This window comes from Arvicanthis niloticus, chromosome 6 (genome assembly GCF_011762505.2).
Source record: "Arvicanthis niloticus isolate mArvNil1 chromosome 6, mArvNil1.pat.X, whole genome shotgun sequence".
NCBI lineage: Eukaryota > Metazoa > Chordata > Mammalia > Rodentia > Muridae > Arvicanthis > Arvicanthis niloticus.
Window position 1 is genome coordinate 47,555,469 of NC_047663.1, and position 72,089 is coordinate 47,627,557.

The following is a 72,089-nucleotide window of genomic DNA, read 5'->3' on the forward strand; positions in this document are numbered from 1 at the left end:
ATGTCCGGTACAGCTTCCCAGTCAATATAAACTCTACAATTTATTTTTTACAATCATAACAATTATTTCTTTTAAAAGACCTACCATGGCACAGAATGATAGCTATTACCTTGTTCTCAACCAACAAGAGAATGGGCATATGTAAAGTCACCTACCAGCACCATCCAAGATGTCTGTGGTTGAAGGGATCTTGAGAAGACCATCAGTGGTGAGGAGCATTGCCGATGCTGAATCTGATCTCTCCTTCACTTGGGGAAGATTTACCTGATGCTCCAAGTCTCCATTTTGCTTTTGACACACTGATCAACATATCTGTAAGACCAAGAATGTCAGAGAAACATCTGAACCCCCACCTTAGGTGACTTAGGACAAAGGAAATGGCATGAATACTCACCTGGTGATGGCACAGGAATCATCGTAGAAGTGATGTGAGGGAACAAGGAACACACAAACTCATTCAGCTTTAGGGATGGCAACAAGGCGCTATATGTATATATAGAGGGAAGGAAGACAAAGAGAGGCTGAGGCATCTCTGTCCTGAGGATTCCCAAGGAATGAGAGGAGGTTTGGGAACAGAGAAGGTCATGTTAAAGACACAAGCCCTAATAAACACCACTGCTGTGAGGCAAGTAGAGCTTCACATCACAGTAGGGATCCAGAATTTTTCCTATGTCTTTGGCCTAATCCTCACATTATCTAAAGGCACACAGAGGAGATAGGACACAAGCTCAGTTTAATAGACAAGGGAATAAAGTGCTGTTTGCTGTCCCAAAGTTACACAGGGAACTGTAGGTAGAGCATGGTCTTGAGGCTGAGAATATAGCTCCTCTACATGCCTGCTATAAACAGGATTTGAAGACTGAGCCAGCCTGTCTTCTAAGCTTGTGGTTGAGGAGAGAAGCTGCGTTGGGTCTAGTAATGAAGGGGAAACCCAAGAAAGCAGGCAAGTCAGAAAAGGCCTATTGTAACCATAGCAAATCCTCAAGGATAACTCGTGTTCCCACCTAGAACCTTGTTAGGGAGTACCAGAGGGACCGTGTCTTGAGATTTCTGTAATGATCCTAGGAGAGGCCATGGAAGCACTGTGCTTGGCAAAACAGGAAGTTGACGGGAACACAGTTGCTCCCTATTGAGGGTATTGGGCCATGTCCTTAGATGATTGGTAGCCTTAGCAATAGAGATGATGAACTGGAGTAGCTGTGCAATACAACAACTTTCATTCACTTTAGCTCTTTAGTAAACTGATTATCTTTCAAACCCCAGAGGTAATGTGCTGTATGTGAGATGGAGAGACTTGTTTTCTTTTCTTAGCAACTGCTTATCCCCTTTGGGCCTCAGCTTTTTTTTTTCTTTACTCTGTGAATGTACATGACATCCTTTTTTAGGTTTTCTGTGAGAATTACATTGAACAATAACCACAGAGTTCTTTGTAGGGATAACTAGTATGTTTAGTAACAGTAACAATGAATAGCTTTTATCGCATTTGTAGTATTCATTTACCAAGGACTTTACATTGGGTTGGCCAAATTACAATCAGTCCTTCCAATGATTCTCTTATGTACCTATATTTCCCATGTTTTACAGGTTAATAAATTGAATTTCAAAGTGATTAAGTAATTTTCTTATAGCCACACAAGGATCCTAGTACAAGAGCTTAAATATGCATTCGTAACATTCTAAGGAACATCTAAGTCTTAACATCTATACTGTAGGCTCCCACTCTATTTTCTTGTATGAGACCCACCTACCATTCAGTGGGCATTTAGATCTGTTTTGTGTGTAGACCTGTTTTTTATGTCTATCTCATTTAATATTTATTTCTGGAGACTTTGATACATGAGTCCCGTATTTACATTATCTCTATTGCAACTATCTCTATTCCCCTTCCTTAAACACCAATTGTCTCCTCCCAGTTTTTCTCAAATTCATGACACCTTCTTTAATTATCATTATATGTATATTTAAATACAACTTACAGAGCCTTTCTAATGTTGCTTATGTATATATGTGTTTATAGCTGACTGCCCTGGATTGGATAACCAATTAGGTCCCATTCCTGAAGAACACTGATTTTCTCCTTCTCACAGCAGCAATTAATTGCCTGTAGCTCTGTATCTAATGTTAGGGTCTGATGAAATTTTCCTTTGCCATGTTTGGATGTCAGTTGGTGTTTTTGCTGTGTAGGTCTTGTTTAGTCAACTATATTGTTAAGATATGTACCTCTATGGCATGTATAGAAGACATTGCCTCAAAACATACATCCTGATCCCCTATATCTTATAGTCTTTCTGATTCTCTTTATCAATGCTCCTTGAGCTTTAAATGTAGGAGTTGTATTATAGAGGAATCAATGGAGATTGTCACCCTAAAGTCAGTTGTTTTCTGCAGTTTGACCAATTGTGGATTCCTGTGATATGTAAGTTGTATTTCTGTGCTAGTCTCTGTCTACTGCAAAGAGAAGCTTCTTTGATGAGGTGTGAAAGCCAAATTTATTTATGGATATAAGATTAAGAATTTTAAATCATGTTGAAAATTCTACTGGTTTAAGAATTGGGCAATAGTAGGCTCTCCTCTTGAGTTCATAAACTTTGTTTCATAGTACTAGGCATGGATTCCCTCATTGGGTCTTAAGGACAATTATTCAGTTGTTGGTTTGCTCCAAGATGTCACTACTGCACTCTTGGATGTGTCTTGCCATTCTGCTTATTATTGTGGTTCATTGGCTTTATATCTAGGGAGTACTATTAATTGCCTCTCTTTCTTGGAAACTTGCAAAGCCCCTTTGGAAACTATTAGCAGTACTGAGATTTGAGATGACTATTGATCTCTATATAGCATGAACAATGTTTCAGAATTAAGCTGAAGACATCCAAATCACAGTAATAGCAATTTATGATTTATCCCTGGAGAACCAGAATTGGAATTTTCAGTTAACTCTCTACAATCATATCTGCCTGCATGCCACTATTCTTTCTGTCATAAAGAGAATGGAATAAACCTCTGATTAAACAGCCCCAATTCAACACTTTCCTTTAAAAGATTTACTATGGTCATGATCTCTCTTCACAACAATAGAAATCATAATTAAGACAATTTGCAGCCTGATCTCCATGCTATTAGCCTGGTTCATAGTGCTAATATACTTTCATCATCTACTTCTGAGGTAACTCTCTCACCATCATTCTGTTATATCTACCATGGAAACCAAGTATTCTACACCCTCTCCTAAGCACTCAGTCCACTCTTGTACACTTCTAAATCAGCTCATGCCATCTACCATTGTCTAATTGGTGCTCTTCAGTGCCTTGCATGCTACTTTGCTGACTGGGCACACAACAAAGCAGAAACTCGTGTGATTAATAAGCAAAATGAAAAAAAAATAGTTAACTAAATTAAAGTTAAAGCTAACTAAATGGAGTGGATAATAAAGTCTTAGAGAGTGTAAAGGTCTAGAAAGAAAGTTTTCCAAACAATCTGAAGTAGCCATTCTAATATTCAATAAAATAGACTTTGAACCAAAAGTTGTCAAAAGTGATGAGGAAGGATACCTCATATTCACCAAAGGAAAAATTCACCAAGAGGAAGTCTTAAATCTGAACATCTATGCCCCAATGCAAGGGCACCCACATTAGTAAAAGAAAGTTTACTAAAGTTCAAAGCACACATTGAACTTCATACATTAATAGTGGGAGACTTGAACACTCCAATGTCACCAATAGATAGGTCACTGAAGCAGAAACTAAACAGAGACACAATGAAATTAACAGAAGTTATGAACCAAATGAGTTTACCAGATATCTATAGAACATTTCACCCCAAAATAAGAGAGATACCTTCTTCTCAGTTTCTCATGTTACCTTATCCTTAATGGACCATTTATTCAGACACAAAACAAGCCTCAATATATACAAGAAGATTGAAATAATCCCACACATTCTATCAGACTAACATGGATTAAGGCTGGACTTCAATAACAACAAAAACAACAGAAAGCCCACATATTCATGTAAACTGAGCATCTCTCTACTCAACAATATTTTGGTCAGGGAAGAAATAAAGAAAAATAAAAAACTACAGAATTCAATGAAAATGAAGACACAGCATAGCCCAAATTTATGGGACCCAATTAAAGCAGTATTAAGAGGAAAATTCACAGCACTGAGTACCATCATAAAGAAATTGGAGAGATCCCATACCAGCAACTTAAGAGTACACCTGAAAGCTCTAGAACAGAAACAAGCCAACATACTTAAGAGGAATAGATGGCAAAAAATAGTAAAGCTCAGGGCTGAAATTAACCAATTAGAAGCAAAGAGAAAGATACAAAGAATCAACAAAACCAAAATCTGGTTCCTTGAGAAAAGCAACAAAATAGATAAACCTTCAGCCAAACTAACTAATTAGCACTGAAACAGTATTCAATTTAACAAAAGTAGTAATGAAAAGAGAGACATAACAAGAGAAACTGAGGAAATAAAAATAAACTCAGATTTTACCATAAAAGCCTATAGTAAACAAAACTGGAAAATCTAGGTGAAATGGATGATTTTCTAGACAGAAACCAAATACATAAATTAAGTCAATATCAGGCAGACTATCTAAACAGTTCTATAATCCCTAAGGAAATAGAAGTAGTCATTAAATACCCACCAACCAAAAAAGGGCCAGGGTAGGATGGTTTTAGTGCAGAATTCTACAAGTCCTTCGGAGAAGACCTAATACCAATACTCCTCAAACTAGCACACAAAATACAAAAAGAAGGAACACTACCCAATTCATTCTATGAAACCACAGTCACTCTCTGATACCTAAACAGCTGTCATATAGTAGACATGAAAAGAAGGAATAATAAATAAGGAGATCTTGTTCATTTCTTTTAGAGTAAAGAGTTATTGGAGTGTAGCAACAGTATAAGTTGTGAGTGTTAGTTAGAATCAACAGCAGAATAGTGGCTGTGGTGTGCAGGGCAGGAAAAGGAAGTTTTACATGAGAAGACAATGACAAATGTGTCTACAATATTTGTTTAATGCAATCAATAAGTCAAATCAAACAAATTAATATTCCACTGTATTAAATCAATATGATGAATTTTTATGTTTAGTCTGATATTTTAAAACACCACACTTAAAACAAGAATTGTATTTGAAATAAGGACACCATAGTTTTTTTGTTTGTTTGTTTTTTTTTATTGGATATTTTATTTACATTTCAGATGCCATCCCCTTTCCCCATTTCCCCTCCCTAGAAAACCCCTATTCCATACCCCCTTCTCCTTTTTGCTTTTATACAATTATTTTAAATGTCAACCAAAGGCTTTATAAGTTTGGTAATGCTCAATATCAATCAGAAGTGTAACCTAATACCCAACCTAGATATATCAACTATCTTTGATTGGCAGAGACATGTGAACATCTGCCTCCATGTCTGGCCCCCCTCTCTCTCTCTCGTCACCTAGCTCCTCCTCTCCTTCTCCTTCTCCTCTCCTTACTCCTCCTCTCCTTACTCCTCCCACCTTAGCTCCTCCTACATATCACCCTTCCTGTTAAAATAAAACTTTTCTCTCAAAATACAGTTAGAGCATAACTATACCAATTTATGTCAGTAAGGTGCAAGATAGATCTAATACCCAGTCCATCATTTTGTTGACTAAGCAGAACCTCTGTCATCTCTCCTAAATAAAAGACTTAGTTCTGAACCTGACTTTTTTTTTCTCGGCTTTAGAATGAATGTCAGCTGAAAACCATCCTCTCGATTTTTTTCTCTGAAAGTAAATAGCAAGGATTGGCTATAGGACTATAAATTTTCAACTCCATCAGAAATCCAGAATGACTGAGTTAACTGAGATTATGGGAAGTATAAAGCATAGCTTCTAAAACTTAGCCAATTTATAGAGACCGCTGAACACCTGGACAGTCCCTATACTACAGAATGTTGGAGCATCCGATCTTCAGCCTTCTGGCCCAGGATCATCTGACAGACCTAGTGATGCAGAATTATTAAGGGCTGATTACTCTGTCTTAGCAGATATAATCAGTTGACTATTCTGCAAGTGTGTCCTTTTCTGGACAGTATTTTGTCTGTAGATGGAAAGAGGCAATTCTTGCCTAGTGGCTGTCTCACCACAATTGAAGTAACTCCAAAGATGCTCAATTTCTTCTTAGAATCCAAGACAGGAAGCTGTCAGGAGCAGACAGGTCTCTAATCAAAATGAACATTACTACAGAAATGTTTGTAATGTCAATTTTGTGGACTTCTGATGTTTTGAAAACCAACTGTTTATGTAAGGCAATCTGGACTGTTGTCTGTTAACTCCTCTCAGCTATTTCTAAAGAAAATATAGAAAACTCCCTAACAATAAACTCAAAGCCATGAATTTGCTATAGTCCCTTAACTCACAGGCTAACCATCTCAAATAAGTTAAGAAAGTTAAAGAAGGACTAGGTCTAAGCCTTGTATTCCTAAATGTGTTATACAGGTGCAATGCCTATGATAGTAAAAATATTCATCTCACTTTTATATTAATAAGAAGCTCGTACCAATAAAAACCTTAAATTTGAAATCAAAGTAAATTTTGTACCATTTAAAATATAACTTCATCTTAATAACAATTATACATATTTCTACCAATAAGTTATGGCTATGCAATAAATCCTAGCTAATCCTCCCTGATCCACCAAAATCACTACTTTTCCCTAGAAAGACAGCCCAATATTAACCACCTCAGTCTCCAAGCCCAGGGAATAGGGGTGCCGACTCTTCATTAACTTCTTCAAGCTGATTATGGGTGTTGAGATGTTAGAAGAGGGGTTGGGGATAGAATAAATTGATAAGCCTCTGACATTGTGTCTTCACTGCATCCGGCTGGAATTCCAGGACATCAGAGGTTCGAGCAGGTCTGCTCAGCTTGCCTGATGAGTAGATACACCAAGGCTATGTATTCTGCAATATACAATTCTCAAAACAAATTTTAGTATCAAGATAATTGTTTGTTTGAATTCTGGAATCTAGTCTTCTGGCTGCCTGCCTCTATCATGTCTAATCCATATAATTCTGAGAATTTCTATGAAGGTGTGCTCCCACCATCCTCCCATTTTCGCCTTCCTGCTCTCAAATTCCTCAACACTAGGGAATCCAAACTTTCAGGCACCAAGGCCCCCCACTTCCACTGATGCCTAACCCCTTACCCCCCTCCAATTACTACGAGGGTGTGCTCCCACCATCTTCTCATTCCTGCCTCCCTGCTATTGAAATTCTCCAACACTTGGGAATCCACAGTTTCAGGCACCAAGGCCCTCTACTTCCACTGATGCCTAATCCCTTACCCCATCTTTCCTCCTCCAATTACTATGAGGGTGTGTCTCCTACCATCCTCTCATTTCCGCCTCCCTGCTCTTGAAGTTCCCCAACACTAGAAAATCCAAACTTTCAGGTACCAAGGCTGTCCACTTCCACTGATGCCTGGCAAGGCCACCCTCCACTACTATACAGGTGGAGCCATGAGTCCTTTCTTTTGTGTTCTCGAGCTGGAGATTTTAGAATGGCTACTCCAGCTTGTTTCTTATTTTGCTTGAAAAATTGTTTTCCAGCCTTTTACTCTAAGGTAGAGTCTGTCTTTGCACTGAGGTGGGTTTCCTGTATGCAACAAAATGCTGGCTCCCGTCTATGTATCCAGTCCATTAGCCTATGTCTTTTAATTTGGGAATTGAGTCCATTGATGTTAAGAGATATTAAGGAACAGTGATTGTTGTCTCCTGTTATTTTTGTTATTAGAGGTGAAGTTATCTTTGTGTGGCTATCTTCTTTTGGATTTGTTGGAAGAGGGTTACTTTCTTGCTCTTTCTAGGGTATAATTTCCCTCCTTGTATTGGAGCTTTCCTGTTATTATCCTTTGTAATGCTGGGTTTGTGGAAAGATATTGTGTAAATTTGGTTTTTGTCATGGAATATCTTGGTTTCTTCATCTATGGTAATTCAGAGTTTTGCTGGGTATAGTAGCCTGGGCTGGCATTTGTATTCATTAGGGTCTGTATGACATCTGTCCAGCATCTTCTAGCTTTTATAGTATCTGGTGAGAAGTCTGATGTAATTCTGATAGGTCTGCCTTTATATGTTACTTGGCCTTTCTCCCTTACTGCATTTAATATTCTTTCTTTGTTTTGTGCACTTGGTGTTTTGATTATTATGTGACAGGAGGTATTTCTTTTCTGGTCTAGTCTATTTGGCGTTCTATAGGCTTCTTGTATGCTTATGGGCATCTTGTTCTTTAGATTAGGGAAGTTTTCTTCTATAATTTTGTTGAAGATATTTATTGGCTCTTTAAGTTGGGAATCTTCACTCTCATCTACACCTATTATCCTTAGGTTTGTTCTTCTCATTGTGTCCTGAATTTCCTGGATGTTTTGTGTTAAGAACTTTTTGCATTTTGCATTTTCTTTGACAGTTGTGTCAATATTTTCTATGATATCTTCTGCACCTGAGATTCTCTTCTATCTCTTGTATTCTGTTGGTGATGCTTATGTCTATGACACCTGATTTCTTTCCTAGGTTTTCTATCTCCAGTGTAGTCTCCCTTTGTGATTTCTTGATTGTCTCTACTTCCATTTTTATTTCCTGGATGGTTTTGTTCAATTCCTTCACCTGTTTGGTTGTGTTCTCTTGTAAGTCTTTAAGGGATTTTTGTGTTTCCACTTTAAGGGCTTCTACCTGTTTATGTGTGTTCTCTTCAAATTCTTTGAGAGTGTTATTTATGTCCTTATTGAAGTCCTTTGTCATCATCATTAGAAGTGATTTTAAATCTGAATCTTGCTTTCCTGGTGATATGGGAAATTCAGAACTTTCTTGTGTTGGAGAACTAGGTTCTAATGATTCCAAGTACCCTGGGCTACTGATGCTTATGTTCTTGCACTTGCCTTTTGCCATCTGTACCTCCTTAGTGCTACCTGCCCTGTCCCTGACTGGAGCCTGTCTTTCCTATTATCTTGGTTGTATCAGAACTTTGTGGGGTGGGTGTAACTACTGGGGTAAGTGCTGGGGCCCAACATCTGCTCAGTGATCAAGCTCAGACAGGATACTGCCCGAATTAGAGCACCTGGGATACCTGTTTCCTCTGGGTTCTCTGAGATTGGGGGCAGAGCTGCCACCCAAGATCTGCTCAGTGCTCTGGCCCAGACTGGAAGGAACCAGTGTCCCAGGCTGGGAGTGACTTCCTGGGTCCTTGTGGGTCCCAGTTACTCCCTGTTTGGGGCAGGACTTGCTGTCTGCTTACCTAAGATACTGCCTGAGTTAGAGCACCTAGGATCCCTGCTTCCTCTGGGTTCTTTGAGATGGGGGCAGAGCTGCCACCCAAGATCTGCTCAGTGCTCTTGTCCAGACTGGAAGGAACCAGTGTTTCAGGCTGGGAGTGACTTTCATGTCAAGTGAGACAGGGCCAATGGAAGAAAAACACAGGCAAGAAGAAGCAGAGTAGTTTGGAGGATCCTTTGTATCATTAGTTAATTACCAGGCATTCCTCTCCAGGTCAGTAATTTTATATAAACCTAGTCTTTAACTCAGAATTCACACTATCTGCTGTTGGTCACATTTTTGTTGTATTTCAGAAATAGTCCAGTTACAGGACCTTTACATATCTCTTATAAATAATAGGATGGTTATGACCTGTTCCCCAAAAATGCCATCCCCAGACAACATTTCATTCATCCACTTTCCTCTCTCACATCTACCAAGTTGAGAAACCGTGAAAAGTTGGGACTAGAACTCTTGATACCTCATTACATTTGGACCCTTCACGCTCTTCAGCAAAAGTCCTAATTGTCCATGGAGGTCCTCCAAATAGCAACACAGATAAGTATTAATCTCAGAATTATTAACAATTGCAAAAGCAAAAAATATAAAAGTGTGAAGTTGAGTATAGTTAATATATAAAATGAAGCATTTTAAGATTTTAAAATGGATAAGATAGGGCTGTAGCTCCCTTCTGCTTCCCCTCTCAGTGCAGGAGAGCTCGCTCTAAGGTCTAAGAGTGGGAGATCTGACCCTTTCCCTCACTGGATGTAGGGACACATCCTACACTAGGAGATCTGGCCCTGGCCCTTACCTGGGTAGCACAGTAGAGCTAAACCCAGTGGCAGAAGTGCAGGTGAGCCAGCTCTGTGGGGTTGATCTCAGAGAGCTGGCTCTGTTCCTTACAGGTTTCAGCACTGGGTAAGCTAGTGCGGGAACACACTTCTTGATAGTGCAGGCACAGCAGAGCTACTGGTCTACCCAACACAGCTACCTCCCAGGCAGAGGTCTAGGTTTCTGTTTTGGCCCACCCCAACATTTACATCTGTGAGTTGCTGGAACATCTGAAAATCTTTTTGTACTGTAGATATAAAGCTGCAGGATCTTCATGGCTCAGGGCAACAACAGGACATCCAAGAGAAGCCCCTGGGAGGATCCAGTATTCATAGTGTAGCAGAAGCTGGAGGTCTTGAACCAGAGCAATGACTCATTGCAATGAACCTTTGCAAGTAAAGATGTGTAGACAAAAGTATACACTGTGGGACCCATTAGAGTTTCCATGCCAAAAGTGTTTCTGTTCAATCTTACTTTCTTTTCTTTTGGAAAAGGAGTTTGTAAAGATGGAAAGAGAGTACAAGGGGTAGGACGATGAGTGGGATTGAGGTGCATGATGTGAAACTCACAAAGAGTCAATAGAAAGGTTAAAAAGATGAGCTTGATTTAAAGAACTGTATAATGTGAAAGAGGAAAGTTAGCTGTAAACCTATGTGGTGTTTTGAATGTATGTGTGTGTGAGTGTGTGTGTGTGTGTGTGTGTGTGTTTGTGTGTGTGTGTCGTACATTGTTGACCTCTGGAGTAGAAAGATAATGGTGACATTTTGTACCATTTGAGCCTTTACAATACAATGTATTTCATGGCTAATGACAAATTTAGATTTCTAGCTGGGAATAAAATAAGCAGGACATAGATTTTAAAGGAAAAGGAGGCGTTCAAGTTATTTAAAAAACCCATTATCTTTGCAAGTAAACAGAGAGGTGGGTCACTGCAATGGCTTCAGGGTTGCCAGAAACTGGTTATTGCAGGACAACACAGAATGGGAAAACCAAATAATCCATCTCTGACATAAGTTTTAACCATCTAAAGTCTTCCAGCATCCTCTTGCATCCTTACCTATTTTTTTTTTTTTTGCATTTTTCCCATCTCTTTTTAATCCCTGGAGCCCATGTCAGCCTCTCTAATGCTTCAGTTATTTCTTCTCAACACTTTGATCCTTGATTCATATGTCTCCTTATGTCCACATGGTCTATTTGCATTTTACCACAAATTCTCTACCTGTTACCTTCTTTAATGTTTTCTTTCCATCTCTATCTTATCCCATCCCTCCTGTCTGCCCACCTACATCATATATCATGAAGAGGTTAAATAAGAGATTCAGATCAAATGAGAGTTTTAGATGGGTTGGAGATATATTAGTGAGACAGTAGCACTGTGAAGAATAAATGATAAGCTTTAAAAAACACGTGAGGAGATGATAAGTTCTAAAATACCTAAGTGATGAGTAGACTGATGGCTGGTAAACAGAAAATGTGATTGAGGGTGTTCTTGGTTAGAGACACATCCTTTCACTGACAGTAAGAGGATCACACTGTGTTTTGAACAGCTTGGAGGTTTAGAGATGAAGCATGAAAATTTAGAGAGGAAATAATATTGAGTGGTAGAGCTGAATTAAAATGTTTAACTGTTTAGATTATATATTGTTATCTTTCAAAAATTTAAACATGCAGCAAATGACAATCAAAGGAAGCTTTTTCTGTCATAACATTTCTCTCATGTGAGTGGAGTTTTGACATGTACATTCAGGTCTGTGAGCTTCACACAGATACAAGTCCTCTAGAATTACTAGGGAATATGAATTTATAGAACAAATTTCCTCCCATTTCCTCTGAATCCTATAGAGTTTTATGAAAGAAATGAGTTACTTCTTCTCTAGGGTTAGGTTGCATAGACAGACGAACTATATCAGAACTTGAAGAATAAATAAGACTCCTGGTGGAAATGCTTTCTGAGACACTCTGGAACTCCAGCTAAAGGGAACATACAGTGACTAAAGGCAGAACTCATCAAAGGCAGACCCAGGAGAACTTATGTACACACCATCACCTAAACCAAGGTATGACATCTTTGGGCAACAATAAATATCATTCTTTAAATAAAGTTCCAAGTTCTAAACAATTATGAACAATTTGTTGTAGTGTTGAAACATAGGAAACCTTAATCTACAGCCTTAGATTAGTTTAGAAGAAGCCTTGAGGTCTCAAGATGACAGCTGTCTCCCTGTGAGCACCCTCCAGAGGGTGGCCTGCACATCAGGGTTCCTGAGACTGAAGATGAGTGGGTTCAGCATAGGTTTAATGACAGTGTTGAAAATCCCAAATAGCTTTATCCTTATCTGAAAGTTTGATGGAACTGAGTCTCATGTAGGCAAAAACAAAAACAAAAACAAAAACAAAAACAAAAAAAACCTGTGCCATAAAATATGGCAGCTACAGTAAGGTAAGAGCTGCATGTGGAGAAGGTTTTCTTCCTGCTTTCAGCAGAGCAGATTTTCAGAACTGTAGCTCTCATGTGTATGTAAAAGGTAAAAATGAGTGCCATGGGGGTTCCTGCCATTATGAAACTCAGTGCAAAGAGCAGCAGCTCATTGAGCTGGGTACTGGAGCAGGACAGTTCGAAGAGCTGGGGAAGGTCACAGTAGAAGTTATCGATCACATTGGGGCCACAGAAGTGAAGTGTGGACATGGCGACAGTGTGGCTCAGTGCATTGCCGAAGGAACAAGCCCAGGACGAGGCCACTAAGATCCTCTGGACTGAATGGTTCATTCGGGTGCTGTAAGTGAGGGGCCGGCAGATGGCCAGAAAGCGGTCATAAGCCATGGCTGTCAACAGGAAGCAGTCAACCCCAGCCAGCAGATGGAAGAAGAAGAGCTGTGTGAGGCAGGCTCTATACGGAACTGTAAGCTTGTGGGCCAAGAGCCTAACCAACATGGAGGGAATAGTAACACTGATGCACCCCACATCCATCACTGAAAGATTCCCCAGGAAGAAGTACATGGGAGTGTGGAGTTTGGGTTCCACCAAGACCGCTGCCAGGATGCTCAGGTTGCCCCCAACCGTTGTCATATAAGCCAAGAGGAAGAGTATGAAGACAACTGGCCACAGCTCTGGTGTCTCCCCAAGCCCAGCAGAATGAATTCAGTAACAGTCATTCCAGTGGCTCTAGGCTTCGGCTGCATGAGTTCATTTAAAGATACATTTAAGGAGATAAATAGTCTATCAGTGGATTTAAGAAATTTAAATCACAGCTGCTGGAAAACATAGAATTATGATTCTCAAAAGAAGAACTCATATCATTCCCTCCCTCCCTTTTCTTCCCTTTAAATGATGTAATTATAAAATAATGGACACAAAGAAATAGTTTTAAAAGTGTTTGCTTTTACTGTTGTATAGATCTTCAAGAAACTTAGGATTCTTTAGTATCATTTTTTTTTGTAATGTGTATCGGATCAATTGTCCAATGCACACACTGTTCACAGACCTAATTCATCCTTCATTCTAAAGAAAACAACTCAAGTGTTTGGCTACTATGGCATAGTAAGATTTTCTAGAAGACAACATCTGATTATCCTTCAAGGATGACAACAGAGTAGGGTGTCACTATTTTATTTAATTTTAAAATAACTTTTGTAGCATTAACAACATTAATCTTGAGAAATAAAAAAAAGTAAAGGTTGTTTTTTTGGAAAGAAATGGTTTGTTTCCAAGAAAAATAGCCACCAGGACAATAGGAGTTAAGATGTCAGGATCCTCCTTTACTCAGACACCGCCAGTGTGCATAAACAGGAATCGCGGTGAGAAACATATTCATCATTGTGTTTTTCCAACAAAGCATAATAATCCTCAATTTATAACGTTATGAGATTAAAGTAGTGTATGTCTCTCTCTCTGTGTGTGTGTGTGTGAGAGAGAGAGAGAGACAGAGAGACAGAGAGACAGACAGAGAGAGAGAGAGAGAGAGAGAGAGAGAGAGAGAGAGAGAGAGAGAGAGGAGTATATAGGTAGATATTCACTAAAAGAAATTTCACAGAGAGAGAGAGAGAGAGAGAGAGAGAGAGAGAGAGAGAGAGAGATGAGTATATAGGTAGATAGTCACTAAAAGAAATTTCACTCTTACCATTGGCTTTAACAAAGGTGGCATTTATCCCTTGTTTGTTTCAGTTTTCCACATTGTCTATAGTTGATACATTTTTAAAATGCTATTTAGTGCCAGCATCTGGAGATAGCCATGTAAACCTACTGAGTCCCACAGCACAATGAAGTAACTGAGCATAGGAGAAACAGTGTTCTCTTTCTCTGTGGCAGCCAATGCCTTGGATGTGGACAGCTTTCTTGGGGCATTCTCTGATAACACTCAAGCTGGGAAACTTGCTCTGAGCTAGCACTTCTCTAAGAACTTGACATGTAGTAGATAATAATTCCTTTGGCATCAGCATGGAATTACTATTTTATTCCTTGCTTCCCATCAATAAAAACATGAGCATGCATCAAGGAAGAGGCACAGGCAGGCTTTACCCTGCAGAGCCCCTGCTCTTAACTACTAACACTGCAGTTAACCGCAAGATCTGAACGGCTCAAGACCTTGCTTTTCTCAAATTCTCCCTGAAGCTCTCTGAACCACTCTATGATTCAAAGTTCACCCACAATCCTATGGCTGTGCTTCTACGGACTCCAATATCTCGTCTTTCACACAAATAGTTCAAGTTCCAATGAGCTCCCTCGTGGGTCACATCCACAGCAGTCTTTCATCTCAATTCCCTGTATCCTCATCATTGCTTCTGTTAGTTTCTTTGCACACAATGCCCCTGTAGTGTCTTCTGTCCACATCTTCATGATTTGGTACAAACGATGGATGTTACTTCCAGAGCACTACCCTGAAGGTTCCAAAGTGACACTTAAGTATTCAATATTCCTTATGCACTACGACTATATGTTACATGGTACTTACCTTATATAAAGCCTTCAACTATTGTCCTAGTCACTCGGGTATATTTTAAGGTCAAATTCCACATCTGATTTTTCTTTGGAACCTATACTCATGGACCCACTGTGAGTGTGCACCACTTCACCTCAAATGAATGGCTGCACTTATTGAAAAAGAAACAAAAGATAACAATAATTTCCAAAAATTTTTTGTGGGTGGGGCAATATGAATTTGGAAAAACTTTAGACTTTAAAGAGATGGTGGTAAGAGTTGTGTGAGAAGCACATGTTTGGGTGCCGTTTTGTTTGATGATGCCAGATAAAACATACAGTTCTAGCAGACAATATGTTCACAAATCCTTTTCTTTTGTGCTTTGACTCTATCTATCTATCTATCTATCTATCTATTATTAATTAATCAATTAATTAATTATATTTTTTTGGGGGTAGACATTGCCCCTAGAATTTGCTAAAAGAGGCAGAGTCACGAGGATCACAAAATTGAGGCCAGCTTTGGTTACACAAATACTTTTAAAAGTAAACTTTACAAATCATTTTCTAGTTAGAACAATTATTCCTTATTTTTAAAAAAACCAGTTATACCATGGCACAAAAAGGTAGCTGCTACCTTGACCTTAAAACTAAACATGTGTAATGTTACCTAACAGTACCATCCAGATGTCTGCAGGTGATGATGTGGTTCATTACTTTAGTGGTAATGACCGTCTCTGACCCTAAAGCATCTCTTAAACTCACTCAGGGAAGACTTGATGTCTGCATCAAGTTTTGCTTTTTGATTTTGAGACAATGACCAACCTATCTGTAAAGCCAAGAAGCTCAGCTCACTGAGAATCAGCTGAAGCCCCATTTGGTGACTTAAGAGCAGAGGAAGGGCCATGAATGCTTACCTGATGATAGCCAGGGGACCAGTATGGTTTAGTGGAGAGAGAAATGAGAGAGCAAGGAATACACAAACTCATTCAGCTTTAGTGATTCAAGAAGGTGTCATATATATATATATGAATGACAAAGAGAGGCTACAATATCTCTGTCTTGATCATTTTACATCATTGTATAAGCCTCTTGGGACCTCAAGGTTAGTCCCAAAGAATGAGAGGAGGTTTGGGAACAGACAAGGTCTTGTCAAAGACACAAGCCCTAATAAACACTACCCTACTGAAGCAGAGGAGCTTCACAACACAGTAGGGATCAAGAATTATCTTTGTTCTTACCCTCATATTGTCTACAGGCACACAGAGGAGATAGGACACGAGCTCAGTTTAACAGACAAGGGCATAAGGACTTTCTGCTGTCCCCAAGTCACTCAGGGAATTATAGGAGGAGCCAGGTCTGAATAGGGTCTTGAAGCTAAGAATATATTTTCTTTACATGCCTGCTATAAACAGCATCTGAGGACTGAGCCAGGCTGACTTCTAAGCTTGTGGTTGAGGAGAGAAGCTGCTGTGGGCCGGGGAATAAAGGAGAAACCCAAGAAAGAAGGCAAGTCAGAAGAGGACTATTGTAACCATAGCAAACCCTAAAGGATAATATGTGTTCCCTCCCACCTAGAACCTTGTTAGGAAGGGCCAGAGAGACTGTCTTGAGATTCATGTAATGATCCTAGGAGAGACCATGAAAGCACTGTGCTTGGCAAAACAGGAAGTTGAGGGAGGCAATGTTGCTTCGTATTGTGGGTTTGGGCATATCCTTTGAGCTGGGAGCCTTAGCAATAGAGTATAAAAGAAGAAACTGGAGCAGCTGTGCAATACAACCTTCATACTCTTTATCCTGCCAGACAACTGATTATCTGCCCAAACCCCAGAGGTGGTGCATGCTCCGTGGGATGCAGAAACTTGTCCTTGACCTCCTTTCTTAATAACTATGCATCTTCTTTGAGCCTCAGTTTTTTCTCAATCTGTGAATGTAAATGAAAAAATGTAAATGTTACTTTTTTAGGTTTCCTGTGAGAATTAAATTCAACAATACCCACAGAGTTCCTTGTAGGGGATTAGTAACACCTTTAATAATTTAATAACAATGGATAACATCTATCACATGTTTGCTACATTCATTTACTAAGAACTTTAGATTGGGTTGATTGAATTCTAATCAGTCCTTCCATGGTTTTTTCATGTGCCTATATTCCTCAAATTTTATGGATTGATAAACTGAATTTCAAAGTGATTCAGTAATTTTCTTATAGTCACATTGGAATCAGAGTCCTAGAGTTTAAATGTGTTTGTACTGGTAATTTTCTTATAGTCACATTGGAATCAGAGTACTAGAGTTTAAATGTGTTTGTACCATTCTAAAGAACATAGTCTCAACCCCTATGCTATGAGCTCCTTCTTCTTCTATGAGACTCATTGACCACACAGTGTACCTTTAGGTCTACATTTTGTGTGTAGCTCTGACTTTTTATGTTCATCTCATTTGATATTTATTTTTGATAATTTAATTCATGAGTACTATTTTACATCATTCCCACGGCAGCTTCTTCCTCCTTAAAGCTACCTCATGCTCTTCCATTCAGTCTCAAATCCTTGATTTCTTCTTTATTACATGTGTACAAAAATACAACCAAATGAGTCCATTTAGTTTTTCCTCTATATGTGTGTGTTTACAGCTGACCACTTGAGATTAGACAAACAATTAGGGGCTCATCCCTGGGGAGGCTGATTTTGTCCCTCTCTTAGCAGCCATTAACTGCCTGTGGCTCTTTGGTTTAGGACCTGGTAAAATTTTCTTTAGCCATGTTGGCTTGTCACCTGGTGTTCTTATTGCATAGGTCTTGTTCATGCAACCACATTGTTAAGATTTCATTGGTGTAAGTCCCTGTCATCTGTAAAAGACACTACCTCACAGCAAACAACCAGGTCCAGTTCTCATGGTCTTTCTGATTCTCTTTCTTCCTTTATGTTCCCCAAACTTTAGATATAGAAGTTGTATTGTAGATGTATCAGTTGGAGATTGGCACCCTAAAGTCTGTTGTTCTATGCATTTTGACCAGTGGATTTTTTTTTTTTTTGTGTGTGTGTGGATTTTTGTGATGGTCTCTGTCTGTTTCAAAGAGAAGTTTCTTTGATGAGGGGTGAAAGATAAACTTATTTGTGGATATAAAGGTAAGAATTTGGAATGCTGTTGGGAATTCTTTTAACCAAAAGAACCTGGTTTAGCAATCAGGCAGTAATAGGGTCTCTTCTAGAGTCCATGACTTCACCAACCTTGTTTATTTGCTTGGGTTCATAGTACTAGGCATAAACTTCCTTAGTGTGTCATAAGTAAAAATTATGTATTTGTTGGTTTCCTCCAAGATATCAGTGCTACTGATACCTTGCACTCTTGTGTATATCTGGACATTCTGATCATTGTTGGTATTCATAGGCTTTACAGCTAGGTAGGACTATTGAATCTCTCCCTTGGCAGCTTGCAGAGCATCTCTGGATACTATTAGTAGTTTTGATATTTATGATGACTATCAATGCCTATGTAGAATGAGTAATGTTCCAGAGAAGAGCACAAGACATCCTTAGGTCAACAATAATAACCTGGGGGTCTGTGCTTAATAGCCTGATTCTTAATACCAAATCGCACTTTCATCTTCTACTTCTGAGATAACTTTCTCACCAATCTATTATATCTACTACCCACTCTCATCTCAAGGAAGTATAAAGCTCTTCTGTGGGAAGCTGACTTCTCCATATTTATGTTAGATTCTTGGTGCCTCTTTTGGTTACTTTTGTATCACCATGACAAAACTTCATGGCCAAGGTAATTTATAAAGAAAAACATTTAATCGAGACTTTACAGTTACAGACCATTAGATTCTGTGACCATCAGGACAAAGAGCATGGCAGCATGCAAGTATGCATAATCTGGAGCAGTAGCTTAGAGTTTATATCTGGTTCACAAGCATGAGGCATGGAAAAAAAGAGCTAACTGGAATGATGTGGGCTTTTGAAACCTCAAAGCATGTCCCTAATGACATACATCCTCCAGCAATGCCACATCTCCTAGTAATACTTCCCCAAAAGTTCCACCTACTAGGGGCTGAGCATTCAAATATATAAACCTATGGGGTTCAGTTTCATTTAAGCTGCCACAGTCCCCAAGTGCTCATCCTTAAGGATGTAGTATATGAATGTGGAGGCTTTTTGTTGTTCACCACTGTTTTTTTCTAAATACAAAACCAAACACACTATAGTGAGAATTGTCAATTGTAGAGGGATTTTAATTCAGCAACATGACTTCTCTGGCAAGGAATCACATCCAAAGAATTTCTAGGTTTGTGATTCTGCTGAAATGATACACCTTTAAGCACTCTGGCTGGAATACAGACACGCTCTTAGTACACACTGTTGTTCCCTAACTATTAAGGTAAAATTAGTTTGTACAAGGAAGCTGCCATGTTTAAAAGTGACATCTAATTGAGGTGCAGACAATGTGAAAATTCAGAGAAAGATTTGAGAGGATGAGTCAGAGACAGGATATGTTCAACTCTCAAAAGAACAGATAGGAAAGTGAGTGCAGTTAAGTTGAATTCAAGCAATGTACTAGAGTTCAGTTGAGTGCAGTTCAGTTGAATGCAGTTAAGTCCAGTTGAGTTCATGCAGTTCTGTTTAGTTCCACTTAGTTCACACAGTCAGTGCAGTTCAGTTTGTGGAATTCAGAGGCAGTTTTTCCAAGCAGAGCAATTCAGTGAGAAGCTGCGAGAAACCAGTTTGAATCGGTCTACTCATGGAGGAGTTTTGAGCCAGAACATCTGAGTTAGACCAGCTAGGCAGAATTCAGAAAGAACTAAAAAAAGTCTTATTCAGTAGTAAGCCTCCTAGATAACAATTACATCTGGTAATTAAAAGTTACTTTTACAGTCAATGATAACAGAAACTGAAACATCAATAAAATTCATGGTGAAACTAAATATGCTTTTTCTAAATAGTTCTTGAATAAAAAGGAAAAAAACTATTTCTACGTTGTTTTAGGAATGTCATAATACAATGACAAGCTGGCTCTGAGCTGGATTTTTAACCTAGGATTATCTTGTACTGGTCATTGAATGTCATTCTACTTTGAATGTGAAATGCCTCCTGAAGGCTTCTGTGCTTGAGAACTTGGTCCCTAGCTTATGGAGCTATTTTGGGAGTCTGTGGAATCTTTAGAGTAGAAAGTATGGAGGTTGTCTTAGTTAGGAGTTTCATTGCTGTGAATAGCCACCATGACCAAGGCAACTCTTATAAAGGACAGCATTTAATTGGGGCTGGCTTACAGTTTTGGAGGCTCAGCCCATTGTCATCACGGCAGGAAGCATGACAGGAAGACATGGTGCTGGAGAAGGAACTGAGAATTCTGTATCTTGATTTGAAGGCAATCAGGAAAGACTGACTTCCAGGCAGCTAGGAGGAGGGTCTCATTGCCCATCCCCACCATAACACACTTCCTAAAAAAATGCCACACCTCCTAATAGTGCCACTCCTTGGGCCAAACATATTCAAACCACCACAGGGGCCTTGGCAGGCTGTAGCTTGATACTAATTTGGCCTAAACTTTCTGTTTCCTTGACTGTCAACCTATGAATTCTGATGGTAGGGTTCTCCTTTTAAAATATAGTTCATATCTTGCCACTAGACACTGGGACACAAATACATAAACACATGGTATCAAGTATCTATACAACTCCAACTGCTCATAATGAGATTCTTTTCTCCTTCTCTTATGACCTGTAGGAGGCATGGAGGCCCTTGTGCTAAAGAAAAGTACAAGGAGAACCAGAATGTTAAACACACATTGTTATTCCTTCAAAAGTAGGGGTGCATAACATTTTCACATGAGAATAAAGAAGTCTACTTTATTAATTTTTTTTACAGTGGAGCTGATGATGGCACCAAAGGGCTGTCTCTGACCTCATTGTGAACTCTGAGCAGAGAGAAAAAAGGTTCCAGTTGGAATGACCTGGAAATGAGAATGGGGGGGAGGGATAAAAAAAGAGGTTAAAGGGGATGGTTTCTTGAGACTCATATGCTTAAGGAGTCCTTGTGAATGTAACATCTTTCCCCTGGTGATGCTGTTAGCAGAGAATTCTGGGGTGCATGGAGGGATCTCATGAAGGGAAGGCAGTAGAAAGGCCTGTGCTGTTAGGAGGGTCCAACACAAAGATGACACTGCACACTATGATTTTTCAGGTCCTGAGGGTCCTGATGATGAGATTAATGGCAGATGGGGTAGGGTCTTAGTCCAGTTCCCCAGTGTCATAAACTCAACTAAACAGAACTTTCCCATCATGGTGAAGGATATGCCTTCCTTGGGCACAGGACTCCTCTTCCCTTTTTATGATTTTTAGGGCAGCTTGGTGTGGGATGAAAAGCATTGGTGTAGCAGACAGACCCCTTGATCTTCTCAATGAAAATAGAGTACCATTTTCATCTACCCAGGGTTGATCTGAAAATTAAATTAAACATACTTTAAGTTCATACTAAGGGATACTATGATTGATAAATAACAAAAACTGGTTGTTATCTTGCTGGTGTATCTTACTTAGCCTTCATAAATGCTCTTTAATGTAGCTTCAGTATTTGCCTAACTACAGGGAAGGAAACAAGCTCAGAGGTGCTTTAGTAGTTTGCTGAGTGTTGATGTTGCAGAGCAGTGCCTCAAATTTCCAAATCAAATTTTGACAGCTTTCCTTCTCTTCTTCCAACTTCTTGGAAAAACAATTGTGGTCATTTCACCTACCCTTTGTGGTTCTGTTTCTACCTTTAAGACTGAGGTTTATCCCTGTGTTTCCTTTAGACAGGGACAAAAATGAAACAGAGGCTGAAGGGAAGACCATCCAGAGACCACTCCACCATGTTATCCATTCCATCTGCAGACACCAGACCCCGACACTATTGCTGATGCCAAGATGTGCTTATAGTCAGGAGCCTGGTACGATTGTCCTTTGAGAGGCTCTGCCAGTACCTAAGACAGATGCAGATACTCACAGCTAACTATTGGATTGAGACCGGGGACCCCTGTAGAAGAGTTATGGGAAGGGCTGAAGGAGCTCAAGGGGATTGCAACCCCATAGGAAGGAGAACAGTATCAATTAACCCGACCCCTCAGAGCTCCCAGGGACTAAACCACCGACCAAACAGTATACATGGGTTGGTCCATGGCTCCTGCTATATATGTAGCAGAGGATTGCCTCGCCTCATCTGGCATCAGTGAGAGGGGAGTCACTTGGTCCTGTGGAGGCTTGATGCCCCAGAGAAAGGGGGTGTTAGAGGGGTGAGACAAGACTGGGTGGGTGTGGTAGCACCCTCTTAGAGGCAAAATGGGAATGTAGAAGGGGAGTTTGTGGAGGGGAGACCAGGAAGGGGGATAACATTTGAAATGTAAACAATTAAAATGATTAAAATAAGAATAGCTTTATTCATGAACAAGGTACAGTTAAAAATTGTGTTTGATGGCTGAAGCAGTCCTCAGAAATTAGCAAAAGTAGAGTGGTCCTGGAGCAGAAGATGCCTTCAAATTTTCTTTGCTTTCATGGTATTGAATGCATGAATTTGGGATGCATTTGTAGTCAGGATTCTGTGGCATCTAAACTGTACCCTAAATCTGAACTCTGTGCCAACACTGTGACTTTCTAAACTGTAAGACTCATGAAAAATGGTACAAATGCACAATGAAGTACCATTTAGTTATAAAAAAGGAAGATCTGTCACTTTTAGAAATGTGCATGAAACTATAAGACATTAAATGAGATAAGCATACTTTCTTCCATATAGAAAAGTTAAAAGTGTTCTTAAGGTTGTATAGTGATTACTACATAGAAATTGGGAAGGATGTGTGTGTGTGTGTGTGTGTGTGTGTGTGTGTGTGTGTGTAGAGTAAGGCAGAATTTTATTAGTGCATACTGGGATATCGTACCAAGTCCCATTAATATGTTCAATTAATGCATGCTGTAAAGACTTTCTGAGAGCCATAAGAGTTGTAGAATGGAAGTAACAAGAGTGATAGTTTATAAACTCATTAGTTAAATAAATGTGTGAACTTGTCTACACCCATGAAGTTCATCTCTGAAACATGGAGAGAGTCTAAAGCATTTTCAAAGCACTGGAGATTCTTGTGCCTTGGGAAGGAAGATAGTCATCCTTCCCTGGCTCCCCCTGGAATGTTTTAATTTCAGACACCACCACAGGGAGAAAATAGGAGAAGAGCAAATCTATTGGGAAGATGATGTCAGTCAAGTTGTTTGTCTCTTTGTTTTTCTGTCTTTGAAAAAACTCCCAACCGTGGAGACTATTTGGCTTCCTCTTTGCCCAAGAAGTGCCTGCCCCTTCACTGGGTGAGTGTCATTTCAAGAGCTCTCACTGCATGCTCACAACTGGGCTTATATATAACTGATTTCACTCTTTGTCTTTGGAATGGCATCTCCCTCCTCCAGGATGGCCCTGGGGAGGCTCAGGTCCTTGGCTGAAAGGGGTAAAGTATGCAGGAGATACTAGATGCTAGGATAATCAGGTTGTTCCCAAAACATTTCCTTCAGTAGCTGATGGAGAATGAATAGGCATTTGACTTTTGGAGATACTGAGTTGGACATAGTGGTATGATTTAGCCCATGCAAAAAGGAAAAAAAAAAAAAAACAGCGCCTCTAATAGTGGCTAGCCTTCTAGGAACTGAGTATCTTGTTCCTCTGCTCTATTTGTCTTTGAGAAACTCCAGCTTCTACCCTTCTCAACGTGAGTCTGGATCCATCTAAGTAATGGTTATCTTCACTTCAATGAGGTAGCTCCCTATGTGACCTTGTGAGGCTCAGGGGGCACCATGTAAGTGACCATATGTGTGAGAACCATCTATGGCTCTATAGTAGGCTTTGGCCTTGTGGAAGCATGCATGTTAGATAAAATGGGAGTGTCGGGGTGTATTCTTGCTCAAGACTCCAGTTGTGAGAGTGTTCAGCTGGTTGTCCATCGAACTGCATAGCTGTTCATCTCTCCCAGGCACTAAACCATGTAATTTTCACCTTACTCAAAGTTTTTCCACATTGTTCTTACTTAGCAAAGCATGAGCACTGTGGTACCCAAATTTCCTGGACACTATGGAGAAGTGTAATATGTAATCTTAAGAGTCAGGAAACCCAAGGCTGCTTGTTATCAGTTCTAGAGCTGAAAATATCTTCAATGATGTACTGTCATGAAGAGTCACTCTGGCATGTGTTCTCATGGAGTGTCACTGTTTTTCATTAGATTTTTACCTTTCTCTTAAAGGTCTGGATAATGTCTCATGGCTCTACAACTCAATTTCTTATAGTCTAGGTCACAATTAACATTTTATTACTGACATACTTTAACTGGTCATTTGCCTGCAAATTCCATATCTGTGACTTCAGGGGTGGATGGAAAATATTTGGAAAAATTGTCTGTTCTTATAAGGTTAGGCATTTCTCCATCAACATCACCTAAACAATATAAGATAACAAAAACTCACACAGCAGGAATAGAGGGTAAGGTATTATATGTCATTTAGAAATGACCTAGAGTGTGTTAGAGAATGTGCATATACTATATATAAATTCTATTCCATTTTATATAAGAGACATGATCACCCTTAGGTTTTGGTGTCTGACAAGCTATGGAACCAATCCTAAGATACTGGAGGGGGGGTCACTGTAAAATGATATATGTAGTATAGGTTGGGGGAAGAGGACCGCACACCCTTTTCTCTGGAAGCTTCTCTTTTATGCTCCAGAATCTTTTGTACCTACGCTGTCCAGGTCACCTTGTTAAGACTGTGGTTTCTTTTCTAGAATTTTGACCTTAGGTAATGAATCTTTCCCTATGTCAAACACCACATTCCTTCCCTTTGCTATGTTAGTGTTTGTGTGTCTCTGAGTCTGATTTATGCCATTGCTTTGTATCAGTAACTGTTGGCTGCATCACACCTTTATCTATTGTGTTTCAGTCTTTAACTTTTACTCCCCTTGTGTTTTCTCTTGCATCCTGGCTGCACCTGGACATTGCAATACTTGATATTCATTACCAAGATGTCATTGTCTTGTATCACCTTTGAACTTCATTCAGCTGTCACTGGTGGAAGAGAGTCATGGATCTGGGAACATTGGGAAATGATTCCTGTGTGACCACGTTTGTTCTGCTGGGTCTCACAGAGACTCCAGCTTTGCGGCCTATCCTTTTTGTCATCTTCCTTCTTGCTTATGTAGCTACTCTTGGTGGCAATTTCAGCATCCTGGCCGCTATCATTATAGAACCCAAACTCCACACTCCCATGTATTTCTTCTTGGGGAACTTGTCTATGTTAGATGTTGGATGCATTAGTGTCACTGTTCCTGCCATGTTGAAACATTTCCTATCCAATGATAGGCACATTCCCTATGGGGCATGCCTCTCACAGCTTTTCTTCTTCCACCTCCTGGCTGGGGCAGACTGCTTCCTTCTGACTGTCATGGCCTACGATCGTTATCTGGCCATTTGCCATCCCCTTACTTACAACACCCATATGAGCTGGAGAATTCAGAAAGTCTCAGTATGCCTGTCATGTGTGTTTTCCTTTAGCAATGCATTGACCCAAACTGTTGCCTTGTCTACTCTTAAATTCTGTGGTCCCAACACAATCAACCACTTCTACTGTGACCTCCCTCAGCTCTTCCAGCTCTCCTGTTCCAGCATCCAACTCAATGAGAAGCTGCTCTTTGTAGCAGCAGCCTTCATGGGTGTTGTCCCCTTGGTCCTCATCACTGTGTCATATGGCCATGTGGCAGCTGCAGTTCTTCGTATCAGATCTTCTGAGGGCAGGAAGAAAGCCTTCTCCACATGCAGCTCTCACCTCACTGTGGTAGGCATCTTCTATGGGACAGGGGTCTTCAGCTACATGCGGCTGGGGTCAGTGGAATCCTCAGACAAGGACAAGGGCATTGGCATCCTCAACACTGTCATCAGTCCCATGCTGAACCCGCTTATCTACAGCCTTCGGAACCCTGATGTGCAGGGTGCCCTACGGAAGGTGCTCACAGGGAGGTAGCTCCCAAATGACATACTTTTCTTCTGGCCTTAACCAATGTCAGAGCTCCTCTCATTGCTTCTAAGTGATATTGTGATTAACACAACTGGAGTGCAGGTATGGCAAATTGGGTTACATTTTTGATTAGGAAGGAGAGTTCCCTAAAATAGTAATAACTATCACTTACATCATCACTGCCTCATACAAGATATTAAGTGACTAGTATCACTACTTCTGTTAATTCTCCTATTTATATGAGGTCGGTGCAGTTTGCAAATTGTAGAACAGAAAACTTAACTTCAGAGAGGTTGAGGAACTTCCTCAAAGCCACGGAGCTAGTGAATGTCAGAGCAAGGATTTGACCCTAGAGGCAAGCTACATGTGTAGCTATTGTTTCTTAGCAGCAATACATTATAGCGAGGATGGGAACCCTAACGTAAAGGGGTAATAGTAAATAGTAAACAATAAAGAGTAAGGAAAGAAATTTCAGTGTGATAAAAAACTATATCCACAATAAAACTTGAATTAAGAGATTTTCATTTCTTTACTGAATCCGATTTGTTCAAAAGAAGCTGGAGTATACTGAGGGTTTTCAAGATGTCAGTTTATTAAATGAACAAATAAAAAGACAACACACTTTTAAAACATAACTCATAAAGAACTGGAATTGTTTAGAAAAATCATAGAAATGAGGCAGAATGTTTCCCCACTGGACCACCTACAGCAAAGGACAAAGGATTGTGGAAGGATGTTCATTGAAGCATCCAGGAAAGCAGGCTGCTTGAGCCTATCTGAATTCATTAATTGGCTTTTAATTGGAAAAGAGGTTTGTCACTTATCTAAATAAAAGTCTATTAATTAGAAAAATCTCATGGACTGAAAAGAAAGTTTGGTACCTATGACTTGTACAGGAAACTGTTCCCTTCATGTCACCTGAAGGAGGAAGATGCTTCAACTTAGTTTTAGACAGCTGTTTCTACAACACAATAAAATGTGTGCCTATTAATAAGTTAGAGGTGCCAGGGAGAAGGCTCAGTGGATAAATCACTTTTTATATAAGTATGAGAACTGAAGTTCAGACCCCCAGCACCCACAGGAATAGCAATAGATGTGGTGGCCATCTGTAATTCAAACTCTTAGAAGGCAAAGGCATGGTATCCTCAGAGCAAGCTTGGGCAGGATTCTAATTTAGTGGGGTACTTGACCTAAGCAAATAAAATAGAAAGTGATTGAGGAGGACAGCAAATATCAGCTTTGAACCTCCTTTGAACCTCCATATGTGGGTGCATACACATGTGTACCCATGCACATGTGAGCATGCATACATACTCATACACACACAAATATATGAAAAATAAATAAATAAGAAAATACAGAAAGAATAAAATAGAAGTCACCCTTAGACTCACTATTTACAGAAATCACATGGACAGTTAATATATAATTATTAAAATGCTTTTGTGCATGATATATATTTGTAAAGAACAGAATTGTTTTATACTTAAGATTCTATAATTTTGCCAATGTAGGTGAACTCAATAATACAAGTGACTCTCTTTCCATTATGTTAAATGTAGATCATTGCCATCATTTTTGTGACTGCATATTATTTCTTTCAGTAGATGAGGTGAAATGTATTTAATTATGCATTACTAGGTGATTACATTGAATTTGATTGTTCTAATATTCTGGGCTGCATGGTATGCTGGGATTTGCTTCCTGTGTGTTCATCTCATCTATGCACTCTCTTTCAATTGCTAAACAAAAACCCATGATAAGGGTCCCAGAGTCAAAGGATATGAACTCTAGAAATACAGAAACCCATGAAGAAACTCTAGAATACTTAAAAACATTTGGCTAGAGACAGAAAGTTTTTGATTACTTCTGTTCTGCAAGATCCCATTTCTTTTGGGTTGTTTGTTGAATATGGGTCTCACTACACATCCCTGGTTGGCCAGGAACTAGCTATGTATCCCAGACTGTTCCAAACTTGCAGTGCTTCCCCTGCTTCTGCCACCAGTGCTGAGATTACAGCAGTGTACTACAACTGACATCCTTTGGATTTTATACATAAAGATTCCGAGGACTCCCCTCACTTGAATGTTAGTGTTTTTTTTTAAATCCTGAATGTGGTAAGAGATTAAAGTGAACTCAGAGCTATGAAACCATCTGCGATTTGAATGCTGTGTTTCCCTCATACTTGAGCCCTGATTGCAATGTTTGGTCTCCACATGGTGCTGCTATTTGGGAACTTTCAAAAGTGGAGCCTAGTTTGAAGGTATAGATCACTGACATTGGGTCTTTGAGGGATTATCACCCTTGACTTGTTCCCATTTCACTCTCTCTACTTCCTGTCCACCAAGACAGAAACTGCTCCTTGCCTTCCCTGCCGTGATGGACTGATGACCTCTGAAACTGTAAGCTAGAATAAATCTATCCTCCCTCCAAAAACAAACAAAAACACCCAACAAAACATTTGGCTATATTGACACTCAGAAAAGATTGAACAAGCTGATATTTCTAATAATTGATAATTTTTTATTTATTTAAATGCAAATATTATAACCCATTGCTTCATTAATTGAAATTATCCACTAGTAAAATTGAATATAATATTTTAAGAATAGTAGTAGAAAATATTTTTATATGAAAAATATATAAGATGCTCATCTTTATTTTTATGAACTTGGCAGTGCTTGAACCTTCTTAATGGGACTATTGAGTCACATGTTAAAGGCAAATGGGCACCTCTCATGCCAATGAGGTCAACTACATTTCAGGTAGCATGTGTTCTTCGGGAGTTCTTGTGAAAAGGAGGCGGTCACACAGGAAATATCCAGGGAATTAAAATCTGAAGTGAAGATCACAGATGAGGATGACTCTCTAGAGAAGATTGGAAAAAAGGCCACAGACAGTGCAAAGGATTTTAAAACTTTATTATTATTCTGTTTGTGTTCACATGAGCACACACAGAAAGTCAGGAGACAGCCTTCTGGAGTTAGTTTTTTCCTTTCAGCTTCATTTGGGTCCCAGTGAACAAACACAAGCTATCAGGCTTGTGTAACAAAGGCTTTTATGCCCACTGCCCACTGAGTCATCTTACTGGCTCTATTCCTTTTATTTTTGCTTGTTTTGAAACAGGGTCTCATCATATAGCCCTGGCTGAAGAGACATATTGTTAAGAAGACTTTTTATAGTTTTATTGAAGATAAGAGGACTCTGTGCCAGAGTGCTACTGGGCAAACACCAGCAGTCGTGGTTCATGGTTAGATGCATAAGAGTGAAATGATTTCCCATATACTAAAAACAAGACCATAAAAACGCAACAGTATTAAGAGGGATGCTTGATGTTCTGTATAGAGATATGCGTGCTGATCAAGAAGAGCAGTCACTGAAGTATTTACTAAGGGGAATAGGGTAAGTGCAACATGTGAGCATTGGCTCCCACCCTGTTACCACTCTGTCATTTCCCTTGCCAACAGGTGATCTTGTTAAAACACTGATTCACTGGGTTGTTTAAAATGTCTACCCACTGTTCCTGCCCTCTAGAAACTCATAAAGAAAATTATAATGAAATGGTTTAAATGCAACAATAGTATTTATCTGTTCATTATAAAACCTAGGGATTAAACACTCACTGAATCTAAGGACAATTTGAGCACTGGAAGCCAGGACTATCTGGCAATAGTAAAAAGTAAAGGCTTAAATCTCTCCTCCCCACTCTCTCTTCTATTATCATTTATCTATGTATATTTATCTATCATATGCCTAATCACATCTGTATATATCATCTACTTATCTGTTCATTTTATTTATTCATTCACCTGACTAATGCTTACTAGAATCTCAAATGTTCAGCACTATTCTATGTAAAGAATACAGAAAGAAAACAGTCATTAGAGGTATATACTTTCCCCTTGGAGGCTAGTATGGAAACTGTAAATACAGTGGAGTAACATATACACAAACACTACTGAATATAGTAGCAACAATTCCAAGCATGCAAGTATTAGTTGTTGTGAAGGGTAGTTTCTTTAATGAGGTCTGAAAGCTACATTTATCTGTGGGTATAAAGATAAATATTTAGAATGCTGTTAGGAGCCACTCTGGATTGGTAAAGTGGCGGGAAATAGGTTCTTCTCTAAGTCTGATGACTTCACTAGCGTTGGGTAGTTGGGTAGGTTTCAAGTACCAGGAAAGGTTTCCTTTCTATTGATAAGACTTTAGATAGCTATTGGTTACTGCCAAAAAATGAATACCATTATTGTATCATTAGGGATATCTTACCACATCCTTGTCATTATTGTGGTTTATAGGTATTGTGGTTGTGTAAAACCATTGGTTCTCTCCTTCCCTTGGAATCTTCTGGTGTTATGAAAGTTCATTTCTTTTTGGTGGGGATTCAAAATGGCATCACAAATTTGTACAATAAACTGTGAGGTGAGTTGTGTGTATGTGGTGTGTGTTGCTCATTCATGTACACATGTGTGCTCATGTGTGTGAGTGCATATGTGGATACCGCAAGCAAATGGTTAATGTCAGGCGACTTCCTTGACTGTTCTCTATTTTATGAGGCAGGGTCTCTCACTGAGCCTGGAACTTCCTGATTTGGCTAGTCCAGCTAGCCAATATACTGTCTCTGCCTCCTGAACACTGACATTCAGTCAGGCTACCATATCATTTTAGCTTTTACCTGGATGCTGGGGATTCAAATTCGGGTTCTCATGCTTGTATAGTAAGTGCTTTATCTATGGAGTCATCTTTTAAGCCTTAACAGATAATTATATTAAATAATACAGTTATGTATGCACTCCAGTAATTACATTTCAAGGCATTTTCCAGAGAGGATTAAAGACATAGGTCAGCATAAAGAATTGCATATACATATTTACTAAAGCTGATTTGTGATGGCTAAAATCTAGAAATAACCCAGATGTTCATCAGTGGTAAAGAACCATATATTACATACAATAGGTAAAAAACTAAATTATTAAATTCATATAATAGAACAGCTTTTCAGTGAAGAAAGGATTTTAGCTCACTAGTATCTTTATCCATATTTGTTTTCTGCTTTTCATATACCATTGTGTGAAAATACTACACAAAATGTTCCAGAAACAACCAATTCATAAGTTTTAAATAACTTTTCTTGCAGCATGTTGTAGTAACTATTTTATTTTATTCTTAGTTATGATGGTTAATCTCAGTTATGAATTTAACTATTTCATAGATGTATATGGGGAATTAATGTTGTATTTATATATGTTTGGACTACACACAATGGCAGATAACTCCCGGGGCTTTTAAAATATTTTCTTCATAAATAATGTGAACAACTGTACAGCCAACTCACAGAAATATCAAAAGGATTACACTTATTAAAATCATTAATTTATAAAAAGACTTGATAGGCTCTGAGAAAAAGATCCAGTGGCTAAAGAGTCTGCCATAAAAGCGTGAGGACTTGAGATCAAATCCTTAAGAACCCACCTAAGTACTACTGGGTCCAGTAGCACTTGTTTGTAATTCTAGTGTTTCCATAACAAGAAGGGAGGCAGAGACAGGAGGATGTTTGAAAGTTCATGGGCCAGCTAGCCTAGTGTACACAGCTGTAAACAAGAGGACTTGACTCAAATAAAGTAAAAGGCAAGGACTGACACTTGAAGTCGTCTTCTGGTCTCCATGTGTATACTGGAAATACCTGTACTTGCACACATGGAAACATGTGCACACTGCATGAATATATTTATGTCGTCATAGAAGGCAAACTCTAGAAACAGAAGCCAGATAAAATATTGCTGGGGGCTGTTGTATGGTAAGGGCATTAATCACTTGTGAGTCGTAAGGAATCATTGAAGCACTTTCCTTATTGGGGCAGTGCTAGATCTATTACTGTACATTCTATCAAACTCATAAACTGTATGATTAAGCTTACATAAAACATAAGCCAACTTTCCAAAATTGTACCTTAAGTATGTGAAAACTAAATGAGATCACTGCTGGGTCTCAGTGATCATCTGAAGTCTAAGCTGAGCTCAAACCATGGATCTACTTGGTAGACTCAGCAGGTCATCAAAGCTTTTAAGATCATATCCTCCTGTCTCCAACATGTTGGCAATGGTGTCACAAATAGAATACTTGTTTAGGTGGTGGAGAGAAACCCTTGTGGACTGAGGTTGCTCTCCTCTGTCTCCTTTGAAATCCTTGGGGAATTATATTATTATAGGGTCTCTGGGTGCTGATTAGCTCCCAAATGGAGAGAACACCAAGACATATTCTCAGCTTTTTATAAGCTTTCTGAATACTGACAACCTTGGGTCAACTTAGTAGTTACTCAACTCTCTGTAAGAACCAGAACCACACCAGGTATTACAGCGAGGTAAGTGCCTTACAGTCCTCCACACCACCCCATCCTATTTTCTTTCCTTCTCAAGTGAGAGGATATCCATGAACTTCAGATAGCCCTTTTTACTATCTATGTGTAAGAAAGCATCAGGTGATGATAGATTCAGGAAGTGGCAGTGATGATGAGCCTTTCCTCTCTGAGTAACTGGGAGGGAAAGGAAAAAACATACATATACATATGTATCTCTGTGTGTATGGCAGGGACCTTGAGAGTCAGCAGGAGTTGGGAGAAAAAGAGTAAAGTGTCTGTTCAGAACAAACTCTGATGTGTGTGATCTTGTAAGTTTTGTGAGCTTCACTTTTCTCAAAGATAGCCAATGGCTTTTGTAGAAAGGGGCATAATGGTGGTGGTGGGATTGGTAAACGGGAGGGAGTGCCATACTGTCCTATAGTGACCCATTACCATAATAAAGACAAGCCCTTTATCTGGAGTTGTGAGCTTTGCGTGACTCAGCCTGTGCTGCTGGCCAAGCACTGGGATGATCAGGGTAACTGCCTGTAATGCCATAAGAGAGAAAACTCAACTGAAGACTAGGCCATGTAAGGAGAATTCCCTTGAAGACATGGACTGTAGCCACAGATTTAGTTCCAAGGGATTTTTTTTCTAATTTGTGGAGGGGACAGTACTTTTGACAGAAAAAAAAGTAGAAGTTCAGTTATATATAGAGAGTGGCCCAGCATAAGCAAGGGTCCACAAGTAGAAACTCTCAAAGAAACCTCTCCAAACTACTTTCTGTAGTCACAACCAAAGGGCCTTGTATTTCTTGTTTCTGTTCATTCACCTTGGACTTATCATGATATGCAGTGAGTGGAAGCCAGTGAAATATCCCCCAGGACTTCAATTCCCCCTTTGTGTTTGAAAAGCTCCTGCTCTTCCTTCACACAGGCACATGCTAATCATGTGCCCCCATAAGACTTAGTATCAACTCAATTTTTTTTAGTTGCTCAGCATATGACCTAGGGGTCATCCTTTCACTTGTATCTCACAAGTCACACCCAATCTGTTAGCTCCACCACAAGCATGCTCCTTAACATTCAACCAATAATTATTAATGAAGATAAGTGGATGGGATCCTGACTTCTTAGAATAGTTGTACAGATGCTAATACTGAAAGTTTTAGAATCCCATTCCTCTTTTTATTGGACACAGAATCATCCAAAAAGCCTCAGTAGAACACATGCCAAAGTAACACAATGTAGATATTTGAGATTGGTGCTAGACAGTCCTTAGTTTGTGCTAGCTCTTGGGAGCCTTAGGACCCAAGGGTGTTTATAAACTCTTTGTAAGCATCAGTATCCTGATTACACAGAGACACAGTAGCTATTTCATAGAATTTAATGAAGTTAAATAAAAGAGCTATATACAGTACATCTAAATGTTAATTTTTAAAAAAGCCAATCACAGCTCCAGTCTTTCACCTCCGTGTATTTCTGTACTTTGGTTCATTTCTTGCTCTTCTCCTTTCTCAAACTCTTTATGCCTTTTTAAGTTCATGAAAACTATTTTATTACCTTTTTATCTTATGCTGCTATTATCCCTATGGTGTAGGGATAAAACCCATTTTAGAACCTCATATATTCAGGAGCCAGTGAGAGTTGTCAGTCAGTTGCTATAGACGAATACAAATGTAACAGGTATTGTAGAACCCCTTTCTCAGTATTCTCTGGTTTTCTCCATGAACCAGGACCAAAAAAGGTTGTTTGGTCAGTAGGAGCCTTCAGAAGACTGCAGGATACCTGCAAACTAGGCAGGTAATGATTTTAATTGGTACATACCATTACCAGCACCATGTAGATGTTGATTGCACGTTCACACGTGCCACTCTCCTTCACTATTTGGGAGATTTAACTCTTCCTCCCTTGCCCTCCAGGTCATAGCAGTGGCCTATGGAGCCAGGTACCTGGGGAAACAGGACAGCCGTCACGGAATTCATCCTTCTTGGCTTAACAGGAAATGTAAGACTGCAACCTATCCTTTTTGTTGTCTTTTTCTTTGCCTATATTATCACAGTTGGGGGTAACTTCAGCATTTTGGCTGCCATCTTTGTGGAACCCAAGCTCCACACTCCTATGTACTACTTCTTGGGGAATTTATCTCTGTTGGACATCGGATGCATCAGTGTCACTGTTCCTCCGATGCTGGTGTGTCTCCTGGTTCACGAGTGCAGAGTTCCCTATGCTGCCTGCATTTCACAGCTCTTTTTTTTCCACCTCCTGGCAGGTGTGGACTGTCATCTCTTGACAGCCATGGCCTATGACCGCTACCTGGCCATCTGCCAACCCCTCACCTATAGCACCCGCATGAGCCGTGAAGTGCAGGGCACACTGGTGGGTATTTGCTGTACTGTCTCCTTCATTAATGCTCTGACTCACACAGTGGCTGTGTCTGTGCTGGACTTCTGTGGCCCTAATGTGGTCAACCACTTCTACTGTGACCTCCCACCCCTTTTCCAGCTCTCCTGCTCCAGCATCTACCTCAATGGGCAGCTGCTTTTTGTGGGAGCCACTTTCATGGGAGTAGTCCCCATGATACTGATCTCAGTGTCCTATGCCCATGTTGCAGCTGCAGTACTGAGGATCCGCTCCGCAGAGGGGAGGAAGAAGGCATTTTCCACATGTGGCTCCCACCTCACTGTGGTCTGTATCTTTTATGGAACTGGCTTCTTCAGTTACATGCGTCTGGGTTCTGTCTCAGCCTCAGATAAGGACAAGGGCATTGGGATTCTCAATACTATCCTCAGCCCTATGTTAAACCCACTCATCTATAGTCTCCGGAACCCAGATGTACAGGGTGCCCTGAAGAGGGTGCTGACAGGAAAGAGGCATACAGGGTGAGAACACAGGACAAGCCTATCAAAATCTCCTGCCATCTTTACATATGGCCTTGGCATTCTCATATTGGAAGCTCAAGTGCACAGTTGGAGGAATTCTTCAGAAGTGGGTCTAAGGATGGGAAGAAGTTAGTACTGGTCAGAGCAGATTACAGTTTGGACTAGGAGACCATTAGATAAAGACCATGTAAGTTATTGATAGAAATGATACTAAATACAGAGGAAAGAAAATTATAGCATGAATCATGAACAGAAGATTAACTTGTTTGTGTATTTTTACTGCTTAAATGAATTTTACTTAAGATGGTAATAAATAAAAACAACTGTCCGGTCTCCTTTATATATAATCTGTGTTTGTACTAATGTATTTTTTAAACAAATCCATGTTAAAAAGAAATAGGTAAAGGATGGTTGATGTCTGAGAAACAGTCAGACAATCCTGCCATCATATTCTTCAGAGCAACATTATTAGAATTATTATTAGAATTATTTCTTTCCAAACCACACTTGCTTCCTGACTAACTCATGAGCGAGACCAACACATCCTGTCAGTGTATGAGAATGTGCAAGAATGGAAGAAAAGGAATCTGAGGATATTTCCCAATCAAATGACTTTTAATCAAACTGTATTCACCACACTCTCCAACGCCAACTATCTAATGGGTTCTGCACTTGGCTTGAATCCTTTACACCCACACTTAAAAATATTGTTATTAAGTCTTTGAGAATTTCACACAATGTATTTAGATCACATTCACCCCTGTCCCAACTCCTTCCATACTCAACCCTCTTTCCTAACCTTCCTATCCACCCAACGTTGAGTGTTCTTGTTTTATTCTTCTCTGCATCAAATTTAGTTTGTGTTGCTCAATTAGACTTGGGAGTGGCCCTGGAGTATGCTGGACCTACTAGGTCATTCCCACCAGTGATAAAATAGAGCCAACACTGTCTCTTTCAGAAACTATCAACTACCAATAGCACCTCTTCAGCTAGCGGGGAGATTTGTGTTCACCCCACCTCCACATCCAGTCTGGAAATTTGTATAACTTGAGCTTATGCAGATCCTGTTTATGCTGCCACAATTACTGTCAGTTCGTATGTGCAGCTGTCCTGCTGTGTATGGAAAACTGCCCACTGGAGCAATAGTGTCACAAAATAGTTGTGAGAGTAGCCAACCACTTTCTAATTAAATCTAATGCAGGCTATGTAAGTTGGACCACATTCTTAGTATTAAGTAGGTCAAGAAACTGGTTAGATAGGTTATAGACCCTAGGAGAGAACCTAGTACTATTATTCTACTAAGTGGACATAGTGCTAGAAGGTAGAGAGATGATTCAGTGGCTAAGAAGAACACTTGCTGTTCTATAGAGGATTCAGTTTCTATTCCCAGATTCAGTTTCTATTGACCCAGTTACTGTGGTCAATAACTATCTATTATTCCAGCTTCAGAGGACCTGAAACTCCCTTCTGGTCTCCATGGGCACTGTATGCATGTGGCATACAGATACATGTAGGTAGAACACCCCCTACACATATAAATGAACAAATCTTTAAATAGATACAGTATTCAGTGACTTCTAATGATTTATTGCTCTAACCATGAATTATTGCACATTGTAACCCTCATTTGGGAAGCTGCTTTTTGTAGCAGACAGCAAATAATCTGCCTGTACCTTTGTATTCTTGCAGATATCTGTTTTCACAGACTGTCTTGAGCTGTCTCATCAGGGCTTTTGCAATAGCCCCTGAGACTTGTGCTACCTAACACTGGTTCACTGTTGGAAGAGAGCAAAAAAGGCTATAATAAGTACAGAATTTTTTTTTTTCGAGACAGGGTTTCTCTGTATAGCCTTGGCTGTCCTGGAACTCACTCTGTCGACCAGGCTGGCCTCGAACTCAGAAATCTGCCTGCCTCTGCCTCCCAAGTGCTGGGATTAAAGGCGTGCGCCACCACTGCCTGGCCCAAGTACAGACATTATTAACATGCCATCTTGCTGTGCTATATTCCCCATCTTATTTTATTCTCCAAAGGCTCCTGATTTCTTCCTGTCATTTAAAATCTAGACCTTTGTATGATGTGCAAGATCTCCTCTCTTCAATGCCACTACACCCAGTCTTCATCTCTCAACCACAATCCCCCAGAAGTAACTCTTCTGATCCTTTTGCTTGTAGAATGGCTCACATAGAAATATAACATGTTAATAATTTCTGTATTTATTGCAGATTTTTTCTCTCTCCAAGAAAATGATATGGTTCTGAAGGTTAGAATCTAAATCTTACATCATAGTGTGTCCTCCAAACATCCAGAAGAACGCTGGGAGATAGTTGAAATTCATGCAGTTTGCAGGTTAACTGACATTGGGAAGAAGTATGACTTATGAAAAGAAATTTGATGTTTTTTTTTTTTTTTTACCTAGGATGTCTGTGAAACCAAAACAACTTGATGTTTTCAAAGTACCTTAATGGGCCCAATAGTAGGGAAAACTAAAGACATAAAGGGATTACAATTTGTATTACATTTATTTATTTATAGGTATGTGCATGTGTTCACATGTGCTATGATTCATGTGTGGAGTTAGAAGATAACTTGTGAAACTTGTTTCTCTCCTTCTACCATGTGGGTTCCATGGACAGAACTCAGGTCTTCAGGTTGGAGGAAAGTGAGTTTACCAACTGCATCACCTTTAAAAATTATTTTAAATTTTATATACATATCTGTGTTTACATTCCTTTTCTTCTTTCCTCCAATCAAGCCCTCTGTGTTGTGTCCCCTTGCTCTGCTCTCTTTCAATTTTATGACTTATATTTCTCTAGCTATTACTGTTATATGCATAAACATATATGAATAAATACATAAATACATCTTTCTGAGTCCATTAGTGTTGCATATATATATATATATATATACACACACACACATATGGCTAACCAGTTGGTATTGGATAGTCAACCAGAGGCTCATCTCTGGGAAAAATGGATTCTCTCTCTCAGCAGGCATTAATTGCCTGTAGATCCTCATTTAGGTGTGGGGCTTTGTGAGTGTTCTCCTGTGTTGGTATGTCATCAGTATGCAGTTCTTGTTTTAGTGACCATATTGTTTCAAGTTCACAGGTGCAGATTTTGTCATAGAGAAGACTTAGTTTCACAGCAGATGTGATCCAACTAGGCCAACTTGATGGTCCCAAAAGAGACTTTCTTAAAAAGAAAATGTCTTCTGAAGCAACAAAAGCGACTATCGAATTAGGCATAATATGGACAAGATCCTTGACTTTGTGCATAGATAAATTTAAAAAATATTTTTAATGTACTATTTGAGAATGTTTATACATGTATACATGCATTTTGGTGATATCTACTATGACTCCCCATCTCTTCCTTCTGCCACATTTTACATTTGATGATATCCACTAACCCTCCCAACTTCAGATATTCTATCATTCTACACACACACACACACACACACACACACACAGAGAGAGAGAGAGAGAGAGAGAGAGAGAGAGAGAGAGAGAGAGAGAGAGAGCTCTAATTAAATTATTCTCCCTGTATGTTCATGGGTACATAGGATCATACCTTGGAAGGTGGCAACCTACTAGGGATCACAGGCCTGAAGAAACTAACCCTACCCCCACCAAACTTCAATTACCTCAGCTAGGGATGGAGCTTCATAAGTCCCTCTGAAACCCATGCTGGAATTTTGAATTTCTTCTCATTATGCAGATCTTGTATAGGCAGCCAGAGCTGCTGTGCGTTCATGAATATGGTAACCTTGAAATGTCCAGAAGATACTATTTTGCAGTAGTCTTCCCCAGCCTTAGGCTCTTACAATCCTTCTACTTCTTCTGAGATCTACACTAATCTATGGGTTTGAAGATCAGTGTTGAGAAGACGGTTTGATACCAAGTAACAACATATTAATAACAGTAGGTTCTCTCCAACCATGAGTTGTCTGGTAGATTTACAGTACAAGATATGAATTTCAATCTATCAAATAGGCCTTGAATAAATCAGAAAGTGTTTGGTGACCCCCATAGTCTCTGTAATGTGAAGGTCATAACTTTTTTACTAATGGCTATACCTTTCTAGGCCAGTTGTTATTGTAGCTTGCAGTGATTGTAGCTGGTTAAGACTTGTTGATGACTTTTCTCTCCAAGCACCATGTATAACATGAATAATAATGGCAAATGATCACACTAGTGAGGTAGCATAGTAATGGTGAAAAAGTACAATAATCATAAATTATCCTACTAGTAAGGCCAGATAGTAATGATAGATGGTTATATTAATAAGATGGGATAGTAATTATGAATAGTCATAATAGTAAGGTGGGGTAAGAATGATCATAATAGTGAAATGGGATAATAAAAATGATTATTATAGGGAGGTGTGATAATAAGGAGTTGTTGTAATAGTGATGTGTGTAATAATAAGTGAATGGGCTTAGCAGTGTTGTTGGCCCATGATAGTAAATGAATGATAGCAATACTGAGATAGGATAATAATAATGAATAATTACAAGTTATGATAAATATTTTTGTCTTTCTTTAATTCTCATTCTAATATAAATAGTTTTAAATTTTGATATACTAATAGGACATAGGTATTTCAGGTAAATAATTTGAGTAAAGTATAGTTTTTGTCTAAAAGGAAGAATTTTACATATTGACTTGAGAGAGTTATGTGGCATATCGCTAAATTCAGAAGGTGACAGATATTTAATGCACACACAATTGAAAAATATCCCGGGGAACACCCCTCTAAGTCCTGCATTTGCTTCTGAGCCCACCATCACTGCCTTCTTCCCTGCATCTAGTAGACCACTGAAGAACCAAAAATTAACAGTAATACTGTTGAGAGCTTCAGAAATACAAAAGGCAGTGAATAAGAATGGAAAACGCTTTCAAGAAGGCATATAGAGATCCCAATTCCAACCCAGCCTCACTTAGTCTATCCTAAGAATCTTAGGTTTATTGTTTACCTACTGCATGGTAAGTGCTTAGATCCTCACATGGTGCAATGCAAGAAAGAAATATATGACTATTGGAAATTAAATAGACAGAAAATGATATTAGGAACTATATAAACCCAGGAACTATTCATGTACAGAGGATCTCTAATGGGTAGAGTCTAGTTTTGGGGAATAATCAGCTTGACAGATGTTCAGATTAAAGGAGCATATAATGAGCCAGTCAGAGATGTGGAGGCCTGGGAGGCAGCAGCAACTGTAACAAAGAAGAGAGCTTAAGAAGATGTTGGAATGTCAGTTAGAAGCTGCCCAGCTTTATTCTTAAACTCTATATTTTCAGGATTGGGGGGTGGGGAATAAAGCTACCAGGGTCCTACAGAGTTCAGACTTTATTTGGTACTTGCATATGCTTATCCATTTTAGAATGTAAATATAAGGGAAGGTCATTGTGGATGTAGCATCTTCCATGTGGCAGGGAGTTAGTTGGGAGACTCAGGTCTCTGATGCCCTAATTCAGCACTGGATGAGGAGTTGGGAGAAGTGGGTGCTGTATGGAAACTGCTTCTTGCTGCTCATGTGACTGAGCGTGCCAGTTCTATGGCTTTAGTTTTCTCTGCTATGAAGTAGGATTCATAATGAGTCCTTCAAGTGATCACTTAGAGGATTCAATGATGAGTGGTCTACTCATTATAAAATTGATGTTTGGGGTAGCATAGATGTGAAGAAGGTTCCATTGGCTTTTGAGTTAAAAGAATAACTTTTTAAAAAAAGGGATCTTTGATCTTTTTTTCTCTAATGAGGATCAGGGCTAGGACTTACCCATGAAATTCTGCTCCCTCACCCCCAGATACCCATGTCAGCCCTCACAGATAGTGCTATGGGCTTTGTATACTTTTTACACTTAACTTCATTTCATTGACTGAACTGAAGATTTAGGTCTGTAGAAACTTGCCATCCATCTGACACACACAGGAGGGAGAATGGCTAATCTCCCTAGTTCTAGCATATTGTGATGTATCAGACAAATAGACTAATTGAAAAGCTTCACTAACTTCTTCTGCTCTGAAGGGCCTCAGGAGGCATCCATCCAGCAATGGTCCCTACAGAGGTAGACAGAGCAAGAACTGGGGTTGAAAGCCCTAAAAGTTTGCTAGCAGAATCCTCTAATTAGTTCCCAGGTGAGTGTTCAAGATACTATGGCCCAGGGACTGAGGGAAGGAGAGTTGTGAAGTCTCCTGCATTACTACTAATAAGGCCAGAGGGAAGAAACATGCAGACAAGATTTATTTTCTTTATGGTTGTTAGGATTCAGAAAACTAGCTCCTCAGAGAGTAGAGGGGCCAATTAGCCACAGGTAGTTACAGTAGTCATTAGCAAGACTCATTAGCCACACATTGGGTGGAGGGGAAAGGTATCTGTTCTATGCATGTAAGAAAATGTAATAACAAACCCTATTTTGTATTAATGTATTAATCAAGTTTATTAAAATATTTAAGAAACAAAGCCACCCGGGCTTAAGTCAACTTCCTTGATGTCATAAGGCACTGTGCTTCTTCCTTTTTTAGGGGGGTCAGGGACTGATTATTGGTGTTACACCTTCCTCCTTAATTCACGCACACACACACACACGTTTCTGTTTGCTATGTCTTCTTGCAATCACAGTCTGTATTTTCTGCATTTGTCAGCCAATAGCTGTATAATGATTTCCTCACACAGCCTTACCTCAGCCCTATCTGTGGTTTGGCAGGGTCTTGGTACAATGCTGATCTACGTGAGGGAGAGCATGTGCTGTTTTACTTTCTGAACTTGGATTATTTCACTTATTAGATATTTTCTAGTTTATTTTTCTCTGAAAATATTTTCATTATCTATGAACTTGACAAGTTATTAACTGGATACACTGTAGCACTTTTCTATCACCTTGGTGTTAGAAGAGTGCTTTCCTATTCCCAGATAAACCTTTGAAATTGTCAGTTAGAATCTACAACACAGTGTGTATCAATATTTCCCTTGCTGCTTTATTTTATACTTCTTTATGAGTAAGACTAAGAGACTATTCCTATTGTAACACAGGCAATGAACATATGTTCCTCTCATCTGTTTAATGATAATGGTGCTTTTAAAATGATGTAGTGTGTGTGTGTGTGTGCATGTGTGGAGGCCAGGGGACAACTTTGTTGAGCTGGTTCTCTCCTTCCATCTTTACTCTGTTCTGACCCTCAAACTCAGGTCACCAGGCTCACACAGCAAGTACCGCTGTGTGCTGAGCCATCTTACCCACCTAATGGTGTTTTTTTTTTGTAGGAATTTTCTATATATCTAAACATGGAAACATTCATGCTATGACTTCTGCCTTTGCTGTCACACTTGAAAATATCTTTCTTATTTCAAATTTTGTAAAAAATAACTGATACTTTCATGACTTTTTAATAGAATCTATGGCTTGAGAGTATGCCTAATAATTGGAAATGGCCCTTTACCAAACATCAAGTGTGTGTGCACATATATGCCTGCTTCTGATCGTGCCACCGTCTACCACTTTACAATAGTACTCACATCACATCCTGAAAAGTCCTGTCATGACTCTCATTCCTCAAATGTTCTTACACTCTCTTCTCCATTTTAGCTACAACTTCATTTGGTCAACTGCAATTTTCTCCTATTGCAATTTTACTTAGAACTATGCTAAATTTATAGGATAACTTTGGGTGGGGGTGGATTGACAGTGTACCAATATTGATCTTTTTAGATTAGGGACATGAGATAGTCTATCCCTATATTCAAATGTCACTTTTAGAGAAGTATTAAAGTCTTTCCACTTTTTTTTTTTTTACAATCTAACATTTTTCGACAATATACTTTGACCATATTCTTTCCCCTGCTTCAACTCCTTCTAGCTCCTACCCACCTTCCTACTCACACAAATCCATGTTTCTCTCTTTTTCAAAAAAGAAAAAAAACAAAACAATAAAAAACAATCAAACAACATAAAAACAGAAAAACTGAAAAAGAATAAGGTTAAAATGCCAAAATAAAAGCTAAAGTACACACACACACACACACACACACACACACACACACACACAATCATTTTCTATATTTTGTGTTGATCAACCAACTACTCCTGGGCATGGGGCCCAACTTGGAGTGTGGTTGATACATTCTGTGACACTCAGTTGGAGAAAACTGATTGTTTTCCTTTTCTAGCAGCTATTGACTGAAAATAACATCTTGGGGTAGGACTTTGTGTCTACTTCTCCTCTCAGTCCTGGGACCTCATCTGGATTGAACCTGTGGAGGTCCTATTGCATGCTGCTGCAGTGTTTGTGAGTTCATTTGTGTATTGGACCCATTGTAACTGGAAGTCACACTTTCTTTGGAGCCATCCACTACCTCATGCTCTTAAAATCTTTCTGCTTTCTCTTTTAATCCATGAACCTTGAAGGGAGGGGTTTAATGAAGATATCTCATTTTAGAGTCTTTTTGAAATGAGATTCTTGTTCTGCCTAGGCTGGCCTTTAGCTCTCTTGTTTCTTCCTACTGTGTGCTAGAATTACAGTGTGTGCCCCAGCTAGCCTTAGAGTTTCCCCAGTTTTTTCCTTTTTTGTTATATGGTCTCACTATGTAGCCCTGGGTTACCTGAAAGTTGCTAAGTAGACCTGTTTGGCCTTGAACAATAGAGCTCTACCTGTCCTTGTTTCCTGATTACAGGGACAAAAGGGATGTACAAAGCAAGTCTCTACTTTTTTAATGTTGATGTTACTTTGCTGTTATGAAATGAAAATTTTAATATGAAATATGAAGATGTCAGGCTCTTTTGTGTATGTTTATTTTATTAATTCTGTATGATTCATTGTTACCTAACAAACACTAGAGACCTGAAACACAGAAATACAAAACATATTTATAAATTTACATGATGAAAACTGATGAAATGTGAAAGGTACCAAGATTAACCTACCCCCCCCCCCCCCCGCCCAGGATACAATTCACAGAACTCAAGAAGATTAACAAGCAGAAGGGCCTAAGTGAGGATGCCCCAATCCCACTTGGGAGGGAGAAGAAAGCAATCATGGGAGGCAGAAGGAGGGAAAGACCTGGGTGGGAGGGGGGACAGGGAAGGGAAAAGAGGAACATGATTAGATACGGGAGGGGGGCAGAAGGAGTGAAACCCTGAGGGCCAGCAGAAAGAATGGAAACAGGCAACTTAGGGAGATAGGAGGTGAAGGGTTCTCTCTATAATGTTCCAGAAACCTGGGAGGTAAGAGATGCTCAGGACTCAGAGGGAGGGACCTTAGATGAAATGCCCAACAGTGGGGAGAGGGAACTTGTAGAGTCCACCTTCAGTAGAAAGACAGGGCATCAAGTACAGGGATGAAGTTGCCATCCCACAGTCAAAAACTCTGATCCAGAATTGTCCTTATCTAAAAGAACTGCAGGGACAAAAATGGAGAAGAGAATGAAGGAAAGGAGGTCCAGAGACTGGACCAAGTTGGGATCCAGCTCAAGGGGAGGCTCCAAGGCCTGACAGTATTATTGATGCTATGGTGTGCTTACAGACAGGAGCCTAGCATGACTGTCCTCTGAGAGGTCCAACAAATAGATTAAAGAGCCAGATGCATATACTTAGACCCAACCAAAGGACAGAAGCCAAGGACCCCTGTGGTTGAATTAGGAAAAGGCTGGAAAAAGCTGAGGAGGAAGTTGACTCTATAGGAAGACCAACAGTCTCAACTAATCTGGACCCCTGAGATCTCTCGGAGACTGAGCCACCAACCAGGCAGCATGCATTAGCTGATACAAGGCCCCTGACATATATAGAGCAAAGGATTGCCTGGTCTGGCGTCAGTGAGAGAAGAAGCACCTAACCCCAGAGAAACTTAAGTCCCCAGGGAGGGGAGAGGTCTATTGAGGTAGGGGGTGGTTGGGACATCCTCTTGGAAATGGGAGAGGAGGAAAAGGATGAAGAACTGTTGGAGGGTGGACTTGGAGTAGAACAATGACTGGACTGTTTAAAAGATTAAATAATAATAATAATAATAATAATAATAATAATAATAATAATAAAAAATACTTATTAAAAAATAGAACTCAGTGGGAATAGTTCAATCAAAAAGTGGAAAAAAAATATCAAAATATCACAACATTTCCAGTAGCATTACTGAGAAGAAATATATCTGGAAATACATTAGAATAGTAATTTCTAAGAAAACATTGTTTTAAAATTTATCATAAACAGTCAAATCCCAAGCTAATCAATCATGACTTTTTCTGCTGAAAGTAAGCATTCTCTTCTCATGGGTCCCCTTCTTTTCATGAAAGTTTACCTCCTTCAGTCTTACCTAGATATCCATACATAAAATATTGGAAGTTAGTATCTGCATGTGAGAGAATAGAGGGTGGTTATTCTGAGTCTTGGCTGCTTTGCTTCCTGTACTATTTTCAACTTCTGTCTATTTTCTTGAAAATTCTATAGTACCACTTTTATTTATGGCCAAATCATTAGGTGAAAAATAATAAAACTAGGGAAGAATTAATTAAATGTGGAAAAAAAGAACATGTAAAAGACAACCAAGGTTGTCTAACCCTTAGTCACCAAACTGCAGAGAAACTTAAGTCCCCAGGGAGGAGAGAGGTCTATTGAGGTAAGGGGTGGCTAGACAAAAACTAGACAAAAGACCAAAATTAGTACAACTAGAGGTAAAAAGAGGACATTATAATAGACACAGAATTCAGAGGATAATTGGGGCATTCTTTAAAAATATGTATTTCAGTAGGCAGGAAAATGGAAAAGTTTCTACTAGATACATGTAGACCTGAAAAATTAAACAAAAGGGGAATTCAAAAGCTTATATAGCTGTAAAAAACTAATCATATTGAATTAGTAATGTTTCCCAACTAAAAAAACCTTAGTCCAAGATGAAGTCACTGCTGACTTCTACAAGACCTTGAACAAACTAACACTAATGTCCATAAATTATTTCGTAAGATAGAAGGGAAGGAGTGGGAAAACTGCATTTTATGAGAGCAAAATGTACCACCCTGATACAGAAATGGATAAGGACATCACCACAGCAAAACTATAGGCCAATCTCTTTGATGAACATGGATGCAGAAACTCTCAATAAAAACAAGTCAAACTCAGCATCACATCAAAGATGACTACCTGGGCTTTATTCCCGGGATGGCAGGGTGATTCAATGTATGCAAATCAATAAATGTAATTCATCATATTAATAGACCCAGAGGTAGAAATTACATGATTAGGTCATCTCAACAGAGGAAAAAATTCCTTTGATAAAATTCAACATTCCCATAATCAATACATAGTGCTGAAGAAAACTAGGACGAGAAGGTAAACACATGGACAGTCTAACCAACACTAAACCAAGTGAGGAAAAACTCAAAGCTTTTTCAATAATAGCAGGAATGAGACAAGAGAATCACTTTTCCTACTCTAATTCAATACGTCCTTGGAGTCTTAGCTGAAACAATAAGACAAGAAGAAGAAATGAAAGGGTAGGAAAAGAAAAAGAGGAACTGACTCTTTTTGAAGATTATATGATCCTCTACGCATGATACCCTAAGTACTCTATCAGAAAACAATAATAATTAAGTAAAATGGGCCAACCTAGAGAATGAGAGACATAGGGTATGTTGGAGGGATAGCACCTGGGAGGAGCTGGAGGGAAATGAGGATGGAAAGTGATGGAATTCCATTTCCACTAAAACATATTTAAAAACTAAAAGTCAAATAAAAATTAATAACCATAGGTACACATCCTAAGTATATTATGGTAGTGTGTTAAAAACACAAGTAAACATACCAAAGCCCTGGAATCATATGAACATCCCTCAAACACAACCAAGCCTGTATCACTCATCTCAATTACAATGAGTTACAAAAAGTAGCAGGACAGAAAAGCTGTCCTAGAAAAGTCAGCAGATAAAGCCAGGATACATCTCCAGATATATTGAAACTTAAGAAGCATCGGCTGAGAGAACACAGGGTCCCCGTCATGATGGATGTGCTCTAGAGCACGGATGAGCAGCCTGTGCTCCCTGGCTAGAGGATGCTTCATGTCCACAATGCAGAAGGCACTGAGGCAGTGAAGTTGGAACAGTTCTATTGTGTTTGTACTTAGCATGGCCATTAAGCCCCAAGAGTGGTGGGATGCATCAGACCATTCTTAATGCTTGATGTTAGACATGTAATAATATGATAAAGAAAAAGCAGCAAAATTACAAGAACTATAATAACTATAGTCCATATTCAGTGTGCCTGCAATTTTGAGAGTCCTTCAGTCCAGTGATTTTTTGTCTACTGACTTCATATGTTATGTTCAGTTAGAAAACTACTTCTGGCCACAGAATTATCTTTTGCTATTGACACGAATTCTTCCATTGTTCTGTTTATTTATTTACCCCAGATTTTATTCCCCTCCCATTCCACATTCTGACTGTTCCACATCCTATACCTCCTCCCCACTCCCTGTCTCCATGGGAATGTCCCCACTCCCCACCTCCCACCCCACTAGACCTCTAAACTCCCTGGGGCCTCCAGTCTCTTGAGAGTTAGGTGCATCTTCTCTGACTAAACACAGACCCGGCAGTCCCCTGCTGTATATGTGTTGGGTGTCTCATATCAGCTGGTATATGCTGCCTGGTTGGTGGTCCAGTGTTTGAGAGATCTCGGGGATCCAGGTTAATTGAGACTCCTGATCCCCCTACAGGGTCACCCTCCTCTTCTGCTTCTTCCAGTTTCCCCTAATTCAACCACAGGGGTCAGCAGTTTCTGTCCATTGGTTGTGTGTAAGTACCTGCATCTGCATTTAACTCTTCCAGCTGCTCGTTGGGTCTTCTGGAGGGCAATCATGATAGGTTCCTTTCTGTGAGCATTCCATAACCTCAGCAATAGTGTCAGGCCTTGGGGTCTCCCCTTGACCTGGATCCCACTTTGGGCCTGTTGCTGGATCTTCTTTTCCTCAGGCTCCTCTCCATTTCCATCCCTGCAGTTCTTTCAGACAGGAACAATTATGGGTCAGAGTTTTGACTGTGAGATGGCAACCCCATCTCTCACTTGATCCCCTGTCTTCCTGCTGGAGGTGGGCTGTATAAGTTCCCTCTCCCCACTGTAGGGCATTTCATCTAAGTTCCCTCACTTTGATTCCCGAGAGTCTCTCACCTTCCAGGTCTCTGGTACATTCTGGAGGGTCCCCCCAACCTCCTACCTCCTGAGGTTGTCTGTTTCCACTCTTTCTACGGGGCCTCGGGGCTTCAGTCCTTTTCCTTCACCCAATACCACATCATGTTCCCCTGTTACCCCCTCCCCATTCACTTCCCTCCAAGGTCCCTCCATCCCCTCCTGTGATTGCTTTCTTCTCCCTCCCCAGTGGGACTGAGGAGTACTCATTTGGGATCTTCAGCTTGTTGACCTGTTTGAGTTCTGTGGATTGTATCCTGGGAATTCTGTTTTTTTTTGGGGGGGGGCTAAAATCCATTTATTAATGAGTACATGCCATGCATGTCCTTTTGGGTCTGAGTTACCTCACTCAGGATGATTTTTTTTTCTAGTTCCATCCATTTGCCTGCAAAACTCAGGATGTCCTCATTCTTAATAGCTTAGTAGTATTCCATTGTGTAAATTAACCACATTTTCTGTATCCATTCTTCTGTCATGGGACATCTGGGTTGTTTTCAGCTGCTGGCTATCACAAACAAGGCCACTATGAACATAGTGGAACACATGCCCCTGTGGTCTGGTGGGACATCTTTTGGGAATATTCCTAAGAGTGGTATTGCTGGGTCTTCAGAGAGATCTATTTCCAATTTTCTGAGGAACCTCCAGATTGATTTCCAGAGTGGTTGTACCAGTTTGCAATCCCAGCAGCAATGGAGCAGTGTTGCTCTTTCTCCACATCCTAGCCAGCATATGCTGTCACCTGAGGTTTTGATCTTATCCATTCTGATGGTGTAAGGTGTAATCTCAGGGTCATTTTGATTTTCACTTCTTTGATCACTGACTTTGAACATTTCATTAGGTGCTTCTCAGCTATTCAAGATTTCTCTGTTGTGAATTCTTGGTTTAGTTCTATACTCCAGTTTTTGATTGGGTTGTTTGGTTTTTTGGTGATTAGCTTATTGAGTTCTTTATATATTTTGTATATTATCTCTCTATTGAATGTGAGGTCAGTGAATATTGTTTTCCAATATGTAGGTTGACAGTTTTTTTTTTTTTTTATTGGCTATGTCCTTTGCCTTATAGGAGCTTTCCAGTTTCATGAGGTCCCATTTATCAATTCTTGATCATAGCGCATGAGCCATTGGAGTTCTGTTTAGGAAATTTTCCCCCTGTGTCAATGAGTTCAAGGCTCTTTCCCACTTTCTCTTCTATTAGATTCAGTGTATCTAGTTTTATGTTGAGGTCCTTGATCGACTTGGACTTGAGTTTGTGCAAGGTGACAAATATGGATCTATTCTTTGCTTTGCTTTGCTTTGCTTTGCTTTCCTTCCTTCCTTCCTTCCTTCCTTCCTTCCTTCCTTCCTTCCTTCCTTCCTTCCTTCCTTTGTTCCTTCCTTTCTTCTTTTTTTTCCAGACAGGGCTTCTCTGTGTAACCCTGGCTGTCCTGGAACTCACTCTGTAGACCAGGCTGGCCTCAAACTTAGAAATCCACCTGCCTCTGCCTCCCAAGTGCTAGGATTAAAGGCGTGCACCACCACTGCCCAGCTATTTTTAATTTTCTACATACCGACAGTCAGCTAGACCAGCACCATTTGTTGAAGATGCATTCTTTTTTCCCATTGTATATTCTTGGCTTCTTTGTCGAAGATCAAATGCCCATAAGTGTGTGGTTTTATTTCTGGGTCTTCAATTCTATTCCATTGATTAACGTGTCTGTCTCTGTTCAATACCATGCAGTTTTTATCACTATTGCTCTGTAGTAAAGCTTGAGGTAAGGGATGGTGATTCCCCCAGCCATTCTTTTATTTTTAAGAATTGTTTTCACTATTCTGGGTTTTTTGCCTTTCCTGATGAATTTGAGAATTGCTCTTTCCATGTTTTTGAAGAATTGTGTTGGGATTTTGATGGGGATTGCATTGAATCTGTAGATTGCTGTTGGTAGGATGGCAATTTCTTACTATGTTAATTCTGCCAATCCATGAGCATGGGAGATCTCTCTATTTCCTGAGAACTTCTTTGATTTCTTTCTTGAGAGACCTGAAGTTATTGTCATACAGATTTTTCACTTGTTTGGTTAGAGTTACTTCAAGATATTTTATATTATTTGTGGCTATTGTGAAGGGAGCTGTATCCCTAATTTCTTTCTCAGCCTGTTTATCATTTGTATAAAGGAAGGCTACTGATTTATTAGAGTTAATTTTATATCCAGCCACTTTGCTGAAGTTGTTTATCAGCTGGAGAAGTTCTCTGGTAGAGCTTTTGGGGTTGCTTATGTATACTATCATAATTTTGCAAATAGTGATACCTTTATTTCTTCTTTGCCAATTTGCATCCCCTTGATCTCTGTTTGTTGTCTTATTGTTCTAGTTAGCACTTTGAACACAATATTGAATAGATGTGGGGAGAATGGGTATCCTTGTCTTGTCCGCTATTTAGTGGGATTGAGTCAAGTATGTCTCCATTTAATTTGCTATTGGATGTTGGTTTGCAGTAAATTGCTTTTATTATATTTAGGTATGGGACTTGAATTCCTGATCTTTTCAATACTTTTAAATGAATGGGGGTTGTATTTTGTCAAATGCTTTTTCTGCATCTAAGGAGATGATCATGTGATATTTTTCTGTTGAGTTTATGTAGTGGATTACATCCTAGTCCTATCCTTATGCATAGTAATTGTCTATTCAGAAGGCTTGTCATAGAAGGTTTTTTACTTTAAGCCCATTTGAGTACTAAATAATAATAATAATAATAATAATAATAATAATAATAATAATAATAATAGATAAATAGACTGGGTTTGCTGACAAATATATTTATTCTTCATATATACTCAGTTTCTTGTATAGAGAGGGCTCTGATTACATCTTGAACAATGGGAACAGAAGCTTTTGACAAAATTGTTGCCTTGTTAGGATCATTGCAAAGGCATCTTCAACTTGAACTGGTTTCTCTACCTTCAAGTTTTTAGGATTGGATGGAGATAAGTTTTGTATGTATATTCTAGGCTACAAGGACATGTTTTCTGCTGTCTCCTTCAGTCACTGGAAATGAAGCCCATGACCTAGGGGAAAAAAAGTGGTGTCTTCCTGAGAGATGCCCATTCTTTAACTTTTTTCAGAAAGTCCTCCTTTATGGTAATGGTGGCACAGAAATTGTGGGAGTTGCCAATCAATGTTGGTACAACTTGAGGCCCTTACTAGACCAGGAGCCCAATGCCTGACAGTCTGAATGTCTATTGACCAGAGGCTAGATAACCCAGGGATCTAAAATATAACCAAACACAACTGGAAAATTTCAATGCAATGATTCCTAATGGTACTCTGCTGTACTTACAGATCAGTGCCTAGCCCAGTCATCATTAGAGTGGTTTTACCCAGCAACTGATGCAGATGCAGAGACCAACAGCCAATTTGGGCAGAGAACGCCTGTGCTCAGGGAACCCCACGGAAGAAGGGGAGGAAGGACTGTAGGATTCATAAGTTCAAGGATACTACAAGAACATGGCCCACAGAATCAACTAATAAGGGCTCACAGAAACTGAAGTGGAAGTCATGGAGACTTTATGCATCTGAGCTAGATCCTCTGTGTATGTGTTAAGGTTGTTTAGGTTAGTGTTCTTGTGGGATTTCTAATAGTGAAAGTGGGGGATATCTCTATCTTGTCTGCTCTTGGAACCCCTTTCCTCTTCTTGAGTTGCCTCATCTGGCCTTGATATGAAAGCTTGTGCTTAGTCTTATTGTAACTTGTTATGCCAGGTTCAGCTGATATCCTTGGGAGGCCTGCTGTTTGAAGAAGGGAAATGGAAGAGGAGTAGATCTGGAGAAGAGGGAAGGTGGGTAGGTGGGGAGGACTGGGAAGAGTGGAGGGAGAGGAAACTGTGGTCAGGATATAATGTATGAGAGAAGAATGAATGAATGAATAAATGGCCTACAGGAATTTGTGACCACCAAAGCATCTGTACTAGAGAGTACTGGAAGCAATGTTGAAGAGGATAGACATACTCAAGAAGCTATGGGGAAAAAGGAATGAAGCTAGTGTAGTGGGAGAGTGGTTATGTAAAGTACAGATGAGAAAATAAATGCCATGAAATCAATAAAATGACAGCAATTAATACACGCTCTTCAATAATAACTCTGAATTTTAATGACCCAAATTCCATAATCAAAAGATACACATTAGCTAATTGTATTATAGACCAAGACTCATCTTTTTGTCTACGAAAACATATCTCACCTTCAAGAATAGGCATCACCTTAGAGAGAAAATGCAGAGATATCCTAAGCAAATGGAACTGGAAAACAACCATGAGTCACCATTTTTTATATTTGAAAAAATAGACATCAAGCTCCAGACAACTGGAGGTATATCTAAACAACAAAAGTTAAATCAAGATGAGATCCATACTTTAAACAGATCAATCATAAGCAAGGACATTGAAGCAGTAACTAAAATAAGATGTATCCACAAGAGACTTTTACCACACATTTAAAGAAGAACTAAAACCAATAATCCTCCAACTGCCATACAATATAAATACAAGGGGTAGGGTACTTCAGAACTCCAATGAAAACACTGATACTCTAATATCAAACTAAGATGAAGACTCAACAAAAAAGAGCAGAACAAGACCACTATTCCTGATAATCATCGAAGTCATATTTTCTCAATCCAATACTTACAAGTAGAATGTAGGAAAACATTCAAAACCAATGATGATGTAGTTGGTTTAATCTCTCAGATGCAGGGATGCTTAGACATGTGAAAAACAACAAATGGACTTAAAGACAGTTACAGCTACCTAATTTCTGGCAAGGATGTTAAAATACATACTGGAGAAAGAAGAGTGTTTTCAACAAATGATGCTGGGGAAGGGAGAGGTCTATGTGTAGAAGAATGAATCTTTTTAAAAAAATATGTATTTATTTTATGTGACTACACTGCTGCTCTCTTCAGACACACCAGAAGAGAGTATCTGATTACATTACAGATGGTTGTGAGCCACCATGTGAGTGCTGGGAATTGAACTCAGGACCTCTGGAAGAGCAGTCAGTGCTCTTAACCACTGAGCCATTTCTCCAGCCTGAAAGAAGGAATCTTTATCTATCCCTTCATTCAACAAAACCATCTATAATTGGACCAAAACCCTCAATATATACAAGCACTCTACTAACTGAGCTCAATCCCCAGCAAGAAATTATTAAAATTGTAAAAGAGAAGGCAGAGAATGTGTCACAACATGAAGGCACAGGTATGGACATCCATGTCACAACATGAAGGCACAGGTGTGGACATCCATGTCACAGCATGTAAGCACATGTATGGACATCCATGTCACAACATGAAGGCACAGGTATGGACACCCATGTCACAACATGAAGGCACAGGTATGGACATCCATGTCACAACATGAAGGCACAGGTGTGGACATCCATTTCACAACATGAAGGCACAGGTAAGGTCATCCATGTCACAACATGTAGGCACAGGTGTGGACATCCATGTCACAACATGAAGGCACAGGTAAGGACATCCATGTCACAACATGAAGGCACAGGTATGGACATCCATGTCACAACATGAAGGCACATGTATGGACATCCATGTCACAACATGAAGGCACAGGTATGGACATGCATGTCACAACATGAAGGCACAGGTATGGACATCCATGTCACAACATGAAGGCACATGTATGGACATCCATGTCACAACATGAAGGCACAGGTATGGACATCCATGTCACAACATGAAGGCACAGGTAAGGACATCCATGTCACAACATGAAGGCACAGGTGTGGACATCCATGTCACAACATGAAGGCACAGGTATGGACATCCATGTCACAACGTGAAGGCACAGGTATGGACATCCATGTCACAACATGAAGGCACAGGTATGGACATCCATGTCACAACATGAAGGCACAGGTATGGACATCCATGTCACAACATGAAGGCACAGGTAAGGACATCCATGTCACAACATGAAGGCACAGGTAAGGACATCCATGTCACAACATGAAGGCACAGGTGTGGACATCCATGTCACAACATGAAGGCACAGGTAAGGTCATCCATGTCACAACATGTAGGCACAGGTGTGGACATCCATGTCACAACGTGAAGGCACAGGTAAGGACATCCATGTCACAACGTGAAGGCACAGGTATGGACATCCATGTCACAACATGAAGGCACATGTATGGACATCCATGACACAACATCAAGGCACAGGTAAGGACATCCATGTCACAACATGAAGGCACAGGTATGGACATCCATGTCACAACATGAAGGCACAGGTGTGGACATCCATGTCACAACATGAAGGCACATGTATGGACATCCATGTCATAACGTGAAGGCACAGGTGTGGACATCCATGTCACAACATGAAGGCAGAGGTAAGGACATCCATGTCACAACATGAAGGCACAGGTGTGGACATCCATGTCACAACATGAAGGCACAGGTAAGGACATCCATGTCACAACGTGAAGGCACAGGTAAGGACATCCATGTCACAACGTGAAGGCACAGGTAAGGACATCCATGTCACAACATGAAGGCACATGTATGGACATCCATGTCACAACATGAAGGCACAGGTATGGACATCCATGTCACAACATGAAGGCACAGGTATGGACATCCATGTCACAACATGAAGGCACATGTATGGACATCCATGTCACAACATGAAGGCACAGGTATGGACATCCATGTCACAACATGAAGGCACAGGTAAGGACATCCATGTCACAACATGAAGGCACAGGTAAGGACATCCATGTCACAACATGAAGGCACAGGTATGGACATCCATGTCACAACGTGAAGGCACAGGTATGGACATCCATGTCACAACATGAAGGCACAGGTATGGACATCCATGTCACAACATGAAGGCACAGGTAAGGACATCCATGTCACAACATGAAGGCACAGGTAAGGACATCCATGTCACAACATGAAGGCACAGGTAAGGACATCCATGTCACAACATGAAGGCACAGGTGTGGACATCCATGTCACAACATGAAGGCACAGGTAAGGTCATCCATGTCACAACATGTAGGCACAGGTGTGGACATCCATGTCACAACGTGAAGGAACAGGTAAGGACATCCATGTCACAACGTGAAGGCACAGGTATGGACATCCATGTCACAACATGAAGGCACATGTATGGACATCCATGACACAACATGAAGGCACAGGTAAGGACATCCATGTCACAACATGAAGGCACAGGTAAGGACATCCATGTCACAACATGAAGGCACAGGTGTGGACATCCATGTCACAACATGAAGGCACATGTATGGACATCCATGTCATAACGTGAAGGCACAGGTGTGGACATCCATGTCACAACATGAAGGCAGAGGTAAGGACATCCATGTCACAACATGAAGGCACAGGTGTGGACATCCATGTCACAACATGAAGGCACAGGTAAGGACATCCATGTCACAACGTGAAGGCACAGGTAAGGACATCCATGTCACAACATGAAGGCACATGTATGGACATCCATGTCACAACGTGAAGGCACAGGTAAGGACATCCATGTCACAACATGAAGGCACAGGTGTGGACATCCATGTCACAACATGAAGGCACAGGTAAGGACATCCATGTCACAACATGAAGGCACAGGTGTGGACATCCATGTCACAACATGAAGGCACAGGTGTGGACATCCATGTCACAACATGAAGGCACAGGTAAGGACATCCATGTCACAACATGAAGGCACATGTATGGACATCCATGACACAACATCAAGGCACAGGTAAGGACATCCATGTCACAACATGAAGGCACAGGTAAGGACATCCATGTCACAACGTGAAGGCACAGGTAAGGACATCCATGTCACAACATGAAGGCACAGGTATGGACATCCATGTCACAACATGAAGGCACAGGTAAGGACATCCATGTCACAACATGAAGGCACAGGTATGGACATCCATGTCACAACATGAAGGCACAGGTAAGGACATCCATGTCACAACATGAAGGCACAGGTAAGGACATCCATGTCACAACATGAAGGCACAGGTGTGGACATCCATGTCACAACATGAAGGCACATGTATGGACATCCATGTCACAACGTGAAGGCACAGGTAAGGACATCCATGTCACAACGTGAAGGCACAGGTATGGACATCCATGTCACAACATGAAGGCACCGGTATGGACATGCATGTCACAACATGAAGGCACAGGTAAGGACATCCATGTCACAACATGAGGGCACAGGTATGGACATCCATGTCACAACATGAAGGCACAGGTATGGACACCCATGTGACAACATGAAGGCACAGGTAAGGACATCTATGCCACAACATGTAGGCACAGGTGTGGACATCCAGGTCACAACATGTAAGCACAGGCATGGACATCCATGTCACAACATGAGGGCACAGGTATGGACATCCATGTCACAACATGAAGGCACAGGTATGGACATCCATGTCACAACATGAGGGCACAGGTATGGACATCCATGTCACAACATGAAGGCACAGGTATGGACACCCATGTCACAACGTGAAGGCACAGGTAAGGACATCCATGTCACAACATGAAGGCACAGGTAAGGACTTGTGAAGTAGCACTATGGTTGCTAGGAAATAGAATCAACAATAGGTAAATGGAACCTCTTGAAACTGAAAGCTTCTCTACAGCAGAGAAAACCGCCAATGACATGAGAGGCAATTTATAGAATGAGAAGGAATATTGCTGGCTACGCATTTGTCGAAGATTGATACCTAGAATACATAAAAAAACCAAATATCAGAAAATGAAGCACCCAGTAAGAAATTGTTACTGATCTTCACAAAGAATTCTCAAAAGAAAAAAAATGTGAAGAGTTAATAAACACTTTAAATGAATTTACTATCATTAGCCACCATGGAAATGCAAACTGAAACTACTTTGAAGTTGTATCTCACCCCAGTCAGAGTGACTATCATGAAGAAATCAACAACAAATACTGACAAGCATGTGGGTCCACTTTTGGCAAGAGTGCAAATTAGTGCAGCTACTATGAAAATCACTGTTGAGTTTCAAGAAAGCACCAGAACTAGAAATACTGTATGGCCCTGTTATTCCACTTCCAGCCATGTACCTGAGTACTTTTCATCCTACTATTAAGATACTTGCTTATCTTTATTTATTGCTGCTCTATTTACTGTAGCTAGAAAATAGAATCAACTTAGATGTCCATCAACTGATGAATAGATACTGATGCACAACATGACGGAAATTTATACATCTGTAAAGAAAAATGAAGTTATGCAATTTTCAGGAAAATGAATCAAAGTAAAAAACATACTGAGTGAGCTAACTTAGACACAGTAAAACATGCACTGAATCTTCCCCATCATATGTGAATTGCTAGCTTTGAATGTCTCATCTTATGTGGTCCTGAAGAGGCCAGAAATCCAGAATTAGGTCACTGAATGGGGAGGACTTAAGAGGGTAAAGTATGATATCAAAGTGGAGGAGAATTATAATGGAAACAGAACAGTTTAGACAGGTGGTTGTGGAAGAAGGAACAGGGAGTGTTAGCCAAAATGAAGGGGGCATAAAAAAGTCATGTGTCAACCTGCTATTCTGTAAGCAAACTAAACAATAATATTGTTTAAAAAGTTTTAAAGGAAGATGCACCAAATGGCTGTAAAAAGCTGCTTCTAGAAACTGTGGATTTTTAAACAAAAATACAAGGGCCAGATATAGTGTATCTCTTTATGAGTGGTTGGTCAGATAGGTCCCAGACCTTTCGCAAACCAGACAGGTTCTTGCTAGTCCTCTTTATGGCACACCAGAATTAGACACTATGACCTTACTTGTGAAGACACCATGTATTTTATTTATATAATGCAGAGGAATCAAGCTGGCACTGAGTGAAAAGCTTCCACTTTGCTGGCTAGTTTTCATAGTGATGGAAGGTTTTAGGTAGCCTACTGGGGCAAAAAAGACATCCAAGATTCTATCCAGCTGGGACACTAGGAACTATGTTATTTACCTGCCAGGCAAGCTGTACTCCTTTGTGCAGTAGCTGAATGACTGTTGTGAGGGCAACCAATTCTCTGTATTTGAGGTCTCCTGTATAGGAAGGAATTCATACCTGGTACTGTAAACCATTCAAAATCCTCTGGTGGAGGATGTGACAGCCGCTATGGGAAAACTTATTTCAGTTGTTTAGGTAAGTTAACACAACATTGAACTAGCTTCTAAATATGTATGTATATGTTCATAGAGAATTTCCACTCTTAGCCTTAATCTGAGAGGCCTCTCTCTCCAGAGAGCTACAGTGAAAACAGACCTATGACTGCACAGAGAATAAGTGAGAGTTGAGTATGTATCCCTAAGTAAGACATTAGACCGTCCCTTCCAAAGCTCATGGAAATTGTGAAAGAGAAAGCAGAAAGAATGTAAATACCAGGTGATAGGAAAAAAAGACTGCAAAACGCAGTATTCTGGGCAGTGCACAGTCATTGAAGCCATGAACTCTCATCCACTTCAGATGAGGCACTGGGTGTGCACAAGAATGGGGCCATCAATAGCCAGGAATGGTTGGAGGAAGGGCTCAGAGGATCCTCCTTCTCACCGATATACTACTTCTATGGATAGATCTAAAGAAAATGGAAGTCATTGCCTTCAGTTGGATGAATGACTTTGTGAGGATAACCAATTACCTCAAAGCCAATTTCCAGTAATTGTCTGGTGACCTTAGTAGGATCCAGGGCAGTCTCAGTGTCACACAGACAGCCCTAGTTAAGCTTAATAGCTCATAAAATAAAACAAAAAAACCCCATAAATTTGAGAAAAGGGTAGCCAGAAGTGGGGTGGGGGAGTCTGATAGGGTTGGAAGGGAGACATGAAGGGATAGAAGGAGAGAGTATCCAGCACGCATTATATACACATATAGAATCATCAAAGAACTAAATTACCAAAAAGGTCAAAAAGTAAAGTGACAGCAACAATATCTAAATTAATATCTGATAAAGTGTAGATGGCATGTCTCTCTCTCTTGTAATTCATGCCAAGGAGACAGAGATTCCTCTGGTTGAAATAAACTGCAGGTAGTGCCATTGTTGTGCACTAGGCCAGTGAAGGAAAGGGTTAAGTTCTTGAGAGATCTTGGAAGTGATAGCCAAGGCATTACCATTTTGGGATCTAAGTATGCAGAGGCACCCCTAAAAGTGGCAATGATGGGAACCTTCCTGTGCAAAGCCTACCACAGAGATAAACACAATTAAAGAGCAAAGTAGGAGAATATAACCTGAGATTTTGTCAGAAGCCAGGACCCTTGCCTCTTACCCTCACCCCTACTTCTCCCCACCTGCACAATGTCTCCTGCAGCTTCATCTCCCTAGCAACCACAAGGTTCTGCTTGATAGTTACAAATAGATTTTTAGATGTAAAGCAGTGTACCATATCTTTTGAAGTAGGCAGTTGGACCGCCATTGTTTCAGGGCACAGGCCGAGAAGACTCTGTACTGTCCCATCACCTGGATCCCTCTTACCCCTCCCTTTGAAAAATGTATTATAAATAAGCACTTGGTGCCCAAATATATGACTCTTGACAAGCATTTGCTTCCTTGAGTCCATTCTCTCTCTCGCCCGTTCTTCCAGGTTGCAATCCTCCTCGTCCCTCACGAATAACCTAGGGCCCGCAGGTCGGGTCAAGATTTGACTTCTCCGAGTTAGTGTTTCGGTCAGCATTCTGCCATAGTCAGCAGACTTTTACACGAGGCTTTGCTTTAATTATACCATACTTCTGCATGGCACGAGTCATCGAGCACCACTTAACTCAAGGACCAATATTGCCAGAGTCTCTGCCATGTTGGGATGGAGTCTGACACTTCTACAGTCAGTACAAGGAGGGATAGATTGAAGATCTAATAGGTACTGGACTGTATTGCATCTAAAGTGACATGATATTTGTGCTTACATGGGACATGTGGTCTGTGCCACCAGGGGAATTGGCATAGAACTGGTGAGGTGGAGTATGTTCAAACTCCAGAAAACTCAAAACTTGAGACTGGCAGAGTGGAACTAGCTCCCTCCTTGTTTCCGTGGCTGCCTCAGAGAACTTAACCTGAGACTTCCAACAAGGTGGTAACAGATAGCCAGTCAGGCAGCCCAGGACCTGGAATTCTTTCCCATGCAAATAGAGCATCACCAGAATCTTAGCTTCAGCCAATATAGATTGTACTTACCTCTAAAATCCCATACCACTCCCCAAGGTTCATATAATCCCTGAGCACAATAAATCAGACAAGTTATTTCACTGAGGATTGTCTGAGATTGACTTTTTTTTTAACAGAATTGTTCCACTTGTGAGAAGACTCTCTCCCTTGAAAGCTCTCATCATTGGATCTTTGAACCCACCTGCCTGACCAGACTCCTGTCCCACAAATAAGCTCACATCAGAGCAGCCCTCCAATCTATTACCTCCACTGCAGCCACCATGGGACCAGGGATCCTGGCCCCACACCACTGGAACAAGGTCCCTGAAGTTCTGGGCTTATCTAAGGTAAAACCACAAAAACGAGATTATTGACATAATGACCACTCAGCATACTTTATCAATTTCTTTTATTTTCCTATCCAGGGAACAACTTCCTCCACTTAGTATATATGATCTGGTTTTAGGGTCGTAACTCCAGGTACCTTGCCTTTCTAGTATGTCAGACTGAAGAAACGCTGAAACATGCCATCAGATCCTTTTCTTTCCCATTTACTTCCTGGAACTTTGACTCCTGAGTGGAAGCACAGAAGACCACAACAAAGCTATCCACTACAGTGCTGAGTCCCCTCTTTTCTGACTCTCCGGTCTTCATTTTGGTGCTGTGATCTCTCTCTTTACTTTGTTTGTTTCCAAGCTCTTGTAGAACAGATTTGGAATGTCCTGAACTGTTTTTAGCTTTGAGAAGCTTCTTGTATGGTCTCAACTGAAAGGGTCCCTGGACTTTTAACACTCTTGCATCAAACTAAGAGATGATGGAGGAGAGAAGACCCAAATGAAAGTGAGGTGAAACAATGTGCATTCCCCTGTGTAGTCATGGGTATCTCTTCTACAACATTGTATCCTAGGAAACAGATTTACATAGTCTAAAATGTTGGCTTTAACTCATTCATCATCTGCATTAGGAGATATGAAGGTCTCCCCAGAAAAGGATGTAATGTCCATGCTGAATTTTGTACAAAATTTTAAATTACAGAAACCTCAAAGCTTTAAACCATAATGTATCTTTATTATGTTTTCAGGACACTTTTATATTTTTCATAACAAATTATGTTCTTAATAATGCATTGCAGTGTAAAACACAGCAATCCTGTGTCAATTTTATTTTAAAAAACTTTCTAACATAGGAAATTATTCAATTTAAAGTCTTGACCTGCCTTCAGGCAATCACATTTATCACTTATATATAAACTCCTTTGAACGTGAAGAGCCCTTACATTTTTACAGTGAAAATGTAACTAGAGTTCTCAGCTCCTGGAGGCAATGTCTAGTTGTGCGGGAAGCCTTGACTTTCCTTGTCCTTCCACTAGATAGTGGTTTGCACTTTTTAATTGCCAATGAATCTATACAGGCCTTCCATCTCTGGTCATTTATAAACATAACTAATGGTTTCAACATCTTTATGTTAAAAGAAAAATCAACACGAACTTATGTGATTTTCTTTTTATAAAGTAATAATTCTAATGATTGTCTGTGGAGTATAATTTCTAACTTTGGTACTTTAGAAGGAAATATATAAGCAATTATCTGGGGTTGGAAAGATGGCTTAGTGGTTAAGAGCACTACCAAAGGACTTAGACTCAATTCTGAGGACCCAGATGGTGGCTCTCAGACATCTGTACCTCTAGTTCCAAGTGATAGGTGCCCTCTTCTGGCCTTTGAAAGCACTGCATGCACAAATGGATGGCACTAGAAAATATTCTGAGTGAGGTAATTCAGACCCAAAAGGACATGCATGATATGTGCTCATTAATAAATGGGTATCAGCCAAAAAGTACAGAATACCCCAAATAAAATCCACAGAACTTAAGAAGGTTAAGAAGCTGAGGGGCCCAAGTTAGGATGCCTCAATCCCACTTAGGAAGGAAAAGAAAGCAATCACAGGAGACAGAGGGAGGGAGGGATCTGGGTGAGAGAGGGGAGGGAGAAGGGAAAAGGGAAACATGATCAGGTGTGGTGGTGCTGAGGGCCAGCAGGATGAGTGGAAATATGCAACCTCTGAGGGTGGGAGGGGGCTCTATAATATACCACAGACCTAGTAGGAAAGAGACTCTCAGGACTCAAAGGGAGGGACCTTAGATGAAATGCCCAACAGTGGGGAGATGGAATGTGTAGAGTTCACCTTCAGTAGAAAGACAGGGCATCAAGTGGAGGGATGGAGTTGCCACCACACAGTCAAAAGCTCTGATCCAGAACTGTTCCTGTTTAAAAGAACTCCAGGGACAACAAATGGAAAAGAGATTGAGGGAAAGGAGCACAACTTGGGATTCATCTCAAGAGGAGGCTCCAAGACCTGACTCTATTACTGATACTATGGTGTGCTTACAGGCAAGAGCCTAGCATGGTTGCCCTCCAAGAGGCCCAACAAGCAGCTGACTGAGACACATGCAGATACTTACACCCAACCAATGGGCTGAAGTGGGGACTGCTGTGGTTGAATTAGGGAAAGCCTGGAAGAAGCTGAGGAGGAGTGTGACCTCATAGAAAGACCAGCAGTCTCAACTAACTTGGACCCCTGAGAACTCTCAGACACTGAGCCACCAACCAGGCAGCATACAAAAGCTTGTCTGAGGCCCCAGGCACATATACAGCAGAGGACTCCCTGCTCTGGCTTCAGTGAGAGAATATGTGCCTAATCCTCAAGAGACTTGTGGCCCCAGGGAGTGGGGAGGCCTGGTGGGGTGTGTATGGGTGGGTTCATCCTCTTGGAGACAGTGGGGAAGAGGAATAAAATGAGGAAATGGGGGGCGGCAGACCAGGAGGAGGGTAATGACTGGAGTATAAAAAAATAAAAGTAACAAAAAATATATAGAAATAAAAAACAAAAAGACAAAAGAAAGCAATTATCCCAAGGCTTTGGTTTATCACACTGCAAAATGCCTTTGGAAATTAATCCATGATTAATTTCCAGTCAATTCAAACTGATTTAAACCTCAAGGTATCTCATTTGTTCAGGAATTCTAACTATTCTAGTATGAAATAGAACTTACTTTCCATAGTTGATATTGAAGAAAAATGTGAACATTAAATGCTTTCTTTATAGTTTACTAAGTTTTGAGGAGCAAGTTCTAACACAGCCCCAGACCCTGACTCAGACTGGCTGTACTGTCCAGGGAACAGTTTGGTTCAGCCAGGCGAGCACACGTATAACTGTATGACCTCATATTATCCTAAAGAAATTCACTTGGTAATCACAAGGAATGAAAATACAGTTCTGTTTTCCAAATGCCACAGTGAAGAAAAGGATACTAAATGCTTTGAGATACTGTCACAGCATCGAGGAGACACTTTTAACAGTTGCTGATGGCAGTTAGTGAATGCTTACTGATGGGTTCTTGTTTGCATCTGTTGTGATATGGAAAATGGTCACCTGTTTTCCTCCTTAGTAAGTGCCTTTGATTCAACATTTTTAGATTTATTCTATGGCATTTAACTGTGGATTGACTACCTGTGAGAAGTAGAGGAATATAGGTATTTTGTACAATCTATTTTAGCAGTTAATATGTGAATTGAGTTAAAATCCAGTAGTTGTGTTTCAAAAATTGCATTTCATTTTGTACTTTAGAGTTAAATTTTATGTCAATCTAAACACCATATGTACTTAGTTTAAGGAATAAAATGCAACATAAAGCAGCCGCCTGGCCCATATTTCCCCAACACCTAGAATCATTCTTGATTCTTTGAGTTATTTCTTTTGGTGTTCATATCTATTTCTGAAGTAATGGGCTTATGCTGTTATTTCTTGACTTTTGAATTGCAAGTATTATTTGTTTTCTTCTCTCTTTGGAGATGAGCTAGCATTCTTAACCTTTTATTTATACACTCTCCAAACCATATACATATCTTCTTCCCTCTGTGTTTTTAGTTTAGAAAGTTTAAATTACCACATAAAGTAGTGTTTCCTGATGGCACTTCATAGATGGCTTTTTGGAGTCTCCTCTTTACCACCCACTCCTCTCTGTCTTATCCACAGATGAGACAATACAGAAACACACAACTCTTCAAACTCACTGAGATTAGGGACAGAATAATGTCAGACTTTCACAAAAGTGAAATCTGAAGCCTTTTACATCAGAAATTCGTATCAGCAGTTTTTTTTCCCTTAGAGGTTCCTATATCTTCTTCATAGACTGTGTCCTTTAGATACCTCCCACATGCCCAAACCTTCAGGCTTTTTTAAAAGTTGTGTGTGTGTGTGTGTGTGTGTGTGTGTGTGTGTGTGTGTGCGTGTGTGACAGACAGACAGAGGGGGGCTATGGTACCTACGGTGTTTACAGAGGCCAGAGGCTCTGAACAGAGGCTTTGAATCCCTCTGTAGGTGAACTTACAAGTTGTTGTGAACCATCCAGCATGGATGCTGGGAGTTGAACTCAGATCATTGGCAAGAGTTTCAAATGCTTTCGACCGCTAACCATCTCTCCAGTCTTCCTTTGTGATTTTAAAAACATGTTTTTTTTTTTTTTGAGAATTCTGTAGATGAGTCTATGTTTATACTGTCCCACGTCCTTCTCTTTCCTCTAGCTCTTCCCATATCCTTTTCTCACACCCAGAGCCTCTTATTCTTTAGTTATTATTGTTGCACACACACACACACACACACACACACACACACACACACACACGTTCATTTCGTGTTGCTCAGCAGTGGTACTTGTATCCTGAAGGTGAACATAACCATCTCATTGAATTTAAGGTCCACTCACTAGGAAGGAAACCTTGCCTGGTACTGTGAACCTAATCCACTGCTCATGGCTGGTGAGGGTGTTGACCCTGGAAGGGACCCACTACTGCCATTTCCCTAAACCAATATAATTTCTAACTGCATTCCAAATATTTATACTTATCCCTACAAATCAAGTGTAGTTCTCGCTCCTTATTAAGGAAGTGTCTTTTTAAGGCAGTCAGAGACCATCCCAGGACCCTTCAAAATGCTACATTTTATATATTTAAAATCTCCCCATTCTTCTGCTTGACTTAAAGCCTCCTTTCTCCTAGAAGTGGTCCCTGAGCACCCAAGACACAAGTGCCACTTCTGTTCTAACTCCCTAGGGTGCTTGCTGCCCAGCATTGTAGGCAACTGTGCCTACGTCTTTTCTCTCCAAACTGAATGTTAATGTCAAGGCCACATGTTCACAATTTTCCACCTTCAAGCATGAAGAGGTCATCATTTCTCCCTTCTCAATTTTCCAACAGGGACACTAAAACCACAGGGGAGTGGTGATTTTCCCAGGGTCAAAGCAGTTGTGAATTAAATGACTCACTTATTCTCATACTTGTGTGGCACTCCTGGGATCTCAGTAGGTCATCTCTCATGAACACTGAATACGTGTCAAGTGAATGAGGCCATGCTGGAGAAGCTCACTGTGGGATGTGACTATTAGTTCCAGAGAAAGCTAGGCAGAGACAGACAGACAGACAGACAGACAGACAGACAAGGTAGTGTCCTTAGGAGGCAATGAGCCACTGGGAAATCAAGTCCTCCAGATCTAGAATGTCTCTTTGGTGAGGCCAGCAAGGAGCTCAGGATACTCAGCAGGCTTTGGAAGAAGAAGCTGAGACTGTTTTGTTCTTACTCTGGATCCAGCAGGACAGCATTATATGATACTAATGTCTCCAGTTTCACTGTGGAGTGAGAGGACTGCAAAGCTCAAGCCCATGATGAACAGCTTCACGCAGAACATAGAGATCCACTGCCCTGACATAGATCCTGCTGTCTTGGGAACTCAGCCAAGAACCCCAGCCTCTCCTTCTTTCACCTTCCATTTCTAGGTGAGGCAGGACCACCATGGTGGAGGTGGGTTCTTGGGAAGTACTTCCAGATCTGTATTGAGAGACTGGCTTTTAAGTGGTCTCTCAGAAACACTGTTCTGCTCTCCTCACAGCAGGGTCAGGAGAGTCTCCTTCCCATCTAAGGTCACACAGCAAGTTTGCATATCTAGAGATGTCTGGGAAAAGCCAGGAAGAGGAGGTCAGTGTCCCTGTCTGTTGATATTTATCCAGCCCTGTCCCCACTTAGGCCTTCTCTTTGAGGAGGATGAGGCAGGTAAGAAATAGCATAAGGCATTGAGCATGGGGCCAGGACAGCCACTATCATGTCAAGGGACATCTCTCTTAATTTCAGATTCTCAGAAACTTTGATCACTTTTTCATTTCCACAGCAGTATAGGAGAAGGGACCGTAGGCTGACTGAAGTCCAAAGAGTCCTGTTGGGAAAAAAGATTACAGAGACCATGGTGTTCCTGTAGTGTTTCCTAGACAATTAGTCAGCTGGTGATCCCTTTACTACTGTGCAGCAGGTCATTCCTTTCACCTTTGGTTGTGGAAACAAAGCTGCCTCTTCAGGGCATACCTTCTGTGACAGCTCTGCTGCAAGCAGGCCAGTCTGTGCTTTCAGAGCTGAGCCCGGGCACACTCATGGGTGAGCTGTTGGGCAGGAAGGACTGTGGTGGAGTGGTAAGGTGGATATCAAGCACCAGGGAGAGGGATACATAAGGACCATGGCAAACTGCATGTGAGTGACTGCAGGATTCAGAGTCTGTGACTGGAATTTTGGCTGGCCTCTTGGATTGCTGAATGATTTCAGGTGCATTGGAGCCCAGACTTGGAGCATGGTATTGGGTAAGACACCCTTGCCCCTTTCCTGGTAAAAAATCAGAGAGCTTAGCACTTTGACTGTGTCATGTTCATCTGTGAATATACACCTTGCCCAGTGCTCAAGTCCCTCCCTGGCAGGAAGTAGCTAACAATAGTTGAGACTGCTGAACAAAGGGTTGAGAAGAAATGAGGAAGTGCTGACAGCCAAGTAGAAGAGAGACAGTTGTCTTCAGAATACAAAGGGCTTATTTTGGAATTGAACTTAAAATTGCCATTGAAGAGAAAGCTTTCTGCTGTCTGTTGAGAGCACAGTGGCTGCTCTGGAAGAAATGAGATTCAAGGAAGTAGACAGAAGCACTCCAGCAAAGAGTGCTGGAGACAGTTTCCCCTGCCCATGCTGAAAGAGCAGACAAACCTGCAAATATAGAGAGCAAGAACAGAGTTGACAGGTCATGCATGCCTAGTCATGGGTTGGGTCGCACTGTGTGTGGAGAGGCCATTGATATTGTCATGTTTCCATCATTTCTTCCTGTGTTCAGAAATGACACAGGAAGTTCACATATGACTGCTTTCTGTAGTGCATGGACTATGTCTATTTCTCTGTGTGAGTAGTTAACACCTGTATCTCAGTGGGTGTGTCTCTGGTATGTCTGTGTATCTGGTTATGTCAGGACATACCTGTGTCCTTTGTGGATATGCGTCATTAAGCTCTGCGTCTTTGTGTAACTGAACTGCTGGTGCATTGTTGATTCTGCATGCGTTTAGGGCAGCAGGTGCCTGGGAATGAAGGTTGCTGGTCCTATGTACTATGTATCTCTGCCTCATTCTGATCTCTTAAATAAGTCCTGCCTATGTAGTACCTGCGTTTCTTGGGGTACTGAAAGAGTTTCCAGTATCCGAGAACTCAGTCTTGTGCCAGGTGTTTCGGGAGCAGACAACATATCTCCTATTATCAAAAATAGCTAGGAGCTGGAGTTGACATTTACTAGGCACCTAGCATCTGCTAAGTGCTTATGAGGAGATATAATTATTATTTATATTTTTAGTTTGGTCTCAAACTCCTGGACTAAAGTGATCCTCCTAACTCAGCATGGGCCTCCATTTCCAGCTCTTAATTATTCCAGTTTAACAGGGAAGAAAGAAACAGCTCAAAGAGATCAAGTAACTTCTCCTTATAATTTCCTATTAAAAAATCTTTTCTACCTAGTCTGTTTGGTTGAATGGTTTCAAGCTGGCCCTGGTAAAATGTCATCCCTTCTGTGGAGTCTTCTAAGATTTCCAAGAGAATTGGGTCAAAGCCCTGGCAAATTCAGGTGTGAAAAGGCAACTGAATGTTTGGAAGGTTCATGATCTAGGGGAGGATAAGCAACACACAGAAAAAAATCACCAGCAACAACTGAGTTCCACCTGTAAATATGAGCTAGAAGAGGAGGGAAAGAGGAATGGAAGGATGCTCCAGAAGTCCAGAGAGGACGTGGGGCTTCTGTGTGGTAGGGGAGGGAAGCTAGGTTTAGGTGTTGGAGTAGGGGAGGGATAGCATCTTAGGTAGGCAACAAGATGTTGGGAAGGCTTGTGAGAAAGATGTGAGAAGCACTGAAAAGACCAACCAGGCCGGCCTCCAGGGAAGGGGAAACTTCTGGAAGCAGCTTATGAGAAGACTGGATTAAAATTCTGGGAATCATGTTGGAAGGCTTTAGGCAGCATCCTGAACCATCCACACTGTCTCCAGTGGGCGAGACTTGAGTTGTCCAGGCAAGAAAGCTGGCTGGGAAGAACACCCAGGTCTTTTACTGCTCTGGATTTTCCTCTCTCTGGTCCACAGGAAATTCACTGACGTCTCTGGAACTTCATCTCAGGATGGAAGGCAATACATCTATCTCCATGACTTGGGACTTCTGGCCAGGAGGGAGACCAGCCTCCATGGGCTTCAGACATTGGTGAGACTGGCCAGCAGTCTGAAGGTGAGAGAACTCAGCACATTTCTGCTGCATCTTGCCATGTGTCTTCCCTTCCTTCCACCTCATCGCCTCAAGCCAGCTCGGCACACACTATACCCAGAGGCTAAAACCCACTCTGAATGGTGTTTGTGAAAGGGGGCATGTCTGAGCTTCCATCCTCCCACAAATCATCTTGCTGTGCCTTTACATTCTCCTTCCCTCCTTGCCAATGTTCTTCCTACTCCTGTGAGCCTGTGCTTGTAGTGGTGTACACATGCTTCCAAACTCAACCTCAAATCTCCTCTGGAATCTCCCTTAAATAAGCCAGGCAGAGGAATGATTCCCTTCTGGATACACACATTTAAGGTGGAGTTTGCTATATTCTGCATTGCTTGAGGTTAGGTCACGGGCTAACTTAGCTCTGTAGTCTCGTTGTTCATTCCAGTGCTTGACCTGGACAGATCACTAAGAAGTGGGCATGAACTATATGGTTGGACCATTATACTGCTTAGTAAACTTCACACAGCTCAGCCCCAGCTGGAACATTGTCTGCTTCTGTTAAGAAAATGTTTTCCCCCAAAAAGAGTGACCAGAATGAAAAGGACATGAAAATTGGGTCCTTTAAGGCTGGATCTCGGGCACCATAGGTTGAAGAAAGATGACTTAGCAGACATAGAACAGATTGCTTTCACTGCCAGGAAAAAGCCATAGAGAAAGGCAGCTTGGCACACACTATACCCAGAGGCTAAATTGAGACTATTTGTGATAGTTACATGAAAACCAGATTCAGTTCAATTAAAGAAACTAAAATAACTAAATAAGTATATACCTCCAGTGTCAGACTGATCTATCTCAAAAAGCCACTGGGAACCCACCAGAGAGCAGATAGAAGCCATCAGGTCCGGGGAAAGGGAGCTACGCCAGCTAGCATCTGCACCTTGCTTAATCCTTGATCAGATAGAGACTAAATGAAAGCGGTTCTGTGATTACACAGACAACCAGGATAAAACTCAGGCATCTTTGGTTTTAAAGTCATGCTTTTTCTGCAGCACCACACACACATCTAAGGAAGCAGTAAGGAAGAACGGCCTGGTTCTGACATAAAGGATGGAGTGGAGGGTTGCCAAGGTACAAAGGTGGTTTTCCTGTTCTTTGCAAACAGGGACGGCTCCTGAGTGATAATGACAGAGGAAGAAAAATGAAAAGATGGGAAAAGCCTGAAAAGTTGTCCTGGCAGTTGATTGACTGGTCATCATTCAGTCTCCTCCACTGTCCATTCTCCTGTGTTCACTCACTGGTCTACAGAAAGTGTTATTCAAGACATTCTTATTGCACACAGATCCTTGGACAGGGTAGTATGTTGCAGTTTTTTCTTGACAGTCACTTGCCCCATTATCTTCTAGGACCACACAGAAACATGATCCCTTTCTCTTGGCAGATGGTGGGCAGGTCACCTCAGCCATAGAAAGTTCTACTGGCCGTAGAGCAGTGTGGGAAAGGGTATGGGGCTTTCAGGAAGACGTTGAATGGGGACAAATGAGAGCATTACTTTTGAGATTACAGAAATTTGGACGTTTTCTGCCTAACTGATTTTATGAGCTGAGTTCAGAGCAAGGGCAGGCTTTGTCCCTGTGTCATCTGTGGGTGTTTCAGTCTTTCTATACCAACAACCCCATACATCCAGAAGTTTTGTCTAATAAACTCTTGCCCCGTCTCAAGGACCTAATTCAGGTAATTTTTCATTGAACTCTTCCCAATCTCTCCAGGAAAAAATATCCTACTCAGCTCATATGAGTAGGCTACTCAGGCGTGCATGTGGTATAGACAAATAAACAGATAAAATAGCAAATAGATTTAAAGTATTAAAATCTTTGATTTTAAGATTATGGTACCTGGAGGTCTAGGAAATCTACTTGGGGTTTCTAGAACTTAGGTCCTCTGTCCTATCTCGCCCTTCAGCATTCTCACAGGTACCCGACCTCGATGGCTGGGACCAACCTCACACACCGACCACAGTTCCAGCTCCTCGGCTTGATGGATGGCACGGAATCCCACCCACTGCTGTTTCTGCTTTTCCTTAGCATTTACCTGCTCAACGCCCTGGGCAATCTGAGCATGGTGGTGCTTGTGAGGTCCGACGGTGCTCTGTGCTCCCCCATGTATTATTTCCTGGGTCACCTGAGCCTTGTGGATGTCTGCTTTACCACAGTCACTGTCCCCAGACTGCTGGCCACCCTGCTCCACCCTGGCCAGGCCATGTCCTTCCAGGCTTGCTTTGCCCAGATGTACTTCTTCGTAGCTCTGGGCATCACCGAGAGCTACCTCCTGGCAGCCATGTCCTATGACCGTGCGGTGGCCGTGTGCAGGCCTCTGCACTACGGTGTAGTCATGACACCTTGGCGCTGCTTTGTGCTGGTGGCTGCATCCTGGGCTGTGGCCCATCTGCACTCTCTGCTGCATACACTGCTCATCTCTGCTCTCTCCTACCCTCGCTCTTCCCCAGTGCGCCACTTCTTTTGTGACATGACCGTAATGCTGAGCCTGGCAACCTCTGACACATCAGCTGCAGAGACGGCCATCTTCTCAGAGGGCCTAGTAGTAGTACTGACCCCTCTGCTCCTCGTGTCCCTCTCCTATGCACGCATCCTCGTGGCAGTGCTTGGGATGCGGACCACAGGAGGCCGCCACCGTGTCTTCTCCACCTGTGGGGCCCACCTGGTGGTAGTGTCACTTTTCTTTGGCTCAGTCCTCTCCGTCTACTTCCGTCCATCATCTGCTTACTCAGCTCGCTATGACCGCATGGCCAGCGTGGTCTATGCGGTAGTCACACCAACCTTGAACCCTTTTATCTACAGTCTTCGGAAC

At 40.7% G+C, this 72,089-nt stretch overlaps 5 protein-coding genes across 7 annotated transcripts in view; 3 read left to right on the plus strand and 2 right to left on the minus strand.

Moving 5' to 3' along the window:
- Window positions 1–949, minus strand: part of LOC117711763 (olfactory receptor 3A1-like) — an 8,132-nt gene extending 7,183 nt beyond the window's left edge. Inside the window, exons 1-2 of the mRNA XM_076936340.1 lie at window positions 395–949; window positions 156–312 (exon numbers count right to left, since the gene is read on the minus strand). Of these exons, the coding sequence (XP_076792455.1) occupies window positions 156–203 (48 nt within the window). The 5' untranslated portion in view covers window positions 204–312; window positions 395–949. The remainder of the gene's footprint in view (window positions 1–155; window positions 313–394) is intronic.
- An 11,458-nt stretch (window positions 950–12,407) lies between these two features.
- LOC117711685 (olfactory receptor 3A1-like) lies at window positions 12,408–13,218 on the minus strand. The gene is made up of 2 exons (XM_034507499.2): window positions 12,521–13,218; window positions 12,408–12,489 (listed from the first exon to the last, which is right to left on the minus strand). The coding sequence occupies exons 1-2, from the start codon at window positions 13,177–13,179 to the stop codon at window positions 12,408–12,410; spliced, it is 741 nt and encodes a 246-aa protein (XP_034363390.1). The 5' UTR covers window positions 13,180–13,218.
- A 10,011-nt stretch (window positions 13,219–23,229) lies between these two features.
- On the plus strand, window positions 23,230–28,534 carry LOC117711652 (putative olfactory receptor 3A4). 2 transcript variants are annotated; one of them, XM_076936341.1, is made up of 2 exons: window positions 23,230–23,359; window positions 25,059–28,534. In XM_076936341.1, exon 2 carries the CDS (start codon window positions 25,118–25,120, stop codon window positions 26,051–26,053), a length of 936 nt encoding a protein of 311 aa, XP_076792456.1. In that variant the 5' UTR covers window positions 23,230–23,359; window positions 25,059–25,117; the 3' UTR covers window positions 26,054–28,534. The 2 variants fall into 2 exon arrangements, with proteins under 2 accessions (XP_076792456.1, XP_076792457.1); XM_076936342.1 differs by lacking the exon at window positions 23,230–23,359 and adding an exon at window positions 23,366–23,496.
- A 3,763-nt stretch (window positions 28,535–32,297) lies between these two features.
- On the plus strand, window positions 32,298–35,594 carry LOC117710270 (olfactory receptor 3A10). 2 transcript variants are annotated; one of them, XM_076935233.1, is made up of 3 exons: window positions 32,362–32,411; window positions 34,123–34,189; window positions 34,309–35,594. In XM_076935233.1, exon 3 carries the CDS (start codon window positions 34,325–34,327, stop codon window positions 35,270–35,272), a length of 948 nt encoding a protein of 315 aa, XP_076791348.1. In that variant the 5' UTR covers window positions 32,362–32,411; window positions 34,123–34,189; window positions 34,309–34,324; the 3' UTR covers window positions 35,273–35,594. The 2 variants fall into 2 exon arrangements, with proteins under 2 accessions (XP_034360912.1, XP_076791348.1); XM_034505021.2 differs by lacking the exon at window positions 34,123–34,189 and having other exon boundaries at window positions 32,298–32,411.
- A 30,405-nt stretch (window positions 35,595–65,999) lies between these two features.
- Window positions 66,000–72,089, plus strand: part of LOC117710074 (olfactory receptor 1L4-like) — a 6,521-nt gene continuing 431 nt past the window's right edge. Inside the window, exons 1-3 of the mRNA XM_076935234.1 lie at window positions 66,000–66,462; window positions 69,110–69,248; window positions 70,387–72,089. The exon at window positions 70,387–72,089 is cut by the window's right edge and continues 431 nt beyond it. Of these exons, the coding sequence (XP_076791349.1) occupies window positions 71,208–72,089 (882 nt within the window). The 5' untranslated portion in view covers window positions 66,000–66,462; window positions 69,110–69,248; window positions 70,387–71,207. The remainder of the gene's footprint in view (window positions 66,463–69,109; window positions 69,249–70,386) is intronic.

Bases quoted from the DNA above. Each gene is read 5' to 3' on its own strand.
- LOC117710270 (XM_034505021.2), top strand. From the start codon at position 34,325: ATGGAGCCAGGTACCTGGGGAAACAGGACAGCCGTCACGGAATTCATC.
- LOC117711652 (XM_076936341.1), top strand. From the start codon at position 25,118: ATGGATCTGGGAACATTGGGAAATGATTCCTGTGTGACCACGTTTGTT.
- LOC117711685 (XM_034507499.2), bottom strand. From the start codon at position 13,179: ATGACAACGGTTGGGGGCAACCTGAGCATCCTGGCAGCGGTCTTGGTG. The intron at 12,490-12,520 runs TTTTTTTTGTTT...TGTTTTTGTTTT, and splicing joins GCCATATTTTATGGCACAGG to TGTTTTTGCCTACATGAGAC.